At 42.8% G+C, this 72,089-nt stretch overlaps 1 protein-coding gene across 1 annotated transcript; it reads left to right on the top strand.

Annotated features, from left to right (window-relative positions):
- The first annotated feature begins 52,042 nt into the window (after positions 1-52,042).
- On the top strand, positions 52,043-67,431 carry LOC143934061 (serine/threonine-protein kinase SBK1-like). Its single transcript, XM_077457351.1, has 4 exons — positions 52,043-52,362; positions 61,197-61,390; positions 65,276-65,475; positions 66,218-67,431. Exons 2-4 carry the CDS (start codon positions 61,225-61,227, stop codon positions 66,812-66,814), a joined length of 963 nt encoding a protein of 320 aa, XP_077313477.1. The 5' UTR covers positions 52,043-52,362; positions 61,197-61,224; the 3' UTR covers positions 66,815-67,431.
- Positions 67,432-72,089: the final 4,658 nt, after the last annotated feature.

The following is a 72,089-nucleotide window of genomic DNA, read 5'->3' as shown; positions in this document are numbered from 1 at the left end:
AACAATGTAAACTTGCTGTCCCCTCAAATAACTCAACACACAGCCATTAATATCTAAACCGCTGGCAACAAAATTGAGTACACCCCTAATTGAAAATGTCCAAATTGGACCCAAAGTGTCAATATTTTGTGTGGCTACCATTATTTTCCAGCACTGCCTTAACCCTCTTGGGCATGGAGTTCACCAGAGCTTCACAGGTTGCCACTGGAGCCCTCGTCCATTCCTCCATGATGACATCACAGAGCTGGTGGATGTTAGAGACCAGGCACTCCTCCACCTTCCATTTGAGGATGCCTCACAGATACTCAATAGGGCTTAGGTCTGAAGACATGATTGGCCAGTCCATCAGCTTTACCCTCAGCTTCTTTAGCAAGGCAGTGGTCATGTTGGAGGTGTGTTTGGGCTACCTCTGAATATTCCTCCAGAGGTAGCTCTACAGTAGTTTGAAATTAGGGTAGCCCGAACTGACCCCTGTTCGGTTCGCAACTTTCAAACACTGTGAAAATTCGGACTAAAATAACAACCCCATTAAAGTCAATGGGACCCGAACTTCAAAACCCAAAAGTGCCCATTTTGAAGGCTTATGTATATTTATTTATTTTTTTAAATATATTCTTTCTTTTATTATGTAAAAAAGATACAAGCAATAAAACTCACATTGCAATATCCACATTATATTTTTACAATGTACAATTATCCTCCCCATTTCACCCCCCCCCCCCCCCAAAAAAAAGAAAAAACCCTTACCCCAGTAACTCTGTATCTTTGTACATTCCCACCACAGGTACGCAAAGGTCCCCGGGGCATCATATCGCCTCCAGCAGGATAGGGGGCCTTCTGCCCCAAGCATGTGCACCCCTTGAGGGGTCACGTACCATCTCACCAAAAGTTTATAACACATTTCCACCGTCCTAATATCACTTGATGAAAAACACGCTAGTCTAAGGATTTTTCTTTTATGTTCCTCATTCCTAAGAAAGCCTATCTCCTCTTCCCATTTCCCTAGATAGGGAGGGGATTCAGGTTCTGCTTTCTTAACATAAATTTTAGAAATTTTAGCTATACTTTGATTTAAGCTAAAAGGGAACAAAATTATTTCTCTATTAACCTTATGTGCCCTTTTCCCCGCAATGGTTGTGGTAATGATTGTGTAAAGTGCTTTAATTGTGCATATCTCCATTTATCTAATGGCTTATTATCCCATTAAAGTGTAATTTCAGCATACGTATTTATCTTATTTCCCTTCATTACATCTTGCAGTAATATTTCCTCTTCTTTTGCCCATCTTGTAAAATATACGTGCTCCTCTTTCCCTGGTTTAAAATAATTTGTGCCCAAAATAGACATTAGTGGTGAAATATTATCCCAGTGGTGCACTCTCCCCAACCTATCCCAAAATCCTAAAAGTATTTCTAGTTAGTGAGTCTGTGCTAATGGCTAGATCCCAGTATTGCCATGGTATCCAAACCATCTTTCACAAATACAGTCCATTGTTCCTGTTGTTATATATAGTTTCAGCTATCTGGCTAACTCTGGTGTTACTGTTATACATCACTTTGCCCAGTGGAAGACTACACAGGCACTCATACCTCACATGCTGTCATGACCACTGTCACAACATCAGTGGTCCCTGAGCTTGGGCTGTACAAGAGGCATTCCTCCGTACGTCAGGCTCAGCCACATGGTATGTGACAATACCTCTTTTTTTCTGCAATCAATTTTTCAATTCGATCGCAAAGGTCTGAATGAATTAAGAGGATTCCTAGCTCTTCCTGCTGTTACTTTGCTTTGGAAAGGCGTTTCTTGTATTTTTTCTTTTATATAGCTGATGCATTTAATTGTTTAATCACATGGACTAATATTTATTCCACTTGCATAGTCATTCTGGTTAGTTTCTTTATTATGTCAGTACTTCTGTGCCCAAGTTGTCTGTGCCCTGTGTGAATGCAGTTTAAATGTTTTCCATCTTTGGCAGTATTAACCACCTCATTGGAGTTCAGCTGATACAGTTCATCTGTAATTTTAACCTTTGCAAGTAAGATATCCCTTTTTGTGATGGCACAACCGTCATCTTGAAAGGTCACTACATTGCCTTGTTTTGTGAGCTGTTTAGCTGACAAAAGTTTAGTTTCAAGAGCAGGGACATAGAGAACATTTTTCACAAGTATCTTTCTGGTGACAATCTGGGAAAAGGACTGTAAAGAAAACCATCTCCTATTCCTTCTGATGCCATTGTTTGCGCATTAGCTGTGCTGTTTTTTTCTGTTTTACTCTGATCAGGGTGAATAAAGAAATTTCTGTCATTTGTCATGTGAGCAGTAGCTCCTGAATCAACACACCATGCCTGCAAAGATAAAGTGCTACTTTTGGATTGGAAAATATATTCATTATCTGAAGCAAAATCCGTTTCTTCCTTCATTTTTGGTTGTTTGCAGTTTTACCCCCACCCAAGACAGGACAACCCCCACAGACAACACTGCATCTCCCATCTTCAATTTGACTGCCCCTGCAGGCAGGCTGGACCATGTCTATTTATGGGGTTGTCTCAGCCCCGTGCTGGCCCACTGCTGGGTATTGGCAGAGGCCCCATAAATATTCAAGGCAGCTCCTCCTAGCCTCCACCCTCTAGTTCTAGAAGGATCTTCAACATTTCAAACCAAGGGGAGGCACCAGAGAGCTGACAGGATGAGTCACCCAGCCCTGAACTTTGATGAACCCTGACCCAATTAAGACTCACCAACTTATAATGTGAGTCAGAGTATAGCTTTCCTGCTCTAAATGCTAGCACACACTAGAGGGTTCTACACCATATATGGGTGCTGCCTGTAATGCTGATATACTCCTGGGATAGAGCACCAGTACTCCTTCTGGGACTGTCAACCCCTTAGACCTGTAGGCTAACACTATTGTCTTCACCAACCAAGAAGCTATGACTTTTCTTTAGACAATGACAATTGGCTGGAATGATGAAGAGATGATCAGTCGTAACAACGTTTGGGTTCTGTCAACATCTAGATGGCTAACTTGATGACTGTCCCCAGAGAAGAACATAGGTAGAACTAGTTCCTACTCCATGTGAAACTTGGAAACCACTTTAGGGGTGAACCCCAGCATAATGGTTAGTACCACCCTGTCTGCTAGGAAGGTTGTGAAGGGCTTTTTAAACCCAAGCGCTGCAAATGTAGAGACCCTTCTAGCAGATTTAACTGCAACCAAAAAAAACAGTTTTGGTGAGGTGCCAGAGAGAGACACACCTTCCTCAAAAGTATCCAAAGCTAGAAAATCTGGAATCAGTGGTAATTCCTATTTTGGAAAAAGTGGTGTTCTTGGAGGCCTCAGTCTTACAGCTGCTTTGATTAATTGAACTATCAGTTCATTGATAGCTCACTAAATCCCAGTAAAGGTAGGGTTTGAAAGATTGACCTCAACTCCAATATATTGGTGATTAGCTTTGCTGCCAGGAAAGACCAATGACATTGTACCCAATTTCCCTGGTTGGCGGCTTCCCAACCAGTTCCACTGGCATCTATTGTAATGGTCATACAAGACTTTGCAGGAGAGGGTGGCAACAAAGTATGTATGTTCCCCTTCTCGATCCACAAACGGGTACCCTGTCTTATAAAAGGACTAGAATTCTTTGATCTGGGTCTTTCAACTGCCACTGACTGAGAATTTTTATAGCTGTAAGAGAAACTGTACTTTTGGAGTATCAATCCTCACCCCCAGGTAAATTAGATTTTGAGTGGGCAGGAGATTACTTTTTGATATATTGCTTACCCAGCAAATGTTTCTTACCATTCTACTAGCCAACTAGGCAAGCTATCTCTGTCTTGAGCCGTAAGATATCATCAAGTATATGTAAAGGTAAGCCACCAGGGCCAGTAGAATTTTTCTGAAACCCGTGGGTGATATAGTGAGGCCAAAAAAGCAGGTAAGTTGGAAATTGAGCTGGGCAACTGAGAAGCATTGGCCTCCAGTCTACTATTTTGCACCCTGGCATAACAGCGTTTTCACATAAGAGAGAACATCTTTATTGTGACTGCAGGTAACGTTTGTAAGCCTCATAATAGTTGCAAATACATGGGGTAAAGGTTACCATCATCCAAAATGATTTGAGAAAATTGGGATATGGAAACCAGTCCCCAACAGGTCACCACAAGCGGACAATGGGACAATTGGGATGGACCAATTTGAGCAGAGTACACAGCTAATTATAAGTAAAGTATATTTTATTAATACAAAATATTAAAATGTATCCCAATCAACAATACATGGGTGCCACTACCACTTGATGTGCTCTACGAAGGAGAACAAAAGTATAGTGGATCCTCACAAGTCATGCATTACCCTGTCAACATGTTTCGCAGGGCTTTGCCGCTTCATCAGGAGAGTATTTTCTGTGGTGGAGTAACAAAAATACATAAAATAAACTTAAATGTACAGGTATATATATACAAGAACAATTTACAATGGAGAATGTGAGGGAGAGAAAGAGGTTCCTTTCTCAAATACTGCCGCTTACCAATGAGTTTGCACCATTAGAGCACCAAAATTCCTCTACGATGGATGTGAGGGACACATAAGGCATGAATGGCAATCAGAACTGTGGCAAAAAATATATAAATATTTATATTCGCTTACAGGGTAACCATCTGATGGGATAATTACTTGGAAGACTTATTGTGACTGCAGAATTCAATTTTTGTCAGATGAACGAGTAGATGTGGTTGCTTGTAAGGTTTTTGTGCATAATGACGTAAAAAGTGCACCTCTACTACAATTCGACTTGATGAATACTGTGATAAAAAATGTGTAACCTATACATACTAATATGAATTTCCTTATAAAAGCAAAATAAAAATATTTAAATGAAATATAATCCAAAAGCAATATACAATAGCATTCTCATGCAAAAAAATGTGTAACATTGACACATCGGACACTTTTGACACATTTTTGAAACTATTGACAATTATACAGCAAACAGTGCTATAAAAATGCACTGATTACTGTGTAAATGTCACTGGCAGGGAAGGGGTAAACACTAGGGGGTGATCAAGGGGTTAGCTGTGTTCCCTGACTGTGTGTTCTAACTGTGGGGGGGGACCCACAATCTGCCTCTCCTCTCCTCACAGAACAGGGATTTGTGTGTTTACACACACGTCCCTATTCTGCCTCTCGTGCCCATGATCGCGGCGGGCGGTGCACACGCGCCTGCTATCCCACTTAATGGAGGTGATGTACAGCTACGGCAGCTCGCAGGAACGCGCCGAGTTGCCACAGTATAATGATGGTGGATGGTCGGCAAGTGATTAAACCTCATTTGCCATGTAGTTTCCCACCCCATTAATTTGTTCAGATCTTCTTGCAAGGTTTCCACATCCTGCTGAGAAGTTATTGCCCTGCTTAGCTTAGTGTTGTCTGCAAATACAGAGATTGAGCTGTTTACACCATCCTCCAGGTCGTTTATGAACAAATTAAACAGAATTGGTCCCAGCACAGAACCCTGGGGGACCCCACTTCCCGCTCCTGACCATTTTGAGTATTCTCCATTTATCACCACCCTCTGAACTCACTCTTGTAGCTGGTTTTCAATTCATGATCCATACCAACGGACCATACTTTGTACAGTAAACGTTTATGTGGAACTGTGTCAAACGCTTTTGCAAAATCCAAGTACACCACGTCTACGGGCCTTTCTTTATCTAGTTGGCAGCTCACCTCCTCATAGAAGGTTAATAGATTGGTTTGGCAAGAACGATTTTTCATGAATCTATGCTGATTACTGCTATTGATACCATTTTCATTACTAAAATCTTCTATATAGTCCCTTATCATCCCCTCAAAGAGCTTACATACTATTGATGTTAGGCTAACTGGTTCTGTAATTCCCAGGGATTTTTTTGCCCTTTTAAATGTTGGTGCTACAATCAGCTGGTACCATTCCAGTCAGTAGAGCATTTTATACAGCACAATGCTTGTGCTGTGTCATTTGCCCCCCTGTAACACATGGAATACCTGGCTGATCCTGCCTAGCTATGCCCCCCCCCCCCGTATCTGCTGAGCCCTGAAACCGGAGTACGTGCCTTCGTCATATGCAATCTATCTGTCTCCACTGTGCTCTCTTCCCCCTCCCCTCCCTGTCTGTCAGCTTGTGACAGTGCGTGCCCCCTCAACTCCTGCTGCTCAAACAACTTCCACATCTTCATACCATCCCCTCTGTGTTCTAATCCTGTGTGCATCTGTGTGAGTGATTTATGTAAAAAAAGTCTGCTATACTTCATTTCACAGCTCAGCGATCACATGATCGGCTGGCTCTCTCTTTCTCCTCTCCCGAGTGACATCAGCGGGGGAATCTTGGCCCCACCCACTGCATCTATCAGACGGGGACAGAAGAAAGCTAGCCGATCTGAAATTATAGTAGGGTTTTTTTTGTTTAAAGACATTTTATTAAAGTTTTGAGAAAAATACAAACGACAATCCAATAACAAGTACGAATACAAAGCCATTTGTAAAGGGACTTTACAAAGTGTTACAGTGCTGTAAAAGGTAAATGCAGAGCTTGACACAATAAGATCTAGAAAGCAATCTCGTGTGGATGAAAGATGGCAGATAAAGAGGCTTACCGAAAAGCACAGTTGTAAGTATTGTAACCAACAATGAATAAAGGGTGTTATATAATCAGAGTAGGCACTTTACTCATTTTAACAGTACGAAATCATATGCAATGTTATAACAGCTTAGCAGGTATTATCGTCGTTGAGGAAGTGGTTGTAATAGTAATGATACGTGAGTGTAAGTTCAAAAATTGTACAGAGTGTTGTCCGCTGATATAGAAAATTAGTGTACATAGCGCTTAAGGAGGCTTGGTAAAGAAAAAGGATCTGGTCCAGCCAGTCCGTATGCAGTTGACAGACATATTCGGCGATTCAGGGAATCAGTGAACAATAATCTGGGGATGTACGGAAATGCAACCAACTTGACCATATGCAGGTAAAAGTAGAAGGAGTGTTGTTTGCCTGATGTATCAGTTCCTCCATCTCGGCTGTTTTATTTATATGGTTGAACCATTCCAGTAACGAGGGAGAGTGGTTTGTTTTCCATTTGGCGGGGATGCACATATTCGCTGCCATAATCATATGCATGGGTAGAGATCCTATGTAAGCTTTTTTAGGGCGAGCCGACACATGAAAGAGAAGTTGTTCAGGGGAAAATTTCAGTGGGCGAGTAGAAAATTTTTGGGTGATTCTGTGAACTTCCTGCCAAAATGGCTGGATAATGGGGCATGACCACCAAATGTGTTCCAGGGTACCAGGATTGGTCTGACATCTCCAACATTGAGGAGAGACAGACGGGTAGATATGATATAGTTTGAGAGGCGTATTGTACCACCTGGAGAGCAATTTGAACGCGTTTTCCTGAACGCAAACATTTCGGGACCCTTTGTGTGCAACAGAGTATACAAATTCCCAGTCTTTGGGATTGAGGGCCTTTGGCAGGTTTCTATTCCAGGCTTTAGTAGACCAGTGTTCATTACCAATTTGGTGTGGGAACAGTAGCTTATAAGAAAAGGAGATAAGGTGTCTGCGGTTCAACAAGTGTGCACGTATGCTTGAAAGGGGTTAAGGTTCGAGCTCCTTGTAGGGCGTATGGTTTTGAGGTCAGAAAATGTTGCATCTGGTTATATGTCCAGAGAGGCAATCCGCTTTTGAGCATGTTTCTTGATAGGTCTGTAAAGGATAGAAGGTGTTTACGATCATAGAAGTCTTTGGACATAATTTTGGGGTGAGGCCACAGCCCTTTTAGAAAAGAGGGATGCAAACCAGGTGGAAAGGCCGGGTTAAGTTTCAGTGGTGTCAATGGGCCCGTGACCGAGGATATCTGGAATTTATTGCAAGCATATTGAAATGCAGCTAGTGATGTGGCGATCAAAGGGTGGGAAGAGTAGCTACGAGGGACATGTGTGGGAAGTAACCATGGGGTTTGGGCTACCGGAATCCGATCTAGGGATGTTTCAAGTTGAACCCAATCTTTGGTATTTAGGTGAATGTTCCAATCAATTATCCTGGTGAGGTGGCATGCTAAATAATATTTATGGATGTCTGGCAAACCTATACCTCCCTGCGTCTTTGGTGCAACAAGTCTGGCATAACTCAGTCTGGGTCTTTTGGCACCCCAGACGAAAGTCGAGCAGAGTTTTCGAAAGGAAGCAAAGAATGCTTGGGGGAGTGAAATAGGTATAGTTTGAAGTAGATATAAAATTTGTGGTAGAATATTCATTTTTATGATAGCTGCTCTGCCAAACCAGGAGAATAAGCCTTTTGACCACCTCTCAAGATCAGCGGATATTGTGTGTATTAGTGGTTGGAAGTTGAAAGTGTATAGATTAGCTAGGGATTTTGGGAGTTGAATTCCTAAGTAGGGTATGCTGGTAGGACTCCATTTAAAGGGGAAATTTGCTTGACATTGGGAACATTGTTTTTCAGTCAGAGAAATATTTAGTGCAAGGGATTTTTTAAAGTTAATTTGTAGGTTAGATATTGTATGAAATTGGTCAAGGATTTTGAGTAAGTTAGGGATAGACGTTAGGGGCTCTGTCAAGAATAGAAGGATGTCGTCCGCAAATGCAGCGGTCTTGAATGTTCTCCCCCCAACATCTACACCTTTAATATCTGGGTTTTCTCTAATTTGTCTTAACAATGGTTCAAGAGTAAGGATAAATATTATCGGGGATAATGGGCACCCTTGACGTGTGCCATTGGTGATAGAGAAGGCATTCGACAGGTGGCCATTGACTTTCACTCTCACCGTTGGTCCTGAGTACAGCATATTGATAAAATGAAGCATTCTATTTGGCAGTCCAATAGCCTTTAAGGTCGCTGACATATAATCCCAGGCCACCCTGTCGAATGCCTTCTCCGCGTCCAAGGAAAGGAAGAAGACATTTTGGTTTTGAGATGAAAGCCAATGGTGAATGTTGAGCGCTTTGAGAGTATTATCTCTCACCTCCCTGCCAGGTATGAAGCCCACCTGATCAGGGTGGACAAGGTCCGGAAGTAGGGGCAAGAGTCTGTTAGATAAAATTTTTGCATACCATTTAAGGTCAACATTTAGGAGGGAGATAGGCCTATAGTTGGTAACCTGTGTGACATCTTTGTTTGGCTTTGGGATTACGGCTATATGCGCAGATAACATGTCTCGCGGAGCAGAACATGGTGATGCACAAGTGTTAAAAGATGATAGGAAATGGGGCAGTAAAATTTGTTCATAGGTTCTGTAATATCCAACGGTCAAGCCATCGGGACCCGGACTTTTACCTGCGTGCATGGCTTTGAGAGCTGTTCGAGCTTCCTCTGGGGTCAGCGGAGTATCAAGCGTTCGGTATGTTGAGGCGGAGATAGGGGTCGGGCAATATTTATTTAAAAATTCGGATAGAATTTTTCCCCTCTGCTGGGTAGAAGTCTTAGGTGCAATGGTTGATGTGGACAGGTTGTATAAATTTGAATAGTATTGTACAAATTAAGCTGCAATATCGGGTGTTGTGGACAATTTTTTGCCTGCTGAGTCAGTAATATTGTGAATAGTTGTTGATGCTTTTTTGGATTGGAGTGCTCTTGCTAATATTCTTCCAGATTTATTGCCGTATTCATAGAATGTTTTTTGGGAGAGTATGTACTTGCGTCTAGTCTGTTTTCCCAGTAATTCTAACATTTCTTTTCTCGATTGAGTAAGGGTGGCAAGCAGTGTAGCGGTGCTTTTTAGATTATGTGCGCGTTCTAAGCGTCTAATTTTGGTGGCTAAGTCATTGAAGTGGGTTTTATACTCTTTTCTTTTTTTAGCTGCCGCTGCTATGAGAATCCCCCGTACTACACATTTGTGTGCTTCCCAATTAATGAGGGAAGACGTATCTGTGGCTTTGTTGTCTGTAAAATAATGCTTTAGTGTTTGTTCCACTTTCAATGCTATAGTCGGGTCAGTTAAAAGGGAAGGGTCCAGTTTCCAGGAATGTGCGCGTGGGCTGGATGAGGGGATAGAGAGCGTGATTGAAACCGGGTTGTGGTCTGAAAGGAACATAGGGTTGATGGATGCTTGTGAAAGAAAAGGTAGGGCTTCTTGGGAGATGAAGAGGAAATCAATTCTGGAGTGTTTCCTGTGTGGTACCGAGTAAAAAGTAAAGTCCTTCGTATCCGGGTAGAGGGTTCGCCAAGCGTCGTGTAAAAGTAAGGTTTGTAGTTGAGTTTTGATCGATCGTAGGGCGGCATAGGTAAGGGAGGAGGCCCCGTTAGATGTATCGAGTATGGGGTTTAGAGGAACATTGAAGTCCCCTCCCAAAATGAGTGTACCTTCCTGCAATGTGGTCAGCTTAGATATGGTTTCCCTGAAGAACGGTACTTGGAGTGTGTTAGGTTCGTATATGTTTGCAAGGGTTATTGTTTTGTTTTTGAGGGTGCCTTTTAGGAATAGAAACCTGCCATTGTTATCAGATAAAGTATCAGTAATCTGGAGGGGGCAATGTCGGGATATTAAACTAGAAACACCTTTTGTTTTTGCTGAGGCGGTGGTAGAGTGGTAGGCCATAGGGTAATATTTGCACTGGAGTTTTGGTATGTTATTTGAGCGGAAATGGGTTATAGTAGGGTTTTTTTTATAAATCACTCACCCCAGGGCACACAGGATTAGAACACAGAGGGGGTGGTATGAAGATGTGAAAATGGCTTAATAACCACTTTAACTCAAGTTGTAATGGAGCTGCAGTTTTTAGTTTTGTTATTTTGTAAGAAAGGCAAGTGAAACACTTTAGTGTTGGCAAGCTATACACAATTTTATCCTTTTTCTTCCTTTTGTTTAATTTTACTATTGGTATTTCCGGTGTTCTATCAAATAGCGCATCCCCTCTGGATAATGCCTCTGACGATCTGCACATGAGCAGGATGCAACAGCACTCCAGCTGATATGTTGATCAACTGGCGTGACATCAACACTGCACATGCGCAGATCGTACCAGGCATTATCCGACAATCTGCAAAGGGAGAATGTACTCATCAGATTATGCCCGCCTCTCTGCTCATGTCGAACACAGTGGCGTATAACACGTACAATGGGACTATAAAGAGGCCAGTAGCCAACAGCTTACGTCTCGTAATGTATTCTGAGCATGCGTGGCACTTTGTCTGTCAGAATTGTCTATACACAATCGGATTTTAAATGATTGGATTTTGTTGTCGGAAAATTTTAGATCCAGCTCTCAAACTTTGTGTGTCAGAAATTCAGACAGAAAAAGTCAGATGGAGCCCACACACGATCGGATTTTCCGACAACAAGATCCGATCGCACATTTTCCATCGGAGAGTCTGACCGTGTGTACAGGGCATTAAATTTTTGAGGTAAAGGAGCACCAGGAGAATCAAAACACATACAAAATAACCCCATTTTGGAAAGCCAGCACTCCAAGGTATTTTCTAAAAAGGCATAGTGAGTCTTTTGAAAATGTGAGTTTATTGCCACAAGTTTTTGGAAAATGCAGGAAAGAAAATGAAAATTATTCTTTTTTTACACAAAGTTGTGAATTTATAAGATATTTCTAAAGCCTCATACACACAATCGGACTTTGTACAAACATTCCCATGGACTTTTGTACAAAGGGCGTTGGCCGTAAATTTGTATTGAATACACACGTTCTGTTTTTTTAGGCAACAAACATGAACGTAGTGACGTTTCAACGTACTGACGACACTTCAAAAGAGGACATTCAAATACTCTGGCACCACCCTTTGGTCAACTTCTGTATTGTTGTCTGATCTTTTGCATTGGTTCTGAGCATGCGTGTTTGTACTTTGTACAAAAGTCCGATGGTTTTGTGTACACATGATCAGACTTTGCTCCATCAGACTTATGTTGTCAAAAAGTTTGTCCGTTCGCACAGCCAACAAAAGTCAGATGAAAACCGAAAAAGTTTGTCGGATGTAGCGTACACACGGTCGGATGTTGCCTTAAAACAGCTAATTTGCATGTTTGTTGTCAAAAAGTCAGATCGTGTGTATGGGCCTTAAAACACATCATAGGCATACTTAAGCCTCATACACACGATAGGACTTTGTACAAACTTTCCCTTGGATTTTTGTACAAAGGGCGTCGGCCCTGAACTTGTATTGCATACACACAGCAGGACTTTTTCAGCCAACTTTCACCAAATCATGTGGTTTTTCTGCTCTTTACCGCCACCTTTGGTCAACTTCTGTATTGTTGTCTGATCTTTTGCATTGGTTCTGAGCATGCCTGTTTGTACTTTGTACAAAAGTCCTATGGTTTTCTGTACACACGATCAGACTTTGCTCCATTGGACTTTTGTTGCCAGAAAGTTTGTCCGTTCGCACAGCCAACAAAAGTCAGATGAAAACCAAAAAAGTTTGTCCGATGGAGCGTACACACGATCGGATGTTGCTCCAAAACAGCTAATTTGCATGTTTGTTGTCAAAAAGTCTGATCGTGTGTATGGGCCTTTAGAATTACACCCGAAACACCTTCTGCTGCTCCTTCCAAGTATGGTGATACCACATGTGTGAGACTTTTTTCACAGACTAGCCACATAGAGGGGCCCAAAATCCAAGAAGCATCTTCATGCTTTCTAGGGGCATAATTAACACATCTATTTTCCTGACTACCTATCACTTTTTTGAAGGCCTTGGAGCACCAGGACAGTAAATACACCCAGGGCCGATCCTGGATGGGGTGCACGGGGTGCAGTGTACCCATGCGCCACAAAGGTGGGGGGTGTTGTCCTGGGGGTCTATACTATTGAAGGGGGGGGTTGTCCTGGGGGCGTCTATACTAAGGGAGGGGGGTTTGTCCTTGGAGGTCTATACTAATGGAGGAGGGGTTTGTCCTGGGGGGTCTATATACTATTGAAGGGGCGGGTTTGTCCTGGGGGTCTATACTCATGGAGGGGGGATTGTCCTGGGGTCTATACTAATGGAGGGGGGTTTGTCCTGGGGGTTTATACTAATGGAGGGGGGGTTTGTCCTGGGGGGTCTATACTAGTGAAGGGGGGTTTGTCCTGGGGGTGCCTATACTAGTGAAGGGGGGTTTGTCCTAGGGGTCTATACTAATGGAGGGGGGTTTGTCCTGGGGGTCTATACTAATGGAGGGGGGTTTGTCCTGGGGGATTTATACTAATGGAGGGGGGGGTTTGTCCTGAGGGGTCTATACTAGTGAAGGGGGGTTTGTCCTGGGGGTGCCTATACTAATGGAGGGGGGTTTGTCCTGGGGGGCTATACTAATGGGGGGGTGCTTTGTCCTGGGGGTTTATACTAATGGGGGTGGTTTGTCCTGGGGGTCTGTACTAATAGAGGGGGGTAGTTTGTCCTGGGGGGTCTATACTAATGGAGAGGGTGGTTTGTCCGGGGGGTCTGTACTAATGGAGTGGGGGTCGTTTGTCCGGGGGGGTCTGTACTAATGGAGGGGGTGTTTTTTTGGGGGGTCTGTACTAATGGAGGTTGGTGGTTTGTTTTGGGGGGTCTGTACTAATGGAGGGGGTTGGTTTGTCCGGCGGAGAAAGGAATGGAGCCATTGGCAATATACAGATCTGGGCTCTACCCAGCGGAGTCGACATGGGCAATTTAGAGTGAGTTCCTGATCGGAGGAACCGTTGTTGCTGTATCGCTGGGTCAGGTGAGACGTCCATAGGAACTGCAGTCTCTGACCATCTCTTGTAACATCTCTGCAGTAGAAAAGAGAAACCACCGCTCTGAAGGTACCCTCCAGGGCTGAAGCTCTGTCTCCTGTTGATGAGCCCCAGGTGCTGGCCGTTACACACACCATGAGCAAATGAGCAGAACAAAACTCTGGATAGCCGCACACTGGAAAAAGACTTGAAATCCCATCTTTTATTGAAACAACGTGGGTCAAATCAGATCGTAATCAAATAATCCACAGCAAGAAAATAACAGGGTACAGTGATCAGTGCTTACTCATAGCTGTCTGCAGTCTCTGACGATCTCCTGTATTATGTCTGCCGTCTCTGACCATCTCTTGTATCATGTCTGCAGTCTCTGACCATCTCCTGTACTATGTCTGCAGTCTCTGACCATCTCTTGTAGTATAAGAAATGATGTAGGTAGCTTTGGCGCTCCACTCAAACCTCAGATAACTAGTAATGATAAACTATGGTAAAAAGAAAAAAGTGGTTCACTTGGAACCAATCGAAAAGTGTCCATAGTGTAATATTGTGAAACAATCCGATTTTTATTAAGTTAAAAGGAAATTTACTCACAAAGATACAAGTTTAAAAGCACCGCATATAAATGCATCCATTCACTGCCGCCTTGAGAGAGTCTGTGTGCCTCATCCCATTTCAGGTTTGCTATATGGGAGATATTTAGGTTAATTCACTTCAATACATATAGCTTCACTTGCACTTTATATGGTAGTTCACCAAAATTAGAATATTCCACTTAATGTCTATGGTGGGTAGGTACACACCCACCTCTTTTTGCAACTGATTTCTTTGTATTCTACACGATTGGTTCCAAGTGAACCACTTTTTCACCATAGTTTATCATTACTAGTTATCTGAGGTTTGAGTGGAGCGCCATAGCTACCTACATAATTTCTTATCTTATATTCCAATCTAATAGGTTGGCAATATCAGGTAGTGGCAACCCCCTCCTTATTTAATATTCCTTGCACCCTATCCATAGCGCAAACCTACTCTGACCATCTCCTGTACTATTATTGCAGTCTCTGACCGTCTCTTGTATCATGTCTGCAGTCTCTGACCATCTCTTGTAGTATGTTTGCAGTCTCTGACCATCTCCTGTATTATATCTCCAGTCTCTGACCATCTCCTGTACTATGTCTGCAGTCGCTGACCATCTCTTGTATTATATCTCCAGTCTCTGAACGTCTCCTGTAGTATGTCTGCAATCTCTGACCATCTCTTGTACTATGCCTGCAGTCTCTGACCATCTCCTGTACTATACCTGCAGTCTCTGACCATCTCTTGTAACATGCTAATCAGAATATGTATCTCACACAGAGTGGTGCTGTGGATACATTGAAGTATATAGCGTGCCACGTCCCAAATTGATATATACAAAAAAGCAAAAGAGTGGGGCTTCTGGACTTTTTAGGCACCGTATGCAAAATAATAATCATGACATAAATATAAAAATCAACATTTTATTAAGAACATTTTTCCATTGTACTAAACAACAGAGATTCTAAAAAAATATTATCTAATCACAACAGAACTCATGTACTCCATAATATACAGAATAAACCGCCATTTCACATTTTCACTTTTGAAAATAGATAATAAACATTTAATACATAATCTACAGAATATGATTATTCTACTCGCGGTATTAAGGTGTATTGCTTGAGGAGGAGAAAGCTCTACATGTTTCACGTGTTTTAACACGCTTCTTCTGGAGCGAGAAATTTGTGTGACTAGTAGACTAACAAAAAACAAGAAACATAATTAATATACAATAAACATACAATATACGGTATACATCACCCATTTAACACAGGTAGGTATTATATAATATAGATCAACACATGATGTATTGTAGAACAATGCCAGGGATGGGGGACAACTTAGCCAGACCGGGGGGAGGCCATCAGCGTAAATAGGTCACCATGGGGACATGTAAAACATAGTAGGCAAAAATTGGATGATAGAGAAAAAAAATACTTACTCAAAAAGGTAAGCTCAGAAAGGGACACACATAGGCTGGCTCCCCCCTCCCTCCTCCTGAGGCCGAAGGAAGCCTGTGCAGCACATCCCCCCAGCGTACAATAGCAGGCCAGGGAGTCAGGCCAACAACAGCCAAATAGGGTAAACGAGGGCTCGGAGACCGGACACATCCCCACCAGACAAACAAAGCCCCGTGGCAGGCAAGGGGAAATCTAACCCAGCCAGCCACGGCGCAGTGGCCGCATGGTGCCAGAACGCCGTGTCCCTCCCCAAGACTGACCAGTGGCCCCCAACCCTGACCATCCACAATCATCATGGTTACAAATCACAAAACTGTAAAAAACACAAAATAATATATTACAAGATCTAATCAATCATCAATTCAATACTCCTAGTTTGGAATATTGTTACTGACCCAAAATTCTTGAATATTTGAATCAGATTCAATTTTTATTCTGTTTTTATTATTATTTTTATTGGATTTACAATAGCCAGGTGGTGGTATAATGTAAGGACGGCTGGAAAAGGGGCAATATCAGGAAAATCCATATTTATATTTGATATAATCACTCATACATTGAAAAGAGTAGACTAGTTGGTTTAAAACTACACCTAACTGTCCACTTTATTTGTTTATATTTTAGTGGTTTAGAAAGACAAAGAGGTCACTATAAGAACGGTTTATAGGACTGGGTCTCATTGATACCTGGAGGTTGGGTTGCATTTAAATGCTCTATCCATATAGTTTCCTTACGCAAAATTTGTCTATCTCAGTCTCCTCCCCGTGGATTTTGAGGGATTACTGCCAGAGCTATAAACGATACCACCGAAGTGTCAAATTTGTGATATAGATCTAGATGCCTACTTACTGAGGTAACCATCTTCCCTTCTGAGGAATAGTAAACATGATCCCTTATCCGTGAGCGGAAGCATTTGATGGTCTTGCCAACGTAGAATACACCACATTGGCAGAGCATCAGATACACCACTCCTCGTGCGTTGCAGTCGGCATGAAATTTGGGGGTGAATACTTCCCCATTGGGGAGAAAAAATCGAGTGCCTACATTGATCCAGGGACAAAATGCACAACTGCCACATGTCGTTATCCCCCACGGTTTCTGATCCGCTCCCCAATTGGCAGAATAATGACTAGAAGTCAATTTATCTCGCAATGAATACGAACGTCTAAAGGTGATGTCCGGTCGCGAATTCAAATATTTGGCCAGTATGGGGTCGCTATAGAGTAATGGCCAATGATTGGTAAGGATATTACGTATTTCCTGATGCTGTTTTGAATATCTTGTGATATATCTGACAGTTACCTTATCATTAGCAGTTTTAGTTTTGTACAGTACAGCATTACGAGGTTGACGAAGGGCCTTATTAAAGGCACTTCGCAACACCGTCTTGCTGTACCCTCTAGCTTTTAGACGATCACGGAGAAGATTAGCCTGAGATTTGAAGTCAGTGGTAAATGTACAATTCTGTCTAAGTCTTAGATATTGCGCATACGGAATACTTCGAATTAGGGAAATTGGATGGGCACTATCCGCATGTAAGAGCGTATTGCCTGCTGTATCCTTCCTAAACAATGTAGATGAAATGTGGCCAGTGTCATCCTTGTTAATCACAAGGTCCAAAAATGTGATACTAGAAAAGTCACTTGAAATTGTAAATTTTAGATTAAAAACATTTCTATTCAACTTGTCAATAAATGTGTTTAGGGAAGTTGGGGTCCCTAGCCATATGATGAAAATATCATCAATAAAGCGTAACCAGCATAACACCTGATCCATAAAGATGACTAATGCATCATCAGAAAAAATTGCTCGTTCCCACCCCCCCAGGTACAGGTTAGCGTAGGCCGGCGCACAACATGTGCCCATGGCTACCCCCTGTACCTGGAGGAAGTGGGAATCTTTGAAAACAAAACAATTGCGAGTCAATACAAATTTAAGGAGGTCAAGAATAAATTCACAGTATTCCCATTTATGATGATCCTGTTCACGAAGGAAGGTCCGTACAGTACCGATGCCCTGCTCGTGAGGGATGCTCGAATACAAAGCTTCTACATCCAAAGTCACAAGCAGAGCATCGGGAGGTACGACCATACCCTCGATATGTTTTAATAGGTCCACTGTATCTTTTATGAAAGATGGTAATGCCATCACATGCATTTTTTTGTATATATCTCTTGTAACATGTCTGCAGTCTCTGACCATCTCCTGTAGTATGTCTGCAGTCTCTGACCATCTCTTGTATCATGTCTGCAGTCTCTGACCATCTCTTGTATCATGTCTACAGTCTCTGACCATCTCCTGTAGTATGTCTGCAGTCTCTGACCATCTCTTGTATCATGTCTACAGTCTCTGACCATCTCCTGTACTATGTCTGGGGGCTCTTTCTAACAGACTCTCTAACAGAAGCCCTCTCTGTGTGCATCAGAGAGACTCCCCTCCAGGTCTCATTAGTGTACACTCTTCTTGATTGGCTCCATGCTGAGGTTCTGTCCTGGTCGCCACAATGCAGTAAGACATGCTTCCTGAAAGTAGCCATGGTCCTGTGCACCTCTTCACTCTCCTCCCTGCCAGAGGAGTACCGCGATTTTAACTGTGTCTTTGGCAAAGGTTAAGCTGGTAGTTTGCCTCCACGCCGGTCGTGTGATTGCGCAATTGACCCTTAACCTGGTGCCATACCCTCTCATAGCTGGGTTTGCCCTTTGTCAGTCTTGGAGGATAAGGCCATGGAGGTTTCATCTACAAATCCTCGTCTCCTGCTGGTGCTGGTTTCTTCCTTGTGAAGAAGAGTTGTGAACTGAGACCGTGTATTGATTATAGTGAAGGTAAATTGGGTATCTGGCACTCCAAGAGGCAACGCCCTTAGTTTGTAATAATGTACATTTAATTAGTCAGTCTTTAGGTAAAAATAAAGTTGAACTGCGGTAAGGGGGTGATTTAAAAAGAGCCAGCCACCCTCGGGGGGGGGGGGGGGTGCCTCATTAAGTGTAGTATTAAAACTATTAAAACAGTATAATTTATTGCACAAGATTAAAAACATTTAAAAGGTATATGTGGGAGTCATGCTCATCATAAGTATGTAGTCCTGGCAGTTCTACTGCAACCCACAGGTCCTTGCACAATATGGGTAGCTGGGAAAGGTTCCAGTGTGATGTTGTGCTTAATAGCTGTACATTCAGGAAAACTAGTAAGTAGTCAGCTCCATGCTGTCCAGCTTGAACCGGGAGAGGAAATTATGTCACCAGCAGGGGGCGGGAGGAAGGGGTCAGGAATGTCTCTGTGGAACGAAAGGCTACGTGCTCGGAGCTCACAGCTCCTTCTACTGGCCTCTGCTAGGACTACATACTTATGACGAGTATGACTCCCACTTATATCTTGTAAGTGTTTTTAATCTTCTGCAATAAATGATACTGTTTTAATACTACACTTAGAGAGGCATTCCCCCCCCCCCCCCGTTACTTTTGTATTGATGATAGGGGTCTCAATCGTTTCACAATTAAGAATGCCTATCCGATTCCGTTGATTACAGAGTTATTTGACCACCTCAAGGGAGCAACAGTTTTCACAAAGCTTGATTTGAGAGGGGCATAAAATCGCATGAGGATTAGGGAGGGTGGCAAGTGGAAAACTGCATTTAATACCAGAACAGGCCATTATGAGTATCTCTAGGTGCCTTTTGTCCTTTGTAATGGCCCAGCAGTTTTATAGGAATTTATTAACGATGTTCTTCCGAGATTTGTTGCAGTTATGTATGGTGGTTTATCACAACGATATCCTCATATTTTCCAAATCCCTGGAGAACCCCCACACAGATGTCTGTCGTGCGCTTCAGAAAATAAGAGACAACCATCTCTATTGTAAATTGAAGAAGTGCGAATTCCATCGTGAACAGGTTAAATTCCTGGGTTATGTAATTTCCACTGCTGGTTTTCTCTATGGACCCAGAGAAACTTTCAGCAGTCCTACAGTGGCCCCGACCTGTGGGTTTACGTCCTCTACAGCGTTTTCTTGGATTCTCCAACTATTATCGGAAAGTTTATTCGTAACTTCTTGTCTCTGGTCAAGCCCCTGACTGATACGACCAGAAAGAACGGTAACCCATAGAGTTGGTCTTCGGAGTCCATTAAGGCCTTTGAGAGTCTCAAGGCTGGCTTTGTTTCTGCTCCTGTGTTGGCACATCCTGATCCTACATTACCTTTTATCCTTGAGGCTGATTCTTCTGAGACTGGAGTTGGAGCCCTTCTGTTACAACATCCTACCTCTGAGAGCGCTATGCATCCTTGTGGCTACTTTTCCAAAAAATTGTCACCTGCGTAGTGCAATTACAAGATGGGTGACAGAGAGCTGTTAGAGATAATTTTTACCCGGAAAGAATGGAGATATCTCGTTGAAGGTACCACTGTGCCAGTTCTCACTATTACTGACCCTAAGAATCTCACGTTCTTGTCTGAGGCTAAACGCCTCTCTCTCCCAAAAGTGCGAGATGGGCTCTTTTCTTGTCAAGTTTCAATTACATTGTCTCATTTTTATAATGTGGATGATGACAGAATTCTGGACGGCCGCACTCCAATGCTAAAACGATGCTTTATTCAAATAATATTTAGGACACAGCAAATGGCATCACAGCCAAAGATGCTAACAGCTAACACGTTTTGCACTAAGGCTTGCGCTTACTCATAGCTGATGTATCAATGTATTCTTAAATGTATTTCATGTCTCCTTATTAAAACCTTTGGTCTGCAACCGCTTTACCACCTCAGTGCCACATCCTCACCATGTACAGGTTGAGAACCATGAGGAGTATGAAGTACAGTACATTGTTCACTCCCGTAGGCTCTGTGGGCACATACAGTACCTGGGGCATTGGAAAGGGTACGATCCGGAGGAACGCTCTTGGGTCTTATCCTCAGACGTACATGCCCCTGTCCTCCTCCGTGATTTCCATGGACGTTTTCCCCTCAAGCCTGGTGGTTCTCCAAGGGGGAGGGGTCGTTGAGAACGGGGTACTTTCAGGGTTGGGCTCTGCCCATCCTTCCTCCGAGCTGGTTGCTCAGCTGTCATCTAATTTCCATTTCCTGTCTCTCCACAGTGACTCACCTGTTCATGATATCTTGCTCATCAATCCTGCCTACTTAAGCCGCCCAGACCAGATGATCTCTGCCTTAGCCCTGGTCAATATCACAGAGACTATCTCCTGCGTTCCTGTTAAAGACTTGCTTGGCTGACATTCCTTCTGGCTTAAGATCCTGCTTGCTGTTCTACTATGCTCATCTCTGGCTTCCTGACTTTCTGGCTTGTCTGACTATCTGTTACGGTTCCTGAACTTTGGCTATGTTTTGACTAGTTCTATTTCCTTTTTTATTAAACAAGTGTGATTTAACTGTACTTCTGCCTTGGTCTGATACATGGTTTCTGACACAATATGACTGGTGCAGCGGGGTGAATAGGGACAATGTACTGCTCTGGTCATAGTATGTAAAAAAAAAAAAAAAAACATACTGTCACCAGAGCAGTTAATTGTCAAAATAGTGACATTGTACTGCTTTGGAAGAAGGAGGTTAATAGAGTGATGATTAAAGTATAAGCAATCTGTGACACAATTAAAAGGTTTAATTCATGAAACCAATGTTTAGAACAGTAGCTGTGATTGGTCACAGCTATCACATGGTACAGGACTGCTGTGATTGGCCCTGGTACCATGAGATCACAGTGACCAGTCACAGAGATTACACAGCAGTACACAAGGCGTAATGAATGACCGCTTTCTTTATTACTGTAACTCGTTGTGATTGCTCAAAATTATCACATAGTCCCAGGACCGCAACAAAGCTGTCACAAGTGGCTGATACAGAAAGACATATGGGTATGCAGTTAAGGAAATGCAAAATTGAAGCTCAGATTTTCCAGAGGTTTGTACATTAGAAGTTTGCATAGAGGCCATGGCGTGAGAAGTAGTTGCTGGACAGAGGGCTGTATCTAGATTGCAAAGGACAAAGTGTATCCTAAAAGACCTAATTAATTAATTATGTCATCTGATGATTATCCACTTCTTTATCTCTGATTGCTTTAATAAAGCAAACTTCACAGGCTATTTTGCCAGGTAGTGCTACCTTAGGACAATCCCAGTATCCACCTGGCCAAAGTTGTGGCTGATGATAGGAATAATAGAAATTTGAGGAGGACTGATAATAATCAGAATTAGATTCACAGCACCTGTTTCTGGATCTTCAATTGCAATTATTTTCTCTAAGGCCCCTTTCACACTGGGGCAGTGCGGGCATCAGTGGTATTCGGCCGCTAGTGGGGCTGTTTTACCCCCCGCTAGCTGCTGCTTTTATTTCAAAGGGTAGGAGCGGTTTAGGAGCGGTGAATACACCGCTCCTTCACCGCTCCAAAGATGCGGCTAGCAGGACTTTACCATCCTGCCAGCGCACAGCTCCAGTGTGAAAGCCCTCCGGCTTTCACACTAGAGTGAAAGGAGCCACTTTTTTCAAGCGCTATTTTTAGCGATGTACTGCCTGAAAACGCCTCAGTGTGAAAGGGGTATAAAAGAAGCTCTGCAACTAAAAGAGTCACTGAAAAGCCTGTGTCTTCGGAGCAACACAGAAAGTCACAAGTAGGGATGAACCGAACACCCCCCCCCCCCCCCGGTTCAGTTCGCACAGAACCTTCGAACGGACCGAAAATTCGTACGAGCTTTAGAACCCCATTAAAGTCTATCGGACTTGAACGTTCGAAATCAAAAGTGCTAATTTTAAAGGCTAATATGCAAGTTATTGTCCTAAAAAAGGTTTGGGCACCCGGCTCCTGCCCCAGGGGACATGGATCAATGCACGTTGACTTTTTGTTCGGGAGCACTGATTTTAATGACGCTTAACCACTTGGGATCCGCGCTATTGCAAAATGACGGCAATAGCGCGGACCCACATTTTCGGGACTACGTCTATTGACGTAGTCCCGGTTACGAGCGGCCTGCGCGCCCCCTGAGGGGCGCGCGCGGCGCGCTCTGTGATCGGCGAGTCCGTGAGACTCGCCTGATCACCGATCCGTGTAAGGGGTCGATCCCGACCCCTTATCACGTGATCAGCTGTCAGCCAATGACAGCTGATCATGTGATAAAACGGAGCCGGTAATCGGCTAGTATTCCTCCTCGCGCTGACAGCGCGAGGAGAAAAAAAAAAAGCCGATCGCCGGCGGCCGTGTTCGGGACATCAGTCCCGATCACGGCCAGCAATTTAAAAGGACACCTGCCCCCTGCCAGTGCCCACCTGCCACCCGCAGTGCCATCCTGAAATAAAGTAAGTGCCCCCCTGTCAGTGCCACCCAGCAGTGCCCATAGTGCCCACAGTGCCACCCAGCAGTGCCCACAGTGCCACCCAGCAGTGCCCACAGTGCCACCCACAGTGCCACCCAGCAGTGCCACCCACAGTGCCACCCAAAATCTGCCTCAGGTGCTGCACCCCAGTGCCGCCCATCAGTGCCCAGCAGTGCCGCCCATCAGTGCCCAGCAGTGCCGCCCATCAGTGCCCAGCAGTGCCACCTATCAGAGCCACCTATCAGTGCCACCTATCAGTGCCCATCAGTCCCATCTATCTGTGGTACCTATCAGTGCCCATCCGTGCCACCCATCCGTGCCACTTATCCGTGCCACCCATCCGTGCCATCTTATCTGTGCCCATCTTTGCCCATCAGTGCCGCCTTATCTGTGCCCATCGGTGCCGCCTTATCTGTGCCTATTAGTGCCGCCTTAACTATGCCTATCAGTGCCCACCAGTGCAGCCTATCAGTGCCCACCAATGCAGCCCATCAGTGCCCACCAATGCAGCCCATCAGTGCCCACCAATGCAGCCTATCAGTGCCGCCTAATCAGCGCACTTCAATGAAGGAGAAAAATGACCCGTTTGCAAAATTTTATAACAAACTATTAAAACATGATTTTTTTTTTTTTTTTTTTTGCATCTTTTTTTGTTTGTTTAGCAAAAAATAAAACTCCGAGCTGTAACTAAATACCACCAAAAGAAAGCTCTATTTGTGGGAAAAAAATGATAAAAATTTCATTTGGGTACAGTGTTGTATGGCCGCGCAATTGTCACTCAAAGTGCATCAGCGCTGAAAGCTGAAAATTGGTCTGGGACTGAGGGGGGTTTAAGTGCCCAGTAAGCAAGTGGTTAAAATGAAAAAAAAGTGAAATATTTAGAACATTCCCTGCACAAAATGACATTTAATGGAAAAAAGTCATTTAAAACTGCTTGCGGTTTTAATGTAATGTTTAGTTCCAGCAATATAGATGAAAATCAGTGAGAAAAATGGCATGGGTAGCCCCCCTGCCCATTACCAGCCCCCTTGGGTCTTGTATGGATATTAAGGGGAACCACATACCCAAATTAAAAAAATGAAAGGAGTGGGGCCCCCAGACCCTATATACTCCAAACAGCAGTATACAGGCGGTGCAAACAAGACAGGGACTACGTAGGTTTGTTGTGTTAAGTAGAATCTGTTTGTAATTTTGAAGTGGTACATTTTTAAAGTGTAGCTCCAGTCAAAAAATCTATTTTTAAGCTTTTTGGAAAACATCGGGAAGGGTTATCACCCCTGTATAATTTTTTTGGCCATCCGTCTTTTCTCATCTCACTTCCTGTTGTCTCCTTCCATTTGCAAGTAAGAGACGTTTGTAAGTTGGATGTTTGAAAGTAGGGGCCTGCCCTATAGGCTCTGCAGGAATTTGGCCCTAAGGTGTTGGTGTTGCCACAAGTTAATACTGTAAGCCCTCAAAGTGACTCTTGGTGGGCGCTGGAGCGCCCTGCTGTGAATCATTATATCAAGAATTGTAATTACATGACATTGTTGAACATTGGTAGAAAAATTGGGCCTTTGGTGGTTGTGGTGGTGCTGGTGCCACAACAATGTAAGTCCTCACGGTTACTCTCAGTGGGCGCAGGAATGGCCCCTGCTGTGAAATATTATATCAAAAATTGTAGTTACATGCCCCTGTTAAACAGGGGCAGAAAAATTGGGCCTTAGGCACTGGTGCTGGTGCCACGACACTGCAACCTCTCCCAGATACTCTAGTTGGAGTGCAGGAATGAGCCCTGCTGCAAAGCATTGCATCAAAAATTTTAATTACATACCCCTGTTAAACAGGGGCTGAAAAATTTGGCCTTAGGCACTGGTGGCGGCGCCCAGAACCAAAAATGTTCTTCCAAGCTATCAGCAGGATCATTGAGGAGGAAGAGGATAGTCAGTCATCATAACAGAATAGTCACTCAGCATCATCACAGGCAGTCTTAAAGGGATGTGACATTTCAAAAAAAAATTTATTATTTTGGTTACATCAGCTTCAGGTGCTTGGTAGCTGGTAGTGATCCAAGACTGATTCATCTTTATGAAGGTCAGTCGATCAACACAGTTGGTGGCGCACCCTGTGGTCGGTTAAAAAGCCTCCAGCAGCACTGAATGTGCGTTCTTGAAAGAATGCTGTATGCAGGACAGGCCAGTAGCTCAATTGCATACTTTGCAAGCTCTGGCCAGTGATATATCCTTAAGACCCAGTAAGCCAGAGGATATTAGGTGGCAAAGGTGTCCAAGTCTGACCTTGCCCCTAGGTATTCCTGCACCATGTAAATCAGACACTAGGGATGGTTGCTGGAACCGATCATACCTTTGGGCTGCAGACTAAAAAATTGTCTGAACGCATCGGTCATATGGCCACCTTCTCCACCGCTCCTTCTGTGACTGACCGAAGCCTCAGCAACACGTTGTCCAGGACCAGGAGTTTGTAACCTCCCAGTCTCTGGGAACGCATTGCACAAACCTTTCTGCAAGGCCTCCCGGAGATGTTTCATCCTCTGCTCCTTACCCTTGTACCGTGGATCAAGGAGAGTTGCCATCCAGTAATGATCAATCTCCTTGATCCGAAGAATACGAGGATCCTTCCGCAGGATTTGCAGGATCAGGGAGGCCATGCAGCGTAGGTTAGCTGAGGCATTCAGTCCGGAGTCCTCTGGGTCACTAAGGATGATACGATCCGCAGCCACCTCCTCCCAGCCACGTACAAGTCCACGGGTTTCTTGGGACTGTAAATCATCCCTAAAAGACTGCTGCTGTTGAGTGCCAGGCTCCACCTCCATGCTAATACAATCCTCCTTCTCCTCCTCTTCCTGTGTGATCAGTGGAACAGCAGGAACACTGTCTGGATAAAGGGGGCCTTGAGAGGCAAGGAAGTCCTCCTCTTCCTTCCTCTGTTCTGCCTCAAGTACCCTGTCCATTATTCCATGCAGCGTATGCTCCAACAGGTGGACAAGAGGTACAGTGTCACTGATGCATGTACTGTCAATGCTCACCATCCTCATGGCCTCCTTAAATGGTGACAGGACATTGCATGCATCCTTGATCATGCCCTTCTGGCATGGTGAAAAAAAACAAGCTCCCCTGACCCTGTCCTGGTGCCGTAGTCGCACAGGTACTCATTGATGGCCCTCTGCTGCGTGTACAAGTTCCACCTGGTGGGCATGTCACATATAAGGCGGTTCTTGGGCAGGTTCAACTCCTTTTGGAGCTCAGCCAGCCGAGCACTGACATTATATGATTGGCGGAAATGCACACATACTTTCCTGGCCTGCCTCAGGACATCCTGTAAGCCTGGGTACCTGCCCAAGAACCGCTGCACCATCAGGTTAAGGACGTGAGCCACACAGGGAACATGAGTCAGTTGTCCCTGTCATGGGGGGAGAGGAGGTTGGTGCCATTGTCGCAAACCACCATTCCTGCCTTAAGCTGACGTGGCGTCAACCATCTCTCGGCCTGCCCCTGCAGAGCTGACAAAATATCTGCCCCAGTGTGGCTCCTGTCCCCCAAACACACCAGCGCAAGCACGGCATGGCATCTTTTTGCCTGCGTACTTGCGTAGCCCCTTGAACGCCTATGGATCACCGCTGGTTCCGAGGACAAAACACAGGAAGAGGCCATGGAGGAAGAAGAAGAGGAGGGGGTGGAGGAGAGAGGTGTGCCACAACCAGTAGCAGCATTTTGGAGGCGTGGTGGCGGAACAACCTCCAACACTACTGAAACTTGTCCTGCATCCTTCCCAGCTGCCAGAAGAGTCACCCAATGCACCATGAAAGATAGGTAACGTCCCTCTCTATGCCCGCTGGACCATGAGTCAGTGGTAATATGCACCTTACCACTGACCGCCCTGTCCAGCGAGACATAGACATTGCCTTCCACATGCCGGTAGAGAGCCAGAATCGCCTTCTGTGAGAAAAAGTGGCGTTTGGGAACCTGCTACTGAGGAACCACACATTGCACAAACTCACGGAAGGGGGCCGAGTCTACCAACTGAAAAGGCAGCAGTTGTAGTGCTAGAAATTTAGCCAAGCTAGCATTCAACCGCTGGGCATGTGGATGGCTGGGAGTGAACTTCTTTTGCCGGTCCAGCAGCTGGGGCAGGGAAATTTTCCTGCTACAATCTGACGTCGGTGTAAAGCTAGCAGGCTGCCCGCAAATACTTGGCTCTGACACACCTAATTCTACATCTTCATTCCTCTCAGTGCAGGTTTCAGAGAGCACTAAAGGTATAGTGGGATTGGAGATCACTCACAAAAACATTATTTGACCACGTCCTCTCTCACTGCTACCTAAGTTCAATAATGACAGAGGGCCCTTCTGAAAGAAATATATCCTTATGTCACTCCTCAGTTCATAAGAGGCCGAAGCCGTATCCCAAATAACATATAGACAAGAAAAGATCCTTTCTCCTACTGTTGTACCCCGCTAATGAAAATAGCACACCAACACCAGGGAAAAGAGATAGTAGCTACCTATGGCATTTTGGAGGCGTGGTGGCGGAACAACCTCCAACACTACTGCAACTTGTCCTGCATCCTTCCCAGCTGCCAGAAGAGTCACCCAATGCACCATGAAAGATAGGTAACGTCCCTGTCCATGCCCGCTGGACCATGAGTCAGTGGTAATATGCACCTTACCACTGACCGCCCTGTCCAGCGAGACATAGACATTGCCTTCCACATGCCGGTAGAGAGCCAGAATCGCCTTCTGTGAGAAAAAGTGGCGTTTGGGAACCTGCTACTGAGGAACCGCACATTGCACAAACTCACGGAAGGGGGCTGAGTCTACCAACTGAAAAGGCAGCAGTTGTAGTGCTAGAAATTTAGCCAAGCTAGCATTCAACCGCTGGGCATGTGGATGGCTGGGAGTGAACTTCTTTTGCCGGTCCAGCAGCTGGGGCAGGGAAATTTTCCTGCTACAATCTGACGTCGGTGTAAAGCTAGCAGGCTGCCCGCAAATACTTGGCTCTGACACACCTAATTCTACATCTTCATTCCTCTCAGTGCAGGTTTCAGAGAGCACTAAAGGTATAGTGGGATTGGAGATCACTCACAAAAACATTATTTGACCACGTCCTCTCTCACTGCTACCTAAGTTCAATAATGACAGAGGGCCCTTCTGAAAGAAATATATCCTTATGTCACTCCTCAGTTCATAAGAGGCCGAAGCCGTATCCCAAATAACATATAGACAAGAAAAGATCCTTTCTCCTACTGTTGTACCCCGCTAATGAAAATAGCACACCAACACCAGGGAAAAGAGATAGTAGCTACCTATGGCATTTTGGAGGCGTGGTGGCGGAACAACCTCCAACACTACTGCAACTTGTCCTGCATCCTTCCCAGCTGCCAGAAGAGTCACCCAATGCACCATGAAAGATAGGTAACGTCCCTGTCCATGCCCGCTGGACCATGAGTCAGTGGTAATATGCACCTTACCACTGACCGCCCTGTCCAGCGAGACATAGACATTGCCTTCCACATGCCGGTAGAGAGCCAGAATCGCCTTCTGTGAGAAAAAGTGGCGTTTGGGAACCTGCTACTGAGGAACCGCACATTGCACAAACTCACGGAAGGGGGCCGAGTCTACCAACTGAAAAGGCAGCAGTTGTAGTGCTAGCAATTTAGCCAAGCTAGCATTCAACCGCTGGGCATGTGGATGGCTGGGAGTGAACTTCTTTTGCCGGTCCAGCAGCTGGGGCAGGGAAATTTTCCTGCTACAATCTGACGTCGGTGTAAAGCTAGCAGGCTGCCCGCAAATACTTGGCTCTGACACACCTAATTCTACATCTTCATTCCTCTCAGTGCAGGTTTCAGAGAGCACTAAAGGTATAGTGGGATTGGAGATCACTCACAAAAACATTATTTGACCACGTCCTCTCTCACTGCTACCTAAGTTCAATAATGACAGAGGGCCCTTCTGAAAGAAATATATCCTTATGTCACTCCTCAGTTCATAAGAGGCCGAAGCCGTATCCCAAATAACATATAGACAAGAAAAGATCCTTTCTCCTACTGTTGTACCCCGCTAATGAAAATAGCACACCAACACCAGGGAAAAGAGATAGTAGCTACCTATGGCATTTTGGAGGCGTGGTGGCGGAACAACCTCCAACACTACTGCAACTTGTCCTGCATCCTTCCCAGCTGCCAGAAGAGTCACCCAATGCACCATGAAAGATAGGTAACGTCCCTGTCCATGCCCGCTGGACCATGAGTCAGTGGTAATATGCACCTTACCACTGACCGCCCTGTCCAGCGAGACATAGACATTGCCTTCCACATGCCGGTAGAGAGCCAGAATCGCCTTCTGTGAGAAAAAGTGGCGTTTGGGAACCTGCTACTGAGGAACCGCACATTGCACAAACTCACGGAAGGGGGCTGAGTCTACCAACTGAAAAGGCAGCAGTTGTAGTGCTAGAAATTTAGCCAAGCTAGCATTCAACCGCTGGGCATGTGGATGGCTGGGAGTGAACTTCTTTTGCCGGTCCAGCAGCTGGGGCAGGGAAATTTTCCTGCTACAATCTGACGTCGGTGTAAAGCTAGCAGGCTGCCCGCAAATACTTGGCTCTGACACACCTAATTCTACATCTTCATTCCTCTCAGTGCAGGTTTCAGAGAGCACTAAAGGTATAGTGGGATTGGAGATCACTCACAAAAACATTATTTGACCACGTCCTCTCTCACTGCTACCTAAGTTCAATAATGACAGAGGGCCCTTCTGAAAGAAATATATCCTTATGTCACTCCTCAGTTCATAAGAGGCCGAAGCCGTATCCCAAATAACATATAGACAAGAAAAGATCCTTTCTCCTACTGTTGTACCCCGCTAATGAAAATAGCACACCAACACCAGGGAAAAGAGATAGTAGCTACCTATGGCATTGGTGGACACATAAGACATGTAACTTATATCAAAAATATTTATTTCTCTCAAAAAATACATAAAATAGTTGACCCCAATTTCAATTATGTTACAAAAATCGATCCTAGGTGCTTCCACAAAAAGATCCAATATAACAAAAGATCATCCCTATTTACACAATTAATACACCCTGACAACAACAAACTTAAAAACACATACATACATGCAACAATAAACGGATGAGGCGCCTCTGTGGCCATACAAGTGACGATGTACCGAATTAAATCTAATTGTAACAAATAATACTTCCAAATAAAAAAACTGAAAAATCGGCACGTGTATGGTCCCCTATGTAGCAGTAATCAGCGATGGGTGTAGTTATTTTAAGATGTACAATCTTTACTACTCGTTTACTCCCCTATATGATATACATAGCTGGCCTCTATGGATAAAATGGAGATCGTGAAGATACCGCGGGTTTACAACAGATCATGCTCCATGGAAGTCTATCTGGTGAATTCAATTAGTTATTTTTAATTCTGGATCCCATTCCACTTGATCACTTTAAATACGATGTAGGAAACCTCAGCAAAGTATTTAGTCATACAGAGTCATTACTTCCTTCTTTGATCTTTTACACAAGGAGACCCATCTGGCAATCAATGCTGGTAATACACCAATTGGTAGCGAATAATTGATTAAATCCGACCTCAGTCATTTATTCCTTTAGAATACGCTACAGCAGTCCAAGCTGATTTCCTCAGCACAACAGTTGCCAGAGATCCCATATGTTCACAAACTCAGCAAATATTTTGCAGCAAAATAGGATTTTCAAGCGGGTTTTTTTTTTTTTGTGTATGTGTGTGTGTAAAGGTCCCAGGCGGCCGCTGGTCCAACAGGCGGACTGGATATATACACACAATCCTTCACCGCTCCGAGCCATACCATTCCTGTCGTGTTAGATTCACTCAGGGGTCTTTTCCCTTTCGCTGTACCAATGCCCATTAAGCGGATATTAATTCGGACACTCCGTATTCCATACCAGAACTGCCAGCACTTTGATTAGTGCCCAAAGAGGGCCTGCTATCCTCATAGACGTCAACGCGTTTCGCAACGTGGCATCACATAGCTTCAACTGGACGTGTGGGAACTCAAATGATGTTTCCTCTTTATAGTATCATTGGGCGTCATTGTTCCTCCCATAGTGTGTTAAATTAGCATGTATTTAAAACTGGGCAAGCAATATATTCACTTAGGTTAACCCTTTCTTCATGTTAGGTGAGACAGGGGGCATTCTATATACATATCATATAGGCCATTGTGAGAAGGGAAGAGATATTTAAACTGCTACTTTAATTTTACAAAGACAAATACAGACAGGACAATCAGACAAATACATCCACTCCCATTTTTCCTCTAAAAAAAATCTATGTCTAACCATTGTTGTACCCCAAAAATAGGGGAATACCTTGAGATCTAACTAATTATGTGTAATACATAAGACATGATTAAAGAGGGGGGGGGATTTTTTGGGGGGGAAGGGGAAATTGGGAAGGGGAATGGAAAGGGGAGGGAAAAGAAAAGGGGAATGAGGGGAGGGAGGTGTAAAGGAAAGGGAAAGAAGGGGGAGGGGAAAAGGAAAGGGAGGGAAACGGGGGGGAGGGGGAGGGGAAGAAGGGGAAGGACCGTCGGAAACCGGGGAACATAAATATCTCTCCCTTTGGTCCTAATCGTTATCCTATCTATACATTCCCCTGTTAGAAGATCCCCTTTCCCATGGAGGCTTAGAAAAACCAAACATGGCGGGACAAAAGCCTAATGGTGTAAGACTTTTCAAAGTAAAAATCTACCATTTTTGCTTTTGTAGGAGAATGTGGTCAAAATCACCTCTTCTTGCTGATAATTTGAGGGCATAAATTCCTTTAACTTTAAGGCCTTCTGGCTTTCCCTCATGACATTGTGCAAAATGTTTAGCAAACGGTCTCTCCTCCTTTTGTTCCTTATTGTCTCTCTGTCTCTCCTTTTCCTTTTTAATATCCCTCAAGTGTTCCCCTATACGCACTTTTAAAGCCCTCTTTGTATTCCCTATATACATTTTGGGACAGGGACACGTTATCATATAGATTACTTTTGTAGTTGAACAATTTATTAGATCCTTTATTTCAAACTCATGATTACCTTCTGCATCCTGAAAAGTTGTAGCTCTTTCTACATATGCACATATTTGGCATTTTGTACATGGTTTCATCCCCCTACAATGTGGGTACTCTGATAACCATGTAGAGTTCTGTCGCCTAATATATTCTGAATGTATGAGAATATCTCCCAAATTTTTGGGTCTTCGTGCTACCATCGTAGGTCTTTCCCCCACAATTTTTACCAGCTCTTTGTTATTTCTTAAAATACCCCAATGTTTCTCTAGGGTTCTTCGTACAGAGTCCCATTGGGTCCCATATGTCATAATTAGTCTAATTGAATTAGATTCTTCCTGTTTTTTGAAATTAGGATTTCCATCCCTACACAATAAACTTTCTCTACTGCGAATTGCAGCTTTATGTTTAGCACTGCGTATCTGCTTATGGGAATATCCCCGCTTACGAAATCTTACATAAAGTTCCCTGGATTCCCTTTTTAGATCCACAGCATCAGAACAATTTCATCTGATGCGTATGAATTCCCCAATTGGAATCCCATTTTTCTGCCATAAGGGATGATGACTCCCTGCCTGTAATAACGTGTTCGCAGCAGTTTCCTTCCGATATGTGCATGTCTTAATTTTACCACTCTCCAATCTAATTTTTAAGTCCAAAAAAGGCAATTAATTTTTATCATAGGCATATATTAAATGTATATTAAATTATTTACATTCAACTGTGCAATGTACTCAGAGATAAGATTGGGGTCACCCTTCCAAACGATCAGCACGTCATCTATGTACTTCAACCACGTGTGAATGTTTATACACTTAATTTTCCTCCCAATTGCCCAAATGTAGGCATGCATATGCTGGGGCCCATGCTGCTCCCATGGAAGGGCCCCTGACTTGTTGATAGAAAACAGACGAAAATTGAAAGTAATTATTTTTCAAGGAAAACTGCAGCAGATCAATCAAGAACTCATTCTGGGCCCCAAGTGTGGGATAAGATTTTTCCAGGAAGCTTTTCACTGCTAGGATCCCAACTTCATGTGGTATTGAGGTGTATAGGGATTCCACATCTATGCTTAGGAGACAGACTTCACTCCCTATATTTAGCGCTGCAATCTTAGCCAGTACATGTCGAGTATCCTGTACATACGATCTCAAACCACCTACCATCTCTTTGAGAAGGGAGTCTAAATAACTCCCCATTCTATCCAATGGACCGTGAATTGCTGAAACTAGGAGCAAGGAGAGGTCCACTTTGTTCTTTGTTGTGGGTCTTTAAGGTACGCTTGCCAATGAGCTGCATGGCAGGTCAACCTCCTCCTCATCATCCCCTCCCTCTTTATCACTGGAGCAAACCTGGCAGTATGCTGCAGCTGGTGGAACATGACTGCCAGATTGCTGTCCTTCTTGAGAATCCCCTCTCTCTGGGCTCACGCTACCCTCTAGTTGGGTATCATCATTAGAGCCTTCAAAACGCTGGGCATCCTCCTGAAGCATGTACCCAACACTGTGCTCAAACAGTTTGGGGGACGCCTCAGGAGGACATGCTGGGTCTAGCGAAGGAGTGCCTGATGACATTGAGACAAGGGAAGAGGACGTGTTGGCAGCTGCTTTGCCAGTACCCTGAGCCTGGGTGAGAGAGGATAAGGAGGATGAGAGGGCTTGGTCATCCACTCTACCAAGTCTTCGTCCTGTGGTATAGGACCTGAAGAACACCAGCAATTGGGGTAGCTTCAGGTGTATACTGTGCAGGTGGCACAATACACCAACTGTAACTGCTGCAGCTGCCTGTAGTATAGAAACAGAACAACACTAGCAATTGGGGATAGCTTCCGGTGTATACTGTGCAGGTGGCAAAATACATTGACTCTAACTGCTGCAGCTGCCTGTGGTATAGAAACAGAACAACACCAGCAATTGGGGGATTGGGGGTAGCTTCAGGTGTATACTGTGCAGGAGACACAATACACCCACTGTAACTGCTGCAGCTGCCTGTGGTATAGAGACAGAACAACACCAGCCATTGGGGGTAGCTTCAGGTGTATACTGTGCAGGAGGCACAATATACCCACTGTAACTGCTGCAGATGCCTGTGGTATAGGAACAGAACAACACCAGCAATTAGGGGTAGCTTCAAGTGTATACTGTGCAGATGGCACACTACACCGACTCTTACTGCTGCAGCTGCCTGGGGTATAGAAACAGAACAACACCGGCAATTGGGGGTAGCTTCAGGTTTATACTGTGCAGGAGGCACAATACACCCACTGTAACTGCTGCAGATGCCTGTGGTATAGGAACAGAACAACACCAGCCATTGGGGGTAGCTTCAGGTGTATACTGTGCAGGTGGCACAATACACAGACTCTAACTGCTGCAGCTGCCTGTGGTATGGAAACAGAACAACACCAGCAATTGGGGGATTTGGGGTAGCTTCAGGTATATACGGTGCAGGAGGCACAATACACCCACTGTAACTGCTGCAACTGCCTGTGGTATAGGAACAGAATAACACCAGCAATTGGGGGTAGCTTCAGGTGTATACGGTGCCGGTGGCACAATACACTGACTCTAACTGCTGCAGCTGCCTGTAGTATAGAAACAGAACAACACCAGCAATTGGGGGTAGCTTCAGGTGTATACTGTGCAGGAGGCACAATACACCCACTGTAACTGCTGCAGATGCCTGTGTTATAGAAATAGAACAACCCCAGAAATAAGGGCTAGCTTCAGGTGTATACTGTGCAGGAGGCACAATACACCCACTGTAACTGCTGCAGATGCCTGTGTTATAGAAATAGAACAACACCAGCAATAAGGGGTAGCTTCAGGTGTATACTGTGCAGGAGGCACAATACACCCACTGTAACTGCGCTAGAGTCACAAGAAAATATGCCTATCCTGCTCTCTCCCTGAACGGTGGGGGGCGTGTACTAAACCCCCTGAGCTATATTATGGCTCTCCGCGCTGTGATTGCCCAAGCATGCGGGGTCACAGTGCATGCTTGGCCAATCATCAGCCAGCAATTCACTGCGATGAAGCAGTGCATTGTGGGCCGTGATCGCCACACGAACATGGCTCGAATGGCCCAAGTTCTGGATTCGCCGAACGGGCGAACAGCTGCTGTTCAAGTCGAACATGCGTTCGACTCGAACACCGAGCTCATTCCTAGTCACAAGTGAAAGCACATTGATTTTATTAAGCACCATCTTAACTGTAGCGACTTGAGTTGCTGCAACAACAAAAAAAATAGTTCTTGCACGACTGTTGATCAAATTTTATTTAGAAGGCTTCTCTGAGATGGAAATGCCTAAATAAATATGAGTTAGGTAGCTCATAGACTTGCTTTAAGTTATCGAAGGTCCGGAGCTGCCTCGCCAAACAAATCTAGTTTAGGTATTTTATGCCCTTCAGTGCCCATATGTGTGGATCAGGAATGGACCAGAACTCTGACAACGTAGGATTAAACCACAGGGGAGTTTGTGAGGACACATGCCCAGGGGGGTTAGGATGGGCAGCCTAGACCACTGACCAAGCTTTTAACACAGTTTTCATAAATTAGTCAGTGGAAGAAAAGAAATGGGACCTTGATACAATAGATTTTGTAAGGTTTTGTAGCAGCCTAAACTGGAAGCATCTAGCACCACTCCAGCAATAGAATCGTCTGCGAGTAGCCAGTCATGGGCATTGGGTAATAGGGAGGCCAGATAATATTTATGGAGATCAGGGCAAGCTAAACCCCCCCAATGCCAGAGTCTTTGGAGGACTGACAATTTGAACCTTGGCTGACTCGTGCCCCAAAGGAAAGAGACCAGGCAAAAAGTAATGATTGAAAATAATTTTTGAGATATCCATTCAGGTGAATGCCTGAAGGCCTATAAAAATGCAGGTAACAGTTTAATTTTAAATAAATGTATGCGTCCAATCAGAGAAAGAGGAAGATGAGACCAGGCCTTCAATTTAGCTTCCATGTGTTGTATAACCACTTAAGGACCGCCGTATTGCCATTCTACGTCATCAGAATGGCACAGGCAGGCACAAGCACGTAGATGTACGCGCCTGCCTTCCAGCGGGTGGGGGGTCCGATCGGACCCCCTCCCGCTGGCTACGGCGGTCCGTTTCCCTCCGGGAGCGATCCGTGATGACGGGATGGCCGTTGGTTTCTGGCCACCCCCTCTCGATCGCTCCTGGCCAATGACGAACTTCCTCCCACTGTGTATTGTTTACACAGGAAGGAGGAAGTGATGTCATTCTCCTCGGGGCGGTCTTTTTGACCGGACTACGAGGAGAAGACACAAAGTAAGTGCACCAAAACACTACACTGACACATAGGTACACGTAGGTACACAAACCCCCCCCCCCGATCCCCCCCCGATCGCCCCCCCGCCCCCCCTCCCCCCCCAGTCACAGTGTCACTGATTGCATTGATCATTTCTTTACTGATCAATGCATTCAGTGTCAGTTGTAAAAGTAAAAACTGTCAGGGCAGTTAGTGTTAGGTCCAGGGTAGCCCCCTATCACCCCCCAATAAAGATTTAACCCCCTGATTGCCCCTAGAGTTAACCCTTTCACCCCCTTTTGCCAGTGTCACTAAGCGATAATTTTTCTGATCGCTGCATCAGTGTCGCTAGTGTCGCTAGGTAGCTAGTTATTTTTTTAGGTTCACCGCCAGGTTTTTATAGCGCTAGGTACCCCGATATACTACCCAATAATGGTTTTAACATCCTGATTGCCCCTAGTTAACCCTTTCACCCCCTTTTGCCAGTGTCACTAAGCGATCATTTTTCTGATCGCTGCATCAGTGTCGCTACTGTCGCTAGGTAGCTAGTTATTTTTTTAGGTTCACCGCCAGGTTTTTATAGCGCTAGGTACCCCAATATACTACCCAATAATGGTTTTAACATCCTGATTGCCCCTAGTTAACCCTTTCACCCCCTTTTGCCAGTGTCACTAAGCGATCATTTTTCTGATCGCTGCATCAGTGTCGCTACTGTCGCTAGGTAGCTAGTTATTTTTTTAGGTTCACCGCCAGGTTTTTATAGCGCTAGGTACCCCGATATACTACCCAATAATGGTTTTAACATCCTGATTGCCCCTAGTTAACCCTTTCACCAGCGATCACAGTATAAGTGTCACTGGTGACGTTGGTTAGCCAGTTAGTTATTTAGGTTCCCCGTCAGGTTTTTATATAGCGCCAGGGACCCCCATATACTACCTAATAAAAATTTGAACCCCCTGATTGCCCCTAGTTAACCCTTTCACCACTGATCACCGTATAAGTGTTACGGGTGACTCTGGTTAGTTTGCTTTTTATAGCATCAGGGCACCCACCATTTATTACCCAATAAAGGTTTAACCCCCTAATCACCCGGCGGGTGATATCAATTAGGTTTTAGGGTCAGGGTCTGCGTCGCCCCAGGCAGCGCTAGGTTAGTGCCAGTACCGCTAACACCCACGCGCAAAGCATACACCTCCCGTAGTGGTATAGAATCTGAACAGATCAATATCTGATCTGATCAGATCTATACTAGCATCCCCAGCAGTTTAGGATTCCAAAAAAATGCATTGTTAGCGGGATCAGCCCAGATACCTGCTAGCACCTGCGTTTTGCCCCTCTGCCCAGCCCACCCAAGTGCAGTATCGATCGATCACTGTCACTTACAAAACACTAAACACATAACTGCAGCGATCGCAGAGTCAGGCCTGATCCCTGCGATCGCTAACAGTTTTTTTGGTAGCATTTTATATTTAAATCCGGAAGGCAGTGCTGGGTTTTCGGGGTCCCGTACGTGGCTAGGCTCCCAAAAAGTCCCCCACATGTGGTATCCTCGTACTCGGGAGAAGCAGCAGAATTTATTTTGGGGTGTAATTTGACTTCTGCCCATAGCATGTGTGAGCAATATATCATTTAGTGACAACTTTGTGCAAAAAAAAAAAGTTTGTAATATTCCCGCAACTTGTGGCAAAATATAAAATATTCCATGGACTCAACATGCCTCTCAGCAAATAGCTTGGGGTGTCTATTTTCCAAAATGGGGTCATTTTGGGGGGTTTTGTGCTATTTTGGCATTTTATGGCCTTCGAAACTGTGATAGGTAGTGAGGAGTTAAATCAAAAATTTGCACCCTTAGAAATCCTGAAGGTGGTGATTGGTTTTCGGGGTGCCGTGCGCGACTAGACTCCCAAAAAGTCCCACACATGTGGTATCCCCATACTCGGGAGAAGTAGCGGAATATATTTTGGGGTGCAATTCCACATATAACCATGGCATGTGTGAGCAATATATCATTTAGTGACAACTTTTTGTAAAAAAAAAAAAATTTTTTTATTTTTTGTCATTATTCAATCCCTTGGGACAAAAAAAAAATATTCAATGGTCTCAACATGGCCCTCAGCAAATAGCTTGGGGTGTCTACTTTCCAAAATGGGGTCATTTGGGGGGGTTTGTGCCATCTTGGCATTTTATGGCCTTCAAAACTGTGATAGGTAGTGATAGGTAGTGAGGAGTAAAATAAAAAATGTATGCCCTTAGAAATCCTGAAGGCGGTGCTTGGATTTCGGGGTCCCGTACGCGGCTAGGCTCCCAAAAAGTCCCACACATGTGGTATCCCCGTACTCAGGAGAAGCAGCAGAATGTATTTTGGGGTGTCATTTCACATATGCCCATAGCATGTGTGAGCAATATATCATTTAGTGACAACTTTGTGCAAAAAAAAAAAAGTTTGTAATATTCCCGCAACGTGTGGCAAAATATAAAATATTCCATGGACTCAACATGCCTCTCAGTAAATAGCTTGGGGTGTCTTCTTTCCAAAATGGGGTCATTTTGGGGGGTTTTGTGCTATTTTGGCATTTTATGGCCTTCGAAACTGTGATAGGTAGTGAGGAGTTAAATCAAAAATTTGCACCCTTAGAAATCCTGAAGGTGGTGATTGGTTTTCGGGGTGCCGTGCGCGACTAGACTCCCAAAAACTCCCACACATGTGGTATCCCCATACTCGGGAGAAGTAGCGGAATATATTTTGGGGTGCAATTCCACATATAACCATTGCATGTGTGAGCAATATATCATTTAGTGACAACTTTTTGTAAAAAAAAATTTTTTTTGTCATTATTCAATCCCTTAGGACAAAAAAAATAAATATTCAATGGGCTCAACATACCCATCAGCAATTTCCTTGGGGTGTCTACTTTCCAAAATGGGGTCATTTGGGGGGGGTTTGTACTGCCCTGCCATTTTAGCACCTCAAGAAATGAGATAGGCAGTCATAAATTAAAAGCTGTGTAAATTCCAGAAAATGTACTCTAGTTTGTAGACGCTATAACTTTTGCGCAAACCAAAAAATATACGCTTATTGACATTTTTTTTACTAAAGACATGTGGCTGAATAAATTTTGCCCTCAATGTATGACTAAAATTTAGTTTATTCGATTTTTCTTATAACAAAAAGAAGAAAATATCTTTTTTTTTCAAAATTTTTGCTCTTTTTCCATTTATATCGCAAAAAAAAAAAATCGCAGAGGCAATCAAATACCATCAAAAGAAAGCTCTATTTGTGGGAAGAAAAGGACGCAAATTTCGTTTGGGTGCAATATTGCATGACCACGCAATTACCAGTTAAAGCAGCACAGTGCGAAATTGGAAAAAGACCTCTGGTCCTTAAGGTGTTTATTGGTCCGGAGCTGAAGTGGATAATGGGGATATCTTTCAACTGCAATAATCAGAAGTTGAAGTAGTGATCACAATGCCAAGATATTTAATCTTAGTCGTCCATACCAATGGGAGATCCGGGTCAGCCAAGCGCCTAGCCTCTATGCCAATGGGCAATATTTTAGATTTTTTTCCAGTTTACTTTCAAAGAATTAGGAGGGCCTCCTTAAGCGAAGATCCTGTATCGTTCAGAAAAAAATAAATTATCTGCACACATGGCTAGCTTCTTGCGTTAATACTTTGTAGAGCCATCTTTTGCTGCGATTACAGCTGCAAGTCACTTGGGGTATGTCTCTATCAGTTTTGCACATCAAGAGACTGAAATTCTTGCCCATTCTTCCTTGCAAAACAGCTCGAGCTCAGTGAGGTTGGAAGGAGAGCGTTTGTGAACAGCAGTTTTCAGATCTTTCCACAGATTCTCGATTGGATTCAGGTCTGGACTTTGACTTGGCCATTCTAACACCTGGATACGTTTATTTGTGAACCATTCCTTTGTAGATTTTGCTGTATGTTTGGGATCATTGTCTTGTTGGAAGATAAATCTCCGTCCCAGTTTCAGGTCTTTTGCAGACTCCAACAGGTTTTCATCCAGAATGGTCCTGTATTTGGCTGCATCCATCTTCCCTAAATCCCCTCAATTTTAACCATCTTGCCTGTCCCTGCTGAAGAAAAGCAGGCCCAAACCATGATGCTGCCACCACCATGTTTGACAATGGGGATGGTGTGTTGAGGGTGATGAGCTGTGTTGCTTTTACGCCAAACATATCGTTTTGCATTGTGGGCAAAAAGTTCGATTTTGGTTTCATCTGACCAGAGCACCTTCTTCCACATGTTTGGTGTGTCTCCCAGGTGGCTTGTGGCAAACTTTAGACGAGACTTTTTATGGATATCTTTGAGAAATGGCTTTCTTCTTGCCACTCTTCCATAAAGGCCAGATTTGTGCAGTGTACGACTGATTGTTGTCCTATGGACAGACTCTCCCACTTCAGCTGTAGTTCTCTGCAGTTCATCCAGAGTGATCATGGGCCTCTTGGCTGCATCTCTGATCAGTCTTCTCCTTGTCTGAGCTGAAAGTTTAGAGGGACGGCCAGGTCTTGGTAGATTTGCAGTGGTCTGATACTCCTTCCATTTCAAAATGATCGCTTGCACAGTGCTCCTTGGGATGTTTAAAGCTTGGGAAATCTTTTTGTATCCAAATCCGGCTTTAAACTTCTCCACAACAGTATTACGGACCTGCCTGGTGTGTTCCTTGGTCTTCATGATGCTCTCTGCGCTTTCAACAGAACCCTGAGATTATCACAGAGCAGGTGCATTTATACAGAGACTTGATTACACACAGGTGGATTCTATTTATCACCATCAGTCATTTAGGACAACATTGGATCATTCAGAGATCCTCGCTGAACTTCTGGAGTGAGTTTGCTGCACTGAAAGTAAAGGGGCCAAATAATTTTGCATGCACTACTTTTCAGTTTTTTATTTGCTAAAAAAGTTTAAAATATCCAATAGATTACGTTGCACTTCACAATTGTATTCCACTTGTTGGTGATTCTTCACAAAAAATTCAAATTTTATATCTTTATGTTTGAAGCCTGAAATGTGGCAAAAGGTTGAAAAGTTCAAGGGGGGCGAATACTTTTACAAGGCACTGTATATATTACTTTTCAGAGAGACCTCTCTCTTTATTAATGTTTGAGTGCTCTTTATACTTATGGTCTCTTCTCCTATGTAATCAGCTCTACTTCTCAAACTTCTGAAAATCCTGCAGCCACTATGTTTGTCCATATTATGGGGACACATAACACAGATTATACACTATTTGTTTTACGGCCATCCCTGCATTTGCAATCCTTGTGAGTGCCTTTTTGCAGTGTCACTACTCCTCTTTCTCTCATCCTACGTACAATTTTTCTTGAGCCAGAGACACTATTCTGTCTCCCACTTCGATGTAACATCTTTTGGGGTACAGGGAATGTGATGAGGCACTGTGGAAGAAGAACTAAAAGACCATGCGGTGTATATAAATTAAACTGTAGCCACACTCTGTGAGTATGTCTAACCTTGCCTTTTAAGTACATCATGCCATGCTGCACCTATCACCCATTGTTGATGTTACTCTGTATATTATATATTGTTCATGTTAATGTACAGTGATATGTTACTATTATACCCTTAGAAAATACAGTCTGCTTTGATCATCCCCTAAAGAAGGAATTTATTGTATTCTGAAACATGTAATTGTCTAGGTTTGTCTAAGGGGGCATACTTCTACCACAAGACCAACCGTGGCTATAAAACACCAGTTCTGTATAGAAATGTGCACTGCTGAAAAATTTGATTAATTTCATTCATTTTTGTTTGTTTTTTTTATTTTTTTGGGTCATTTGTTAAAGAAAATTCCAAAATCCGAAAAAAACAAAAAAAATCTGAAAATTCAAAAGAAAAACGAACTACCTAATAATAACCAACTATTAAATTATAGGTATTGGAATTTCCTTTCAAATTTGGCTGGTAGTGAATGCAATGCATGCAAATTCATCCGAAGTTACGAATTATCCAAAATAACGAATGCCATATCTAAACAAATGGAACGGAACAAATTAATAATGAATAATAATATGGATAATTCGTAACTTTGGATAAAGTCATATTTGTTACATTCACTAACAAACGAATTTGAAAGGAAATTCCAATACCTATAATTTAATAGTTAGTAATACTTAAGGTATTGTTAGTTAGTTACTATTTCAGATTTTCTCATTTTCGGGCTTTTCGAATTTACGAATTTTCAAAATTTACGAATTTTCAAAATTTACGAATTTTCAAATGTTCAAATTTATGAATATTCTAAAAAATTAATTAAACGGGTTTTTGTTAATTCGGATATTTCTGATTGAGAAAATTTGTCGAAATTCGTTAAAAAACCTAATGGCTACTAATTTTGATTTAAATGCTGTTTTTGTGATGTTTATACTATCATTTTATATATTACAATAAAACTTTTTGTACTTTTATTATACTTTTCTACTCTCTTGTCTGGTTTGACCACTGCTTTCAAAGGAACCCTTCCGTTTTCTTCTCTCTCTATTTGGGATTTAGCAGTGAGTCTCCAGCCCCCTTTTTTCAACCAGCTCTAGCTCTTCTCAATATATATATATATATATATATATATATATATATATATATATATATCCTATCTCAACTAATGAGGAGGGGAGTCCCGGGAAAAATGTCTGCCTTTACAACCACTTTAATTACTTCCATCATTGTGCCAGGAAAAAGAAGAAGAAACGTTGATTCTGGATGGTAGCACATGAAATGTTTCTTTAGATCATATTTATATCATACGTCATCCACCAGAACTGTCATTCGTGTGGAAGCAGTCGTTGGAAATTGGAATCCAATCTGTTTTTTTCTTTCAGCAGGACGGCAGATGCCTTTTATTGTTATTGATGTGGATCTGCATTGCTTGATGATGTAATTGACAATGGATGTACATCGATTAACTTTTTTTTTTTCTTTTAATAAGCAACTTGTCAAAAACCGTGTAAGATTTTTATTTACTGTTACATTTTTTTGTGAATTAGTAAGGGTAGTATGTGCCCTTTACTTATTCACATAGGAGGGGAATCAGTATCAGAGTGCCCCCTTATTGTTAAATGGGGCTTCCAGATTATGATAAACCCCCTGCTCACAGCCCTCTGCAACCATAACATGAGGACAAGGTGTTTTGGTAAGGGGGGGTGCCCCCTGGCAAGTTATTCCTACCATGTTGAGGGTATATGGCCTGGTATTTTTCAGGAGGGGGGCCTGCCATTCAAAGGGTCTGGTTAGAGAGTCTTTATTCATTGCGATCCTGTATACCAGACCCTGATTAAGGATTAGCGTCTGGTTTGTATTTTGGGGGGAACCCCATAACATTTTTTATTCTTTTTTTGTTTTGCGTGAGGTCCCCCATTAATATCTATACCAGACCCCTACAGGTGGTCTTACAGGTGATTTTATTATCCTGTTATAGTTTCATATTGCTGTTCTCATCAGTCTAGTCCTTAAAGCCTTCCTGGTAAATTCATTGCCTAGCTCCTGATACCGTATTCCTGGTTTGATCTCCTAGTTCCTCTTGCTCTCAGTTTAAGACTAGGCCTTTCTACCTTCCTTTGCCTGATCTCCCAGAACCTATTTAGTGTTAACCACTTGCTTACTGGGCATTTAAACACCCTTCCTGCCCAGACCAATTTTCAGCTTTCGGTGCTCTCACACTTTGAATGACAATTACTCAGTCATGCAACACTGTACCCAAATTATTTTTTTGTCCTTTTTTTCCCACAAATAGAGCTTTCTTTTGGTGGTATTTGATCACCTCTGGAGGTTTTTATTTTTTGCGCTATAAATGAAAAAAGACCGAATTTTTTTTTAAAAAAACGCATATTTCTTTGTTTCTGTGACAGAATTATGCAAATTATTAATTTTTCTTCATACATTTTGGCCACAATTTATACTGCTACATATCTTTGGTAAAAATAACCCAAATTAGTGGATATTATTTGGTCTTTGTGAAAGTTAGAAAGTCTACAAGCTGTGGTGCGAATCGCACAAAATTGATCACATCTGATGTACTGGTGGCCTATCTCGCTTCTTGTGACCCGAACAAGTCAGGAAAGTACAAATACCCCCCAAATTACCCCTTTTTGGAAAATAGACATTCCAAGGTATTTAGTAAGAGGCATAGTGAGCTTTTTGATGTTGTCATTTTTTTCCCACAATTCTTTGCAAAATTAAGATTTTTCATTTTTTTTTTCACAAAATTGTCATTGTAATAGGTTATTTCTCTCACATGGCATGTGTATACCACAAATGACACCCCCAAAATAATTCTGCTCCTCCTCCTGAGTATTACAATACCACATGTGTGGGACTTTTTCACAGCCTGGCCACATAGAGAGGCCCAACATGCAGGGAGCGCCATCATGTGTTCTAGGAGCATAAATTACACATCTAACTTGTTGACTACCTATTACACTTTTGAAGGCCCTGGAGCACCAGGACAATGACATGTGGCACTGATGACAGATGGCACTGATACGTGGCAATGATGACACTTATACGTGGCACTGATGACACGTGGCACTGATGACAGATGGCACTAATATGTGGCACTGATGACAGATGGCACTTATACGTGGCACTGATGACACATGGCACTTATACGTGGCACTGATGACACGTGGCACTAATACGTGGCACTGATGACAGATGGCACTAATACGTGGCACTGATGACAGATGGCACTAATACGTGGCACTAATACGTGCCACCGATGACAGATGGCACTAATACGTGGCACCGATGACGCGTGACACTGATGACAGATGGCACTGATAAGTGGCATTGATGACACGTGACACTGACAACAGATGGCACGTGACACTGACAGGTGGCACTGATGACAAATGGCACTGATACATGGCACTGATGACAGATGGCACTAATATGTGGCACTGATGACAGATGGCACTATGTGGCACTGATGACACGTGGCACTGATGACAGATGGCACTTATACGTGGCACTGATGACAGATGGCACTGGGGACAAATGGCACTGACAACAGGTGGCACTGGGGACAGATAGCACTAACAGGTGGCACTGGGGACAGATAGCACTAACAGGTGGCACTGGGGGCAGGTAGCACTGGGGTGGATGGCACTGGGGCGGATGGCACTGGGACAGAATGGCACTTGGGGAGGATGGCACTGGGGCGGATGGCACTTTTTTTAACTTTTTTTTTTACACTTAGGGCCGCTGCAGCCATTCATCTCTCCCCTCTCACACGCTGTCTGTGTGAGGAGGGAGAGCGGCGCTGAGAGATGATCTTATATGTTTACATATGAGATCATCTCACATTGGACACGCCGATCGCTCTGTAAACGGCCGCTGTGATTGGCCTTTTACAGCGATCTGTGTTTGCCTGTCTCCGGGGGACACGGCAAACACAGAACTTCCAGGACGCGCACCCGCGGCGGCGCGCATTGCGGAAGTAAACAACAGGATGTCCAGGGACGGCCTCCCGCACGAAAGCGCCTGCTCTATAGCCGTCATTCGGCTATATGGCGGGCAGGAAGAGGTTAAAATGATTGTAAAGTCTTGTTTTTTGTTTTGTTTTTCTATAAAAATAACAAACATGTTATACTTACCTCCTCTGTGCAGTGGATTTGCACAGAGAAGCCCAGATCCTCCTCTTGTTGCTTCCCTCTTCTGCGCTCCTGGCCCCTCCCTCCTGTCGAGTGCGCCCACAGCAAGCAGCTTGCTATGGGGGCACCCAAGCCGAGTTACAGCTCCCTGTGCCCATTCAGAGACGGAACCATGGCCCAACCCCTCCCCTCTCTCTCCTGATTGGCTAGCTGACTTTGATTGACAGCAGCAAGTGCCAATGGCACTGCTGCTGTGTATCAGCCAATCAGGAGGGAGAGTCTCGGACAAGCGAGCCACTTGTGCACATCATTGGACAGAGATGAGGCTCAGATAAGTATTGGGGGGATGCTGCACACAAAATGTTTTTTTTATTTTAATGCATAGAATGCATTAAGTTAAAAAAAATCTTCTGCCTTTACAATCCCCTTTTACTCCTTGGATTCAACCACATGCTTATGTTGACCTGGATAGTACTTTGCCTGTTCGGAACTTTACTGTGTTCCTGACTATGCTGCTACTCCACACAACTCACATTCACTATGCCCCATTCCCTATATCACCTTTGCTGAGAAACATATTCTTTATTAGACTCAAATAATCTGGCACTTACAAACAGGCTTATACTTACCAGCACTGTGCAATGGAATTGCACAGAGCGACTCTGAACCTCCTCTTCTCTGTTTCCCCTCAGGTGCTCTTGGCTTCTCCTTTTCTCTGTTTGCCTCCGTAGCAGCCTCCTGAGCAGCTTCCTGAGCTGCGTTGCCTGCGTGCATAACCACAGACAGTGTGGCTCGGCCCCAACCCCGGCTCCCTCGTCACAGAATTTGACTGACAGCAGTAAGAATCAGCGGCTCCCCCACTTAGCAAAGCCTGTGGGCCTAGGAAGTGGGAGGAGAGAGCTACTACAGATGAGCACAGCACTGGATCGAGTGAGGACTCAGGCAAGTATATGGAGAGAGTGAGGGGGCATATTCTATGTAAAAAAATTTTTAGCCTAATGCATTAAGCAAAAAAATGCTTAGGCTTTGGAACCAATTTAAATTTGTGGGGACACAATATCTGCCAAAGGTGAAAGGTGAATCATAGCAGTAGTCAACTGCTCATAACAGAGACCCAACCCTTATTTATTGAAGGGCATACAAACATTCTTGAACTTTCTTTTTCTCGAGCAAGAGTATTAAACTATTTTGCTAAGTATTTACAAGATGATTCACTACCCACTGCATATTCCTACGTACACCCAGAAGAATTACATTTCTCAAATCCCATCTCTTTCCTTTTATGTTGTATTTATGATATATTTGGATGCTGGCAAATCAACACACTCTATCCCAGAATATAGCTATAATTTTCTTTTATGTTGTGACACACTTCTCTAAAGTCCATTTGCAGGAGCAAAGACTTTGTAGGATCCATACAAAGCTCAAACTAATTTTCAGGAGCTTACAATCAACTGATTAAAATTCATGATGTAACATGAAAAGCAAGAATTTACATTATATACTGTATATTTATTACTGTATATAAAGTTATATTGTATTTATTTAGCACCATCCATCTATCCCTCAACTCTGACCAGTTTCCCAGTCTCGACTGCTGAAAAACATCCCCACAGCATGATGCTGCCACCACCATGTTTCACTAAAGGGATGGTGTTCTTTGGGTGATGTGATGTGTTGGGTTTGCGCCAGACAGCATTTTCATTGATGGCCAAAAAGTTAAATTTTAGTCTCATTAGACCAGAGCACCTTCTTCTTCAGTTTTTTATGGGCTTCATAACAAAGGGGTTGAATACATACACACATGCCAATTATCTGTTATTTTATTTCTGAAAAATAGTTTTATGTATATATTTTTCTAATTTTACTTCACCAACTTAGACTATTGTGTTCTGATCCATCACATATCATTCAGATTAAAAAAACATTGAATTAAAGGCTGTAATGTAAAAAAATAGGTAAAAAGCCAAGGGGGTGAATACTTTTGCAAGGCACTGTATATAATATAAATGTGTGTGTGTGTATACGGTATGTATGTATATATATATATATATATATATATATATATATATATATATATATATATATATATATATATATATATAGTTACATAGTGTGGATCCCACCTTACATCAGGATCCTCAGAGACCCTCCCTACTTACATTAGGATCCCCAGAGAGTCCCCTCCTTACGTCAGGGTCCCCAGAGAATCTCTCCTAACATCAGGATCCATAGAGAGCCTCCTTACTTACATCAGGGTCCCCAGAGACCCCCCCCCCAGTACATCAGGGTCCTCAGTAAGCTCCTCCTTGCATCAGGGTTCCCAGAGTGCTCCCCCTTACATCAGGTTCCCCAGAGAGCCTGCCTTTGCATCAGGGTTCCCAGAGAGCCCCCCTCTTACATCATGGTCCCAAGAGAGCCCCTTCCTTAAATCAGGGTTCCCCGAGAGCCCCTCCTTACATCAGGGTCCCCCGAGAACCCCTTCCCTACATCAGGGTCCCCAGAGAGCCCCTTCCTTACATCAGAGTCCCCAGAGAGCCCCCCTTACATCAGGGTCATCAGAGTGCCCCCCTTACATCAGGGCTCACATGGGGCCCCTCCTTACATCAGGGTTCCCAGAGAGCCTTCCTTAAACCAGGGTCCCCAGAGCGCCTCCCCTTACATCAGCATCCCCAGAGAGCCCCCCTTACATCAGGATCCACAGAGAGCCTCCCCTTATATCAGGATTCCCAGAGAGCCTCCCCTTACATCCAGGTCCCCAGAGGGCCCCTCCTTACATCAGGGTCCCCAGAGAGCCTTCCTTACACCAGGGTCCCCAGAGCGCCTCCCCTTACATCAGAGTCCCCAGAGAGCCTCCCCGTACATCAGGGTCCCCAGAGGGCCCCTCCTTACATCAGGGTCCCCAGAGAGCCTCCCCTTACATCAGAGTCCCCAGAGAGCCTCCCCGTACATCAGGGTCCCCAGAGGGCCCCTCCTTACATCAGAGTCCCCAGAGAGCCTCCCCGTACATCAGGGTCCCCAGAGGGCCCCTCCTTACGCCAGGGTCCCCAGAGCGCCTCCCCTTACATCAGGATCCCCAGAGAGCCTCCCCTTACATCAGGGTCCTCAGAGGGCCCCTCCTTACATCAGGGTCCCCAGAGAGCCTTCCTTACATCAGGCTCTGCAGAGAGCCTCCCCTTACATTAGGGTCCCCAGAGAGCCCCCCTTACATCACAGTCCCCAGAGGGCCCCCTCTTACTTCAGGGTCCCCAGAGGCCCCCCTTACATCAGGGTCCCCAGACAGTCACCCCCCCTTCAGAGGTTCCCCTGTACCTGGTTTGTCTTAGCTGTGCACCTTGGATCCCCAGCACATCTCTGTATCAGCTGGGTGGAGGTGTGAGGTGGGAGTCAGCGATCGGCAGCTCTATGGTGTCCACGGGCAACGGTATCTCCCTGGGGCTTGTAGTTCTCTCTCCGACTATATCCACTGGAGAGGGGAGGGGCCTCTGACCCGGGCATGTATCATCAAGAGTGTAGAAGCAGAGTGACTCACTGAAGAGTGAAGCTGATACATGCCTGGGTCAAACGCCCCTTCCCTCTCCACTGTATACATCCGGAGAGAGAACTACAAGCCCCAGGGAGATCCCTCGGCTCGCGGGCACCATAGAGCTGCCGATCGCCGCCTCCCACCTCCACACACTGCATGTTAAATGGACATTCAGGGGTGCAGGGGGAGATGCTGGGTCTTAGCCCCCCCCCCACAGCAGCAAAACGAGAGGGCCCAGTTGCCAGTGCTACTGCAGCGACCCCAATAGTTCCGCCACTGATGTGATGTCAATATCATGTGACCTGGCTAGCTCTGATCAACAAGTAAATGTGCTCTGCAGCATAAAAGAACCTGAGCATGTGCAAGTCGGCTACTCTGTCTGTGTTAGCTGGCCTTCCCCAGATAGACAGTGCAGGAAGGGAATATCTGTGCCTAAAGGATAAAACAGCTTTTTTACGCAATGCAGAGGATTAACTCCTTAAGTTCCACAGTGAGTATAACAAGCATGCTATGCTGCATATACAGACTTATTTTACTGTTGTGGGTTTAGTATAGTTTTAAGGATAAGTCATATTAGAGTTTCTAGTTCAATATGCATGTTGCATTTTCTAAAGCACTGACAAGATAGATCCCTACTACAAAGCTATTTTGTCACCTGATTCAATCAGAAAAGAAAATTAATCACCACACTCCAGGCTACAGCAAGTTTTGTTTATTTAAACAGCAGCAAGTGTAACCTCTGACTTGTTGAAATGTCTGAAACCTCTGAAATCTCATTGAACATCACATTTCATCGGGAACCATAATCAAAGTTGACCCCTCTGCTATTTAAATCCTGAATGATTCAGAGTGCAAAGAGTTGGACCAGTACCTGGAGATTTTGCAGTGGGCCCTGTGTCAAACATCAAACATCTACCTTGAGTGGTATACATACCTTCATATGAAACATTACCGTTGTGGTTGGTAGGTAACTGTGAAGATCATTTGATATGTTGGTGGAAACCTAAGACTGGGGCCAATATTTTGGGACCTAATAATGATAGCGCAATTCACAGGTGCTGCTTTAGTTAAATGAAGCAATGTGTCACCCTAGTTTGGTCCATGCTTGCCTGCTATAGCTGCTCATCCAGCTCGTTTTACTGACAGCCAATCAACAAGAAATATAGGTGATTGCACACCAGCTTTATCCAAACTACTTCTTCATTCATGCATAAAAGCAATACACGTGAGATGAATGGAGAACTGTTTGTGAAACGCGTCAGTATTCTCTATTTATCTCTTATATATGTATTTTATGAATGAATAAAGAAGAGGTTTGAGTACAGATGGTGTGCAGTATCTAATATTCTTGTATCGTCACAGGTACTGCTTGAAGATATTTATTTAGTCAGCCAGGGCAAGAAGAAATATTGGAGAAGAGGTTAGACCATAAGTATCTATTTTAGTTTTTACAGTAACCAATACTAACACTGAGAGGAAACCAGTAGATAGGAAATATGTAAGTTGCAATGTTTCCCATTTGTCTGCCATGCTGATTTCGATGACCTCAGTACTTACGAACTATTGACATAGAACAATTATGGATTCAATCAGGACTCCTTACTTCGCTATGACTTTAGTTAGTATATGTATGTTCATTGGCGTGCACACAGCGTGTCCTGGGAGTGCCTGAGCACACCCTAATCTGGGGCCTCGACAATTCGTCGATCATGATCTACCTGTCAATTATAGTCAGGTGAAGTTTCCTTGAAGACCCCTGGGAAAAAAATAATAATATTGTAAAAAAAAATAATAATAATACAAATAAAAAAAATACTGACAGCATCCACTCTACTAACATCGTCCACTGTGCTACTGACACATCCACTGCCCTACTGACATGTCCACTGCTCTTCTGACACCGTCCAATGTCCTACTAACACCAACCTCTGCCCTACTGGCACCTCCACTGCTCTGCTGACATCATCCACTGCCCTACTGACATCGCCCACTGTGCTACTGACATGTCCACTGCTCTTCTGACTGACACCACCCTCTGCCCTAATGACACATCCACCACTCTACTGGCACCATCCAATGCCCTACTGACACTATATACATAGACACACACGTGTTTGAGCTTTGGGGTGCACAGCCTAAAGCAATGGGCTGCACACACCTATGTGTATGTTATACATCAGTAAAAAATGTATGCACAAGTACAATCAGTGCAACAATTCATATTTAGAAGATGTCAATATTAAATAAGAATGTTATAGTTAAAATAATATGTTGTAAAATAATTAGCAACATTATGCACACTAATAAGTATAGTATTTACATTTATTTTAAAATGCGTACATTCAAATGGATTATTATTTAAGTTGGTTGTTAGCACTTTGAACTTGTCAGATAAGTTTCCTGTACGTGTTCTGTGCAGAGAGTTCTGAACATGAAATGCGGGTATTATAAATAGAGCTTCTAATGAAGAAGAAGAAAAAAAAAAAAGAGTGACGAGGAGATTGATAACCTGCATGCTAAGAAGGGACACTAGTTCAGACTGGTTGAATAATGTTAACAACAAGTTGAGGTGTTAGGCGGTGGTAGCACTCAGAGAGTCTAACTTTAGAAACACTTTTTGGAAAGGACACTAAATGTGTGTGGCAGGCCTACAGATTCACCTCTAGCTGTGTTTTTATTGAACCTGCCAGGAAAAAGAACAGCAGCAGTTTCTCCAGCTATACAATACTAAAAGTGTCATTCCAGCTGCTGCCGCAGTAAGCGGTAACATTAACTGACAAATGACTGTGCGGACAAACATCTTTCAGTAGCTGGCAGTCAAGCAGGAGCATTCAACGTAGCAGGACATCATCACTATTCGTTTCAGGTATGGGATTATTATACTGCATTTTTACATCATGCATTTATTTTGCATTGCATCTAATATGCAAGTGTGAATGTTATGGAGTTCAGTAAATAGGTAATTTATTAGGCTGCTAGTTACATAGAATAACTTGAAAATCGGTTCTTTTGTCAAACTTCTACAACATACCTAAGAAATGGAAATGCAACTTAGAAAAACTTAGAAAAAGTGAATTAAAATAGTAAATAAAATAATAACTGTGGCCTCCAATACCTCCACATGCAATACCAATCTGCAGTAGTTGAATGCTATATATTTAATATAGTCATCATTTTAAAATAATGTGTGCCGTTTTGCTATGTAGCAATATATTTTGATATGGGCCAGTAAGGGCATTTTAACTAGAAGTGGGATAACTAGTACCTATCTATATTAGTTTTTTTGTGGATTGCTAGTTTGATAAGATAAAAAGTAATGCAGTCATGCATGAGTTAGTAATCCTTTTGAATAGTTCTGATCCCATTAACAGATTAAATTTTAAATCAAATTGTTTGCAATAGGGTTGTGCACTATGCTTGCACATTGCACACTAATGTTATATTAGCCTGTAAGAGCATATCTGTAAGTGTGAATTTTCACGTGGCTGTGCTGTTCAGCTTTGACACTAGATGAATCCAGATACTGGCAGGTGCTACTGGTGTATAATCATGAATGGAGCTAACATACTCCATGGTCTCATTTTACCAACAAGTTCACAAATTAGTGATATTTATGTTTCCCCATATGGCATATCATCGGGGTAATTTAATAAGGCTAAGAGCAATGTACAAAGTGCTGTACTTGCAATAATTCAATAATGTTAACAGCAATTCTGAAAAAAGATTATGATAAAAATTGCAAATAAATAAAAAAAATTATATAAGCTTTATTTGTTATTATTATAATAATTTTGTTTAATTAGTCTTAACATAAAAATAGTTCCACTCAATTTTTAATTTAGTCTCCATAAGAAAAAGGGAACAGGTGAGAGCATTTGATAATTTACTGGATAAAAATGAATGTGGACCAGATATATTTTTTTATGGTTAGTGCATGCATGCTAAGTGTTACGCAGATAGAAAAGTATTAGCTCTGATAAAGATCACTTGCTATAAAGTAAAGACTACTACAAAATTACAATGTTGCAGTCTGAGTGATCGGGGCTTCTTTTTGGCTAAACGCGTCAGTCCTGAGTACCGCCACCTGACCTTGTGATCACAGCTCACTTTTGTCACTTGTAAACACAGAAACCTCCCTGCACTGCATTATCCCTATAACAGCAGAAGAGGAGATCTACCACAGCAGCCCCCAATACACGTTCCCGAGCCCTGCACAATACACATTCCTGAAACTTGCACCCTGTGCAATACACAATTCTGAGCCCTGGTCTCACCCACCGCTGTGCTTCTCTCCACTGGGGGAGTTAGCAATGAGAATGTGAACCCTGCACCTATTCTCTAAGAAAAAAAAGACCAGTGATCGATCACTGATGGAGAGGAGACTAAGTAAATGCTTTCTTCTACCTGCAGCAGATGAATTACAACATTGCCAGCCTAGGCAATGTCATGAAAAGCTGTAAAGTTACTGCAAGGTCCATTTTATATGCAACTGTGCACAGGCAGTGGGAGTATTCACTGACCTTCAGCCACTATGGAATAATTAATCCTCAAAGTTTACAGTAAAAGCATTATCAGTTTCAGCTGCTTAGTTCACCTTGTTTTCTCTACCAGTAGTGAATTGGCAGCCTTTCAGCCCTCTGATTTTCAGATGCAAACAGAGCAGGTACACAGGAAAGAGCATGGGCTGGACTAAGGCTAAAAGTGTTCAGTCCTTCTCTTGGAAACTTTGAGGATTTATTTCTTCACAATAGTTGTAGCTACAGGGATCACCTTGTTGTATTTCCTAATATAATGCTGGTTAAGAATGCATATATACTTAAAGTGATAGTAAAGGCAAACTTTTTTGTCTTAAAATAAAAAAAGATGTTATACTTACTAGCTCTGTGCAATGATGTTGCACAGAGCAGTCCCTTACTCCTTCTTCTGTATCCCCTCTTCCTCCTCTGGGTACAGCATAGCCACTGTCCTTCCTCACAGGATTTGATTGACAGCAGCAAGAGATGGGTCTCCTGTGAGACCAGGAAAAGAGAGCATTGTTGTAGCCAGGAAAGCACCGGATCAGTGAGAGGAGTCAGGTAAGTATTTATGATGGAGGGCTTGGAACAGAAGTAGTAGTGGGATGTTTTATACCTAAATGCAGGAAATGCATTAAGGTAAAAAAAGTGTTTTGGCTTTAGAACTACTTTAAATGTTCACATCCTGGTCACAAATCTACTTTAACCACCTACCGACTGGCTAATTACAATAAAAGGGCTGGGTGGGAGAACCATTATTCTGGGAGGACGTCATGTGACATTCTGCCCCTCACGTGCCTCATGTACGTCCTAGAGGCCGTGCAGCAGTGTAATCTGTGATCCGCTCTAACTACAGCGATTACATGTTAGTTGTACACAATGGCTTTTATTTATAGCCATTCATTGTGTACTATTATGATATCTGCAATTGGTCACAGTGATTGCATGGTACAGGGCCAATTACAGTGGGCCCGTACCATGTGATAGCTGTGGCCAGTCAAAACAATCACAATTGTACACAATAGCACATGAATGTATGCTAATCATAAAAATTATTGCTTAGAACAGTGATCATCGCTGTTCTAAGCAATCATAGTGTAAAAAAAAAACCCTGATCACCTCCCAAGAGCAGTACAGTACTGCTCTGGTCACTGCATGAAAAAAAAAATGTTAAAAATAAATATAAATATATATATATATATATATATCTTTTTTTTTTCTTTTTTTTTTTTTTTTTTTTACATACAATCACCATACTGTTACCATTCAGTGTCTCTGATCATGCCAAATCAGTCATATTAGGGGACGTTGTACTGTTCTGGTGACGGCATGTTAAAATAATTGTGAAAAAATAATTGATTTCATTTCTTCATTTTCCCAAAAATTGTAACATAAAAATTATAACATCATAAAACCTATGATGCCTCTTACTAAATACCTGGGAGTGTCTACTTTCCAGAAGGGATCATTTGGGAGGTGTCCTGGAATTTTAGGGCCTCAAGAAATGGGATGAGGTCGTCAGTACATCAGGACTGATCAATTTACAAATATTTATACTGTTATACATATACACACCCTAGTTTGTAGACTCTATGACTTTCACACACACTAAACAATATACACTGAGTTTTTTTGGACGAATTTACACTCATCAAGCATGTTTTTCTTAATGCTTAACTAATTTCAATGGCCAGAATAAATTAATATTCTGCCCAGTGAAATAAACTGACAACTTATGCTGCGCTTAATACTACCTTAGACTAGGTTTATTCATGTGTGGGTAGTGCCACTGTGGGACCCACACAAATTCCTGTGGGAGAGACTAGAGTGTAATCACATCACTGGGTTGAAAATAAGTTATGTAATTAAACTTTAAAGGTTTTATTTAAAAATGCACTTACATATTAATGAGGGAGGAAAGGAGGAACCATGGAAAGCTAAATATAATTAAAAACAAATATTAGCTTTAACTCTACGCCACTCTATAACAATTGTAAATGTTTTGCTGGTTTCCTACTTTAATTTTCATGTGATCCTCAAAAGTTTTAATTTGAAAAGGTTGTAAGCATCATTTACCTAAAGTCATATGAATACAGTGTAGCACATCTACTAATACCAGCTGACCGAATGCAGTCAGGGCATGTGTATGTTATCTCTCACAATGATCACAATAACTGGACTCCTGGGATCCAGGTTATGTAGTAAAGACAATTAGGGTACCTACTGCATACATTCTGCTACTGAAACCACAAGCATGTCCTAATAGCAAAACAGAAGGGCTACATCCTTCAGTAGTAGTCATTTTATATAGAAGATGCAGGCATTGCGATATCTTAAAAAGGCAGGCATACACTAAAGTGTTAACATGATATACTATATATATATATATATATATATATATATATGATAAAATAAATCTTCAATTAAAATGTAAGCATTGCCTTGGCTCTGACATTTGATATGGGTAAACATTACCTCTATCTACAGATCACTACACTTGGCACTACAAGGTGATAGTGAATTGGTGATGATTACATATGTCCTTTATTGGGAAAGGTCTAAGGTTATCTATTTCAAGGGTGATCCATTGGAGATTCTAGGACACTGCAGTTTTGGAGTGCCTGATCAAGATTGAAGTTCTACACACAAGTCCTTTTAAGCTCTGCTGTTTCCCCAGTAGACCTTATTCTATGATGGGCTGTTTTATTCACATCTGGATATACTGCATGGTTATATCTGCAAGAATTCCAAACATTTATGAACCATTACAGTATATAATGGCCTTAACTTATGCCTAAACCCAATAATATCAATATTTGTTGGTGCAAGCAAAGCTGCTGAAATCTTGCAGGAAAACTTTTTGGTCAGGTATGTATGAAATATTAAATACTATATATTTACACATACAACTAAATAGTTTCAGGAGATGACTCCCCATAGACCCCTTTTTACTCCCCTCCCTAGCTTTTTTTATTTTTTTGCAGTGGGATCCATAGAGAATTTTGGAGCAATAAAGACTCTTTAAAAACATTCATAGTGCTTTGTGTTAGGCTTCATGCACATGAGCATATTAAAATTCTCCTATCTATGATGGATCTTTCTGCCAGGGCAGAAAAATCAAGCGTAAAATGTTTGTTTTGGCGTATAATTATGTGTATTTATGCACATTTACAGCATATGGTGTTAAGCACACGTATGTGTGTGAGCATAAACTCATTCAACTGGTCTGAATATTAGTTTTTTGTAGCCAATGTAAAAAAAAGAAGTATGGGATTTAGTAAAAAAATAACTTAAACTCATCTAGGTGAATGCAGCATGATCCGATTCTGCATCTGTCCTCTGCTGGGTCTGCACTGAGAACTGAGCAATTAAAGAACGCTGATTGCTCAGTTCTCAGTACTCTGTGAGCTGAGAGCCGGGACTGTTAAGCCTTGTACACATGCGATCGGATTTTCCACAGACAAAACATCAGACTTTTGTCCAAAGGGTGTTGGTCAGGAACTTGTCTTGCATACAAACGGCAAGGAATTGTCAGCCAACAAACATAAACGTAGTGATGTGTTAGATGCACTACGAGACTACAAAGAGGAAGTTCATTTGTCAAGCGCCACCCTTTGGGCTACTTTTGCTAATTTCGTGTTAGTAGAATTTTGTGGCGTGTTGATTCACGCTTTTAATTTCACACTTTTCAGTTTGTTTCTGAATGACCGTTCATCAACCAGCCATGTTGCAGAATCAGAGGAGAGAACATGTTATTTATTATTGGCCTTGGAGTTATTGCTTTGACCCAAGTCCAGTCCAGGAACAGGGGGAGGAGGATTTCTTGGACCAAAATTTGGTTGCTTTATTAATTGTGACCAATTATGTCATATGCCTTTGCTACAGGAGCTCCAGGAAAATAATCTGGATGATTTTCGGAATTATCTCCGGATGATGGACCCCTGTTTTCACCAGCTCTTGCCATTGTTGACCCCCTATATTAACCCCCCTAGCGGTAATCCCGAGTCTGGCTCGGGGTAGGAATATACTGATAGGAGCGGTAACCCCGAGCCAGACTCGGGATGGCTTCGCTCGATGCAGGGGAGGACACAGGGATCGTTACTCACCTTGTCCCCTGGATCCAGCGATGTCCGCCGCGCTGTGCGATCGAGCCGTCCTCCGCTCGATTCACAGTGCCGAATGCCACCGAGCTCCGTTCCCTGCGGCGTTACGTCGCACGGGAGCGGAGAACGACGGCAAATTCAAAAAAGTTAAAACACACTAAACACACACAGCACTGTAATCTTACAGATTACAGTGCTGTATTAAAAAATACACACACCCTTTGTCCCTAGTGGTTTGTGCAATGCCCTGCATGCACTTTTATATTATAAATACTGTTTTTTTTACTGCCTGGAATTTGGAGATTGTCCATAGCAACCAAAAAGTGTAAATTTTTCAGTGTTTTAGGATTTTATTACATTATTGAATACATTTTATTATTCTTTATTATATTATAAACTTTATCATACCCGGGATGTCTGCTAGACTCTGGTTTGAACAGATTTAAGAGCGTTATTCCTAAGAATTACAGGACTACAAAATAAAAGCCAGATTTCCGTGCAAAATAATTGTACCGCTTTCAGCACCTAATTCCAGACTGAATCATACCGCCAGGGAGGTTAAGAAGCAGGACACATGCATGGGGCTTTTATTTAATTTTTTGGTTGAATAATGATTGGATTTGGTATATTTTCTATATTTTTGGATGCATAGAATGCACTTTTTGGTCAAGTTCTATTGGAAGATAGCATGTCTAATTGTATTTGTTTTCTTTTTTTTTTAATGCACAAAAAAAAAAATTGTGGTGAATAATACTTGGCTATGTGTTTTACTTCAAATGACAGTTTGGGAGTAGGCAGTTACATTTTAAAAAGTGTAATGTAAAATTACCAAGGGACACCAACATAGTTGTGTCTTTGATCTTAAAAACGACGGGATAATGGTGTTGTGGTAACTTGCCCAAAAAAAAAACTAAAAAACCAACATAATAATAATATTTTTGATATCACTAGAAAATTAGCTATTGAAAATACGTTTGGCAGAACTCCATCAGTATCACCAGCAAAGCAGCTTCATTATTATCACATTAAAGAAGAATAGAATTATGCGCTGCATTCATAATTTGCCGCATCACAAATGTTAATTCTCCATTACGAATGCTAGTTTACAAGACCGACCGCTTGCGGCTCATCCTTGCATCCGAGCATGCGTGTTTGTACTTTGGACTTTTGTCCGAAGAACATGAAATGAAAAAACGTTAGCAGTTTCTTGGTTCATCAGATGTAATGTGCTAAAAATGAATGTCATGCCTCGCCTCTTGTACCTTCTGCAGGCAAACTCCAGACAGCTTTTATCAGATACGTCTGGCAAAGCAAGCCTTCCCCTCTTAGGCAGTCGCTTCTGCAAAGAACTAAGCTTAGAGGTGGTGTCGGTCTCCCGGACCCTACCTATATTGTAAAGCAGTCCACATGGCCAGAGTAGTTGATTGGTGGAAACATGCGTCTCACAAACTATGGGTGTCATTGGTACAGGAGTCAGTTGCAGCCCCTTTGGCTGGCCTTCCATGGGCAGGAGTTCCACACGCATGTCTGGTGCCTCCCCATTCCCTAATGGAAGCCACTTTGACTGAACTTTCTAGATACTATAAGTTGGCAGGGTCTTTCAGCTTCCCCTCTCCACTGACACCTATCATCAGCCATCCAGACTTCGCCCCGGGGCTTACTGACAGAGCCTTTCATCCTCAACCGAACATGAATCTAGTTAGAGCCCCTCTTCTTTTCTTGGCTCAGCAGGTTGGGTCCTTCTATCAGGCCTGCTTGGCTGGCTCTCTTCACTTCTCAATTCTGGGCCAGCGGGAACTGCTACAACTAGCCTACTTTCTCAAGTCCCTTCCTGACCATTCTAGGTTCTGTAGACAAGCAAATTAATTTGAGGATCTCTGTCTACAAGAATTTTTTCGGAAATTTCTCTCCATCTCCTATGTTATTTTACTGGCTTCCACTTCTCAGCAAGAACCTCCATACTTGCTCAAATGGCAAAGGGGTCTCAAAACGACATTTTCGGAGGACCAAAAGAACCAGATTTTTTTTCGCACACAAATCTAAATCTTCCCTTTGTAGTATCAGGGAACCTCTTACAAAATCTTAACACAATGGTACCAGACTCCGTCTGTGTTGACGTCCCTTTTCCCCCGGACACAGCCCTCTTTGTTGGCATTGTGGTGCCCAGACTGGTTCACTTTTTCACATCTTTTGGGAATGTCCCACAATTCACCCCTTTTGGCAACAAGTCCTTCAAATCATGCACAAACTCACAGACTACTCTCTCTTTGACAACCAAGTGGCGGTACTTCTCAATCTGACTCCTATGTTGACTAAGAGATACCAGGGCATGTATCCCCTGTAGGTGGAAACAACAAAAAACCCCCACCTATATTGCAATGGTTTGCCAAGGTGAACGATATTCAACAGATGGAACACCTCACTGCGGTCCTTGTGGACAAGAAGGAGCTCAATGTGTGTTGGCTATACTGGGACGTTTCATTATTCAGATGACTACTTAACCTATTCTTAAGTAATTGAGGGTACTCAATTCTGTGAGCTTAAATACCTGTGCTGACAATCCCGCGGTAGTTCCCCTTCCCCACCCCCCTTTTTTTTCTCCCTATTCCCTCCTTTTGACTCACTTTGCTCCTCCTTCTTCCCCTTCTCTGTCTGAAAACATTGGAAAAAGCTATGCAGTTTGCTCCAATCGTATAGTGGGAACACCTCATGTGCAGAGTATGGTAACCGCTGGATGGGGAGTAGGTTATTGCCTTTACCTGACAATAGCTAACTATTGGTGAGATGATCCTCTCAGAACATTCATATGAGGCATGTTCTTTCAAATGTTGTTCATCACATGGCAACACTTTTCTCCAGAGTTAACTATTATTCAAAAGGTTTGATATGATTTGTTATCTTATAGACATCTGGTCTCTTAGTTGGTTAATGATTATTATTCTATTGTACTTGACTGTCCGTTATATTAACATGGATGACCTTTATCAGGAATATGCTGCTATGTCATGTTACTGTTATATACTGCATACCCATAAAGAATTGAAAAAAAAATAGTCATACCTATTTTTTTATTCCCTAAACAGGAAAGGAAATCTAAGAACCTTATAAAATATGAACCTAAATGAAAAAAGGTGGAATGAAAACTACCTGGAAGAAATGCTATTTTTAACTTCTCAAAACCTACCAATGATTAAAGTTGAAGATAATTACACTATTGTCAAAGAGCTGGGCAGTGGTTCTTATGGACACGTACTACTCGCAATGAACCAGTCAAGAGGTAGGAGTGAAAATATTGGCACTTACCTTTCATGTATATGCAGTACCAGGGATAGGGTAATAGATAATGTCATTCTCTGTGCAGATACTGAACTGTAATTGTGCAATGTCTTGCTCAGTGGACCCATGTAAATTAATTGTGATACTATACATGGGATAGCAGGATTGTTTGTTGGTTTAAAGTCGGGTACTGTGACCCAGGACAGCAATTTTATGCAAAAATAAGAACAAAAGATCATAATGAACGAGTTGGCTGTAACTTTAAAGGAGAAGTAGGGCCAAATCCTTTTTAGCCTTATCTGGAGATTCCAGGAGTGCACTTCGTTCTACTTGTGTTCAACCGACAGTGAGCTGACGTCACTAAACCCATCCAGGCTCTAGAGAGATCCCGAATTTAAAGTGTTACTAAACCCAGGACTCTGCATTCAGTATATCTGGTCTCACACAGTACATGGAAATGCAATATTTTTAGTAAATATAAACTGCTAAATATTTTTTCTAATCATCAGTTTGAGCAATCTTGTGACTTCTATCAGTATCTGGTTAAAGCTTGTAGGAGGAGTTTTCATTCTCCTCCGACTGTCCTATCAGGCTGCAGGACCCCTGACCTTCTGCCTGGACAGTGCTGATTGGCCCTGTGCTGATCACATAGCCAAACTGTCTAGCAATACACACAAAACTGAGCATGTGTCCCCTAGCCTCTGTTCATTCAGCAGATGGATTGGGGACAGTGGAAGAAGGGAAGGAACAGGGAAGACAGAATCAAACAGCCTTTTTAAACAATGCAAACAATGCAGAGGATTAACCCCTTAGATGCCATTGTGAGTATAATAAGCATGCTTTACTGCATATAAAGACTGATTTTGCTGTTGTGGGTTTAGTAACAATATAATGTTAGGATCCACCCAAATGCCTGGACTGGAAGCTGGTTTAGCCTCTCAGCACACCACTGAGAGCCTGAGCAAGTTGCTCCTGTCCCCTCCACAGCGTGGTGCTCTAGTGAGTGCTGGGGGGTAGAGCAGAGAGCCAGTGACTGACATTCATCAGCTCTCTGCTCATTGAAGCCTAAAAACTGAGCGATCTGTGGTCTTTGATTACTCCGTTTTTGGTGTAGAGGCAGCGAGGGACAAATCCAGCATAGGTTGATGCTGCATCCACCTAGGTAATTATGTGTTTTAATACCCCAAACTTCTCTTTTAAACAAGCATGTAATGGGCATTAAGCAATATATCACAGATATACAGATACAGAACTGTCAGGTATTGTGTAAGTCAGCGCTCACTGTCAGCTATAAGGTGGATCATAAGGTATCAATAACAGGGAGGAAACAACAAGATATACCCAAAATGAATTAATAAGAATTAGTCCATACAGTCCATAGTGAGATCAGGGAGAAGTCCACTGGATGGATGGATCCGCACGTGGATGGGGATTGCATACACAGTCACTGGCAGCTCCTCAGCAGGAAATGTGAGTTCCCTCAGACAAACAAAAACAGCAGAAAGAGGGCCCCTGGGTCAGTGTGATAGTAAAAGCAAGTAACACTTTATTCAGATACACTTACATAAAAGTATCTTGCAAGCTGCACACAGGGTGGATGTAAATCACCGATCAAGCAGTCAACCGTCACAAGGGATGAGAAGACCACTGTGGGGATAACCTCAGACCTGCCATACAGAGGTGTATAACCATCAGCGTCTCCAGCTCTCACACCTGCTCTCACAGAACTAGCAAGAGACCAAATCAGGACGGGGTTTCCGAGGCGCCGCCTCTTTCTTATGGCAAAAATGTATCAGGCATCAGCACTGAAAAATGCTCTAGTGTTTGGGGCCTATTATCGAGAAGAAGAAAAAAGCAATAATCTTTCTTTAAAAGTTACTAGGCTTGCATAACTGTAAGGGGGGAGGGGGTAGTATTCTCATCTACAGGAATACAGCAGTCAAATGCACTTTGGGAGCAGAAATAGAAAAGCCATATGTTAATGTTAAATACTTTTTTCAGAACAAAACAAAAAATGTATTTGCTCTGCATTTATTGATCCTTTTAGTACATACCCATACAAGTGGCACATCTTTTACATACCATTCTCAGTAGGCACTACAAATCTTGGCACCACATCACAATAGCTTCACAAATAATTTTAGCTCATGCACAAAGCATGCCATGCTCTATGTTGCCATAACACTGCATCAATATTGAGCGTTTATCTTGTTTAGTATGACCCACTTAGAAGATCTGAGAGTAAACCACTCGGCAATTTTTATTTTTTTATTTTTTTAACTAGACTGTTAAATGAAGCACAGGGCTGGCTTTTAACTTTGATACCATTATGACCTGACAGTGATGGTTAGTACAATAGGTCCGGGGGAGGTCAGAAGTAGTGATAGTGACTGACAAGGAGGAAAGTGCGTAAGCAACTGACGTGTGGCATAAGAAAAAAAATGTCAATAAGGGCAGCCAAGAACAGATACTAATGTACTGTACTAGTGATGCATTCTGCTGTAAGACAGACAGCATGAACGCAAGCGACTGAAGTGGAAAAGTAGTGATAAATGAAGTGGTACAATTCAGTTAAAGGATCAAATGCTGGAAATCTCCAGACTTTGTGAGGGACACCATTTTGATATTTTATTTAAACATGAAGTTATGAAAGTATGTGCTTCAACAAACTTGATGAGCTTTGAGGACCAATCTAGATATGAAAATTCTTTGCAAAACATCTACCAAATACATTAGAGATACTATATCTGTGTAAATATTCTAGTATCTGGTAATCTGGCATTTTTTATACATTTAATGACCACCTTATGCCAAAAGAAGAAAATTCAGTTGTGAGTAGTGAAATATTTAACTCCAACAAAGACATTTCTATGGAGTGTTCTGGCTGTCTGTGGCTCCAATATATCTATACCATTGACCCTCAACAAGAATGAAGTCAGTCAGACAAAAGTCAGAACTCCTTTATTAGCAAACTTGTTTTAGGTCAATGACTATTTTTTTAAATATTATTTATTTATATTTTTATTTAGAATGAGATCATGCAATGTTTTGTGCACTGTTCTGATTTTGCCAAAGCATTAGTCCTTCTTCCCGGTACGAGGAATTGTGTGCTATTTCCTATTTTTACCAATTTCATCTCATACAGTATATACACACACAATACAAATTGCATAGAATACATACATACATACATACATACAAATGCTGTGTGCCAAAATTAAATGAACAAACTCTGAAATCCAGGCCCTTATGCTCCTCCTGTGTACCTCCAGTGTACTCACCCCTTATTTCCAGAACCAATAGAAACCAAGTACAAACACACTGTATCTCCCTTTAGGGGGTTAGGTAAGTATCCCTCGGCAATAACCTCATTCACATTCAGGATTTTTTCTCAAAACAGAAGCAGGACTCATAGTACTCTTCATTTATTTAAAACAAGATTAAAAACACTCACATTCACTAATGTGACAAATTGCAGCTGGCTCTCGATCTCTGCCACACGCCTTCTATACCTATGATTTCTGGCTAGCTTTCCCATACCTCTTCCTGTTGCATCGTGATGTCACCTCATAACTGAACCCTACACATTACATCATAAGACTTCATCAGGGACTTAGAGGGGGGTGGTGTGCTAATCATACTTATGGATTTTTTTTTTTTTTATTGTTTCCACAACCTCATTGCTAAACTGGCTCTTTCTCCTCTGTGTTTAATGCCATCCGTTCTTCTTTGGTCATGCATGCAGTAAAGGGCTCTTACAGACATGTCTCTACACCAGCTAGCTATATCCTTTGCCAAAACATTGCAGAGATTAATCTCCTGCTCTCAGAAAACCTTAACCAGTGCAAAAAAAATGACACATATCCTTGTTTATTTTATATTACAGGGAATCTAATGGCTTTGAAGTTCATGCAGAAGAACATAACTGACCTCCGTGTTTTTCTTATTGAATACTGTCTTTCCGTCAGTTTGTCAACTCACCCATGCATTATCAATACTTTTGGAATCGCTTTCCAGACAGAAAGACATTATGTCTTTGCCCAGGAACTTGCAAATGATAACCTCTTCTCCCTTATGAAGCCTCAGGTAAATATAGATCTGACAAGAGATAAATCATGTTTCAGCTTTATATTTTGCAAATCTTTAGAATACTCCAGCTTGGCTCAGCTGTCTTTGAATTATGTTTTTCATACTTTCCAAACCACTTATTTCTACATGTCTCTGCAGCCCACCCAGAGATGTAGTAGACAGGTATATGTGGCCTGTACAAAGAAGTAGTATTCCAAAGAGGTACTTGTCCACATGATAAGTGTGGCTTTCACACTTTGGCCTGCACCCTACTGGCATGAATTAACATGAACCACTGTATTCTGCAGTGTGTGAAACATGTAGTTAACAACTGGATAGGTACAAGGTGCTAAAAAGCCATTTGCCCAGGCTGCGGGGGCAAGTTAAAATAAAAAATTCTCTCATATCTTAGAGGGCCTTGGGTTCGAAATTTTCCATTTCTGTTCTTTTCAGTTTCACCCATCTCCTGCAGCTTTTGTGAAGGGATCTGAACTTCCGTATTGGCTTGCTCATTTATTTTTTTCTATAAGGCTGCCTTCACACCTAAGCACTTTTCTTGTGGTGCAGTTGGAGTGCAGTGCAGTGTACATGGGTTACCATTTATCCATATGACAGATGTGTTTTACTGAAAATGGCACCAGAGGCCCAAGATAAGACTGGTAGCCACTCAAAAATCTAGAAATTATATTGAAATACTGTTGAAAAGTAAATCACTATTAGTCAGTTGTATACATTTATGCTCATTTTTTTTTTTTTTTAGGCTGGTGTGCCAGAAAGTTCAGTGAAGCGTTGTGCTATACAACTTTCTAGTGCATTGGATTACATGCACAAAAAAGGTCTGGTTCATCGTGATATCAAGCCTGAAAATATTCTTATCTTTGATAAAGAGTGCCGCCAGATCAAATTGACTGATTTTGGACTCTCTTGCCGAAATGGAGCACCTGTGGAATCGATGGCTGAAAATTTGCCTTACACATCCCCAGAGATGTGCAGTCTTGGAGTAGCAGACAAGCTAATTGCACATACAAGTTTAGACACATGGTCATTTGGGGTTCTCCTCTTTTGTACATTAACTGGATATTTTCCATGGACTTCTGCAGTTATCACTGATACCCATTATGTAGAATACACCAAATGGCAAAGAAGCAAAAGGATTTTCCAGGTTCCAAACCACTGGAAGACCTTTAGTGGAGAAGCTATAGAAATGTTGACAAAATTGATTGTCCCCGATCCAGAAAAGAGATGTTCTTCCACAGAAGTCCTAAAATATCTCAAAGTACCATGGAAGGTCATCCTTGATAATCACAAGACTACGAATTCCAGCGTTTTTAAAAACAAAAACTTTGTTTGGAGATAGTACAAACCAGTAACATTTAATACATATGTTTTCTGACTGAACCGGCTAAAATGAGTAAACTTTACAAAATGCTGCTCCGGGATTCACCACACTTTCACTTTTTTGGATGGCCGAAGACTTTGGTGCTCCATACACACATAAAATGTTATCTCTAATATATTATGACTCTGATAAGATTTCAAAAGGACAGTTCCTCCCGTATAATTTAAAAAAAAATATTCAACTCTTTTTTTAGGCAAGCTCTCATTCCTTTCGTTTTATATAAAGAATTTGTAGGTTAGAACTCTAATACAGCACCTTTATTTTGTCACTTTGTAGAGTGTTACAAAAGATTCTGCTGCTGTAGGATTAAGGCAATGTTCCCATGTGTGTGTTACATGCACCTTGGTTTGTGTTGCAAAGCTTGTATGAGGCACTGGGAGAAGCAATTTGAATGGGAAACCCCAGTGAAATGGAAGTGTGCTCCATAAATCCTTTGAATGATGATTGGATGGGGTCCCTTTGGAGTTTGCATGAATGCATATGTGTTAGGCTGCTATATGTGGATTTTTTTAAAACATTTTGGAATCAATTATTTTCTACATGTATATGATAATAAATTTTGTGGTTTAACATTCCGTTTTGCTGCAAATTTCGTACCAATTCAGACAAACTAAAGTCTAAACCACTCGTTCTAAATTTTCATATCAAGGGTCAACCATTTGCTCAGATACAATCACTATAGTGTAAAAGTACTTTTTATCTCTTGACTCTAAACACACAAATGTACTGAACATATATGTTATCTATTGTTTAGGACAAATCTGTCCTTGCTACACTGGCACTATTGAACTTTTGATTGTAAATGTAAGTCTGAGGAGCATCAGATCCAAGCACTTTCGTGAACCCCTAAAGCCTCCAGTTTCCATTTTAGATTAATAGGACTATCCTTCCAAAGTAAAGGTCCATAGATGACCTTACATCCAAAAAATAATGCTATGTGACAGTATGGATTCTGGCTAAAGAAGATGGCTTCTGTATTTGTTAATCAATTTTTCTTCCACTTTTGGATAGTTATTAAGGTTACGTAATATGTCTTTTGGCATGTAAAGGGTTTTCAAAATAATGAAGGTAATTCCTGGGTTTTATTAAAAAAAAGGATCTAAATAGTTTGCATAATAACAATAACAGTTTTGCACTCACTATTACATTTTTATTTAAGAATTCATTAAAAGTCAGAAAGATTCATTAGACGTGGCAGCATAAACCAACAATTCAAATTAATCTGACTGTATCTTTTAATGAACAGTATAGAGCTTTTAAAATATTGATCCAAATATTAAAGCCAAATTTACTCTACATTGATAACTACAGCATTTTTTGTAATGAGAGTTCAGTTCTAAAAAAAAAATGAAAGAAAGAACAAGAAGAACATATGTGCACTCAAATATCAAAAAAGTTTATTATCAAAAACATGGATACTCCTTACCAATATAAAAACTCAGCCCTCACCTCCCATTATAATTAAAGCAGTTAGTGATACCATGCAGCATGTATCCAGGAGGGAAAACATATTTCAAGCCTTCATCCCCTGAATTCATGCTAAACTGGACAACAATATTGTACAACAAATGTTGGCAGATATATGGACTTAGCTGCACACCAAGGCAATTTAGGGTTAATGAGGGTTAAAACTCAATAAATGCATGGATCCATGAAACATTCCACAACAGAAAGTCTGGCAAACTATCACAATTTCATGGCAAAGAAGATTATTTAATTTATCTGCATCTTTTTTGTTATCCACTGAGAATAATTGCAACATTGTATTTATACATTTCATCTCAATATGCATTTACTGTAGGCTTGTACAGTACTGCAATCATTCATCATCAAAGTCATTGAAGAGGACAAGCACCTGTTCCACTTAAATGAGGATTTAGCAGGCAGCAACATACCACCCAGAGGCTATGCGCTCAGGATCTTTCCACGTACGTGCACAAACTGGGAATGTACAATCAGTCTTTCTCTATCCAGTTTCTAGCAAATGATCACCAGTCAATATAAATATAAGTGCAGGCTTTAGTGCAACTTGGGGTTAATTCTACTGCTGGATATATGCAGATACACTATAGTACCAAAAGTATTGTGACACCTGCCTTTATACGCACATGAACTTTAAGCCCTTGTACAAACAGTTGGACATTCCGACGGAAAATGTCTGTTTGGACCGTGTTGTTGGATAATCCGACCGTGTGTGGGCTTCATCAGACTTTTTTCATCGGAATGTCCGACCAACAAAGTTTGAGAGCTGGATATAAAAATTTTCCGACAACATGATCCGATCGGACTTTGTCCGATCGTTTGTAGAGAATTACGATCAGACAAAGTGCCACGCATGCTCAGATCAATTTCCTAGACCAAAGCTATTGGCTACGAGAGAGAGAGAGAGAGAGAGAGAGAGAGAGAGAGAGAGAGAGAGAGAGGAGAGAGAGAGGAGAGAGAGAGGAGAGAGAGAGGAGAGAGAGAGAGAGAGAGAGAGAGACCCAATACTTTTGGAAATATAGTGTATATAATCAACATCAATGTCTTTGAAAAAGTTTCCTGTGCTACATTTTTTTCGATTTCATTGCAACTTGCAAAGACTTCTGTTAAATTAAGTTATAAGCTGCAATGAAATTGGAGGTGAAAATCGCACTGATCTGAGGCTTTAAAAACACACTAAAGTAGCGTGATTTCAAAGTTGCACTGAAGCAGGACTTATCTTCACTCCACATGCAAGCACTGATTACAAGCATCTGTTCCACTTAAATGAGGAATTAACAAATAGTATTATACCTCCCAGGTAATATGTAATTAGGAGCTTTTCACACACATGCACCAACTAGGATTGTACAAACAATCTTTCTCCAGCCAATTTCTAGTAGATGATCAGTTTATTTAAATGTACATGCAAGCTGAGGTGAGAATAAGGTTAACACCACTGCTGAGTATTGTGGTACCCCACCAGCAGAAGGATGCAGGGTTCTTAACCAGGCAGGTTGAGGGGCTCCAGGGGAGTTGTTTATTTGGGAGGAAACTGGCTTTTCAGTTTACTCATTGTTTACAAAAATCCATTTGGGGACCTGGAGCCCGGAGATTCCATAGTGTTATGGGTGGGACGGAAACTCCAATCCTGGGATCGGGTTTTGGGACTCGCCAGCACACTGACTGGTCAGGTGTGTCTTGGTCTATTTCCAGACACCTGACCATGGTTCTGGGCTCCACCCTCCCGAGGAGTCCAGGCAAGCAAGGGAGAAGCATGCATGTCTGCATGGTATAGTCAGAGGGTCCAAAGCTGTGGGTTGAGCAGCAAGGAACATAAAAAGAGGTACAGTACTTGTACGAGATCTCTGTTATATGGCCAAGAGGGTTGCAGTGTAAAGCCTAACCGGCAGTACTGCTGAAGAGAGCCAGGTGGCTTGGTATTTTTCTTTTTATTATATTTGCTGTGGAAAGCTGAAACCCCTGTGTGGGAAACCCTCCCGTTTTGGACTTTTCTTTTACTTTTAATAAAAGTGGGCCAACAAGCCCTTAAATGGCATGACTGGCGTGGACTCTGCTCACTGGTGTGCTCTACACAGAGGCTAAATAACCCCCAAATATCATAAGTGGTGGAGAATGCAGGCATAACTGAAGATCCTCGCATATACCAGTGAGCTATTGCCAGAAACTGCCTGTGCTCTGCAGTGTGTGCAGCAGGTGGTGTACCTGGAAGGGAGAGGCCCCTTATAAAGACAGTGCTCCTGTAGTTGCTCTGTGCGGTGGAGTGTCTGCAAATATGGAAAGTCCACCAGTGTTTGAATCGGCAGTGGATTGGTGCAAGCGGCACCTGGCAGGAATGGGCCAAGCTAAAGTGGAAGGCAAGCCAAGCTTCGTTACAAAGAGAGAGCTGCCGGATGTCCATACCTGGGAGAGGGGTGTTGTTGCCCCTGGCAACGCTGTTGTAGTTAAACCAGCAGCTGTTGCAAAAAGTGTGAAACTGACACAGCTTGAGACAGGGTCCAGCGGAGGGAAGCCTGGGTTATGTGCCAGAATGCCAGAAGAGAGGCTGATCAAAGGCTGGGACTGAGAGTGGTTGCCCATAGCAACACAGAAGAGGCCAGTCGGGCTGTCTGTGGACCATGGGGTATGCCTGCCAAGGGTCGGGGCAAGTGGCTTCCGGGGGAGCCAATACAGCATGTTCGAGAGATCCAGCAAAGCTCTACTGGGAGAGTGCGATCTCCCATGGCAACAAGAGTGGAAGTTCTGCCTGGAAGGAGGAGCTGCAGAGGAGATTCGGCTCAACGTCCCCACAAAGAGGCCTGTGCATTTTAGCAGCTGGGAATCGCCAAGAGAGAATCACTTTGGAAAAAAATCACCCAGTACCATGCCTGGAATGTGGCCAGCTGGGGCATGGCATGTTTTCTTGTCCCAGGTTGTGGAATACTACTGATGATAGCACTACTGGGCAAAAGTATTTTTCTGCAAGCCCTGGTTCCTCTTCAAATATGTTTGCAGTCACCCCTAGCAACAAGAAGGAGTTTCCTTTTGTGTCAGCAGGGGGTGCTAAACAGTGGGAGATACCTGCTGTAATTTCATCCCGTGGCCACCAGGGGGACCAGTAAAAGTGCAGCAGATGACTGGTTCTTGAGACGCCATACTCAAATGAAGATGATGACCCCAACTACTGCGGTGGGTAAGACTATTACTGGTAAATGCATGGAAGAGACTGATTATGTGGCCATGCACACTGGAGTGGAGGTGACCCCAAATGGGAGATCCACTGTCTGTGTGGAAAAGGACTTGCCTCGCTGCAGTGCCCTGTCCAGTGGGGAGGCAAGTGGTAAACTTGAATATGACAATTTGATGAGTAAAACTGCTAATATTGTGTTGGCTAAAGTTGATGGTCCAGTCGCTAATGGGCTAATGCAACTCACTAGAGGTAAAAACTTTGCTATGCATGCAGTTAAAGATGTGCTATCTCCCCTAACAATGGTGACGAAGGCCACAGCGATGTCCCGAGAAACCCCCCGGGAGCTCTGCGTTTTGGAGCCGGAGGTTGCCTGGGACAGCTATGGTGTCGCTCTGAGGAATAAGAGGGTACCTGAACATGGTGATGACAGGATGTTGAATGTTAAAACTGAAATGTTTGAAAACACTCATGGTGGAAATGGTTTAATGCAGTCTGGCAATGACAGATATGAAAGCGTTCATGCGTTTAATGAAGCACCACCAAGGTGGTGAGAGTGGGGTATTGCAGCCTGCTCTGGTTAAA

Source organism: Lithobates pipiens, unplaced genomic scaffold (genome assembly GCF_037356315.1).
Source record: "Lithobates pipiens isolate NorthernLeopardFrog02 unplaced genomic scaffold, aLitPip1_a1.2 Scaffold_27, whole genome shotgun sequence".
In the NCBI taxonomy this organism is placed as follows: domain Eukaryota; kingdom Metazoa; phylum Chordata; class Amphibia; order Anura; family Ranidae; genus Lithobates; species Lithobates pipiens.
The sequence above is the reverse complement of the archived record's forward strand: the minus strand, read 5'-3'. Positions and strand labels throughout refer to the sequence as shown.

Coding starts and splice junctions, on each gene's coding strand:
- LOC143934061 (XM_077457351.1), top strand. CDS start 61,225: ATGAACCTAAATGAAAAAAGGTGGAATGAAAACTACCTGGAAGAAATG. Junction 61,391..65,275: donor CGCAATGAACCAGTCAAGAG/GTAGGAGTGAAA, acceptor TTTATATTACAG/GGAATCTAATGGCTTTGAAG. Junction 65,476..66,217: donor TCTCCCTTATGAAGCCTCAG/GTAAATATAGAT, acceptor TTTTTTTTTTAG/GCTGGTGTGCCAGAAAGTTC.